This window comes from Ammospiza caudacuta, chromosome 10 (assembly GCF_027887145.1).
Source record: "Ammospiza caudacuta isolate bAmmCau1 chromosome 10, bAmmCau1.pri, whole genome shotgun sequence".
Taxonomy (NCBI): domain Eukaryota; kingdom Metazoa; phylum Chordata; class Aves; order Passeriformes; family Passerellidae; genus Ammospiza; species Ammospiza caudacuta.
The window spans coordinates 8,215,312-8,287,400 of NC_080602.1; the positions used below are offsets into that span (position 1 = coordinate 8,215,312).

The 72,089-nt window shown below is 39.2% G+C and overlaps 3 protein-coding genes across 7 annotated transcripts; 1 reads left to right on the forward strand and 2 right to left on the reverse strand.

Annotated features, from left to right (window-relative positions):
* The first annotated feature begins 1,065 nt into the window (after positions 1 to 1,065).
* Positions 1,066 to 2,343, forward strand: GCNT3 (glucosaminyl (N-acetyl) transferase 3, mucin type). Its single transcript, XM_058811587.1, has one exon. It carries the CDS (start codon positions 1,066 to 1,068, stop codon positions 2,341 to 2,343), a length of 1,278 nt encoding a protein of 425 aa, XP_058667570.1.
* Positions 2,344 to 8,142: 5,799 nt separating this feature from the next.
* Positions 8,143 to 12,545, reverse strand: GTF2A2 (general transcription factor IIA subunit 2). The gene is made up of 5 exons (XM_058811054.1): positions 12,517 to 12,545; positions 12,109 to 12,242; positions 11,527 to 11,631; positions 10,096 to 10,222; positions 8,143 to 8,449 (listed from the first exon to the last, which is right to left on the reverse strand). Exons 2-5 carry the CDS (start codon positions 12,178 to 12,180, stop codon positions 8,424 to 8,426), a joined length of 330 nt encoding a protein of 109 aa, XP_058667037.1. The 5' UTR covers positions 12,181 to 12,242; positions 12,517 to 12,545; the 3' UTR covers positions 8,143 to 8,423.
* A 1,979-nt stretch (positions 12,546 to 14,524) lies between these two features.
* BNIP2 (BCL2 interacting protein 2) lies at positions 14,525 to 31,371 on the reverse strand. 5 transcript variants are annotated; one of them, XM_058811051.1, is made up of 13 exons: positions 31,296 to 31,346; positions 29,644 to 29,775; positions 26,964 to 27,101; positions 26,338 to 26,468; positions 25,572 to 25,639; positions 24,586 to 24,759; positions 22,595 to 22,771; positions 21,855 to 21,957; positions 21,606 to 21,737; positions 20,891 to 20,977; positions 20,661 to 20,759; positions 19,246 to 19,281; positions 14,525 to 17,338 (listed from the first exon to the last, which is right to left on the reverse strand). In XM_058811051.1, the coding sequence occupies exons 4-13, from the start codon at positions 26,385 to 26,387 to the stop codon at positions 17,290 to 17,292; spliced, it is 975 nt and encodes a 324-aa protein (XP_058667034.1). In that variant the 5' UTR covers positions 26,388 to 26,468; positions 26,964 to 27,101; positions 29,644 to 29,775; positions 31,296 to 31,346; the 3' UTR covers positions 14,525 to 17,289. The 5 variants fall into 5 exon arrangements, with proteins under 5 accessions (XP_058667034.1, XP_058667032.1, XP_058667033.1 ...); XM_058811049.1 differs by lacking the exon at positions 31,296 to 31,346 and adding an exon at positions 28,129 to 28,350 and having other exon boundaries at positions 29,644 to 29,692; XM_058811050.1 differs by lacking the exon at positions 29,644 to 29,775 and having other exon boundaries at positions 31,296 to 31,371.
* Positions 31,372 to 72,089: the final 40,718 nt, after the last annotated feature.

Sequence of the window (72,089 nt, forward strand, 5' to 3'; positions counted from 1 at the left end):
CACAATCCCATGAGTTTTAGATAAGTATCACAATACCAGCAGAGACAGTTTAAAAAAAAATCTGAGCAGCCAAGAAGATGAAAATGTAATTTATTCTCCATTTCTGACATAGTTCAAAGGAAATACTGATTTTAAAAAGAACAGTTCTTTTGAAAAGAGCCATTACTACTAACACAAATAACATTCCTCATGTGAACACAAATTAAAAAAGTGGAATACAGTGTTTCACAAGAGGATACTATATCTTACTAAAAGATGTGTACTTGACAGAAAATTACATACAAAGTATATCTAGGAAAAATTTTGCTTAAATAGCAGCCAGTGACACTATCACTAATTTTGCTTAATAATACTTTATTACATAACCAAAAATTAAAGGAAGATCAGAGCCAGCCCCAAGTACTTTTAGGTGTGGACCTACAAACTAATTTTACAGGCCTCGTGCAGGGTTAGGTATTTCTCACATAACTAATCCAAATAATCCAAATAACTCTGGGGAGAGGCAGCAGGCTGATTCACCATGGGTTTAGGTTACCTATTACCTATAAACCTGGATATCTACATGTCTCTGACACCTCACTTATAGCACAGAAGTTCAGGTTGCGCAGACCCTTGTCTGTTTCAGGAGTCAAACTGTCTGGACTTGTAACAAACCTGCCGCTTGAAGTTAGTAGAGCCAATAACACCCACACCTTCTCCCACTGAAGTTTTCGTAAAGATATTAGCACACATCCTCCCTATCAATCAGAACACTGGAAAAGCAGGTTAGACACCAAGATACTCTAGTAAATCTTTTTTAAAAGTGCATTACAGAGGGTCGAATTCCAGAGGAATTTTCCTTGTGTTACTTGCTGGACAGGGGTAAGGTGAAATATCATCTTTTAAACAGACCCAGAAGATATAGAACCACCCCCAGTGCTGATAAAACCCAAGAGAGCCACGCCACGGGGAGGGAGGGGACTGTTGTTCACCTGCGGTCACACCGGGATCGCCCGGCACTGCTTCCCCACCTCCCGGAGGCAGCGGGTGCCCGGCTCCCTCAGGGCAGGGCAGCCCCGGAGCGGGATGCCGTGGTGGCAGCGGGCCCCGGCGGCGCGGCGGCGCTGGGCGCTGCTGCTCGGGCCGCTGGCGCTGCTCGCCGCCGTCCTGGCGCTGCGCGGCACCGCCCGCCCCGGCCCCGCCGAGCGCCCGCAGCTCTACCGGGCGCTGGAGCTCTCGCCCAGCCGCAGCATCAACTGCTCGGGGGTCGTACGCGGGGACCAGACGGCCATCCGGGAGGCGCAGCTCAGCAACCTGGAAGTGGCGAACAGAAGGGCTTCACCGACGCCCGGCGAGTACCTGAACATCACGAGGGACTGCAGAGCCTTCAAGGAGACCCGGCGCTACATCGAGTTCCCGCTCAGCCAGGAGGAGGAGGAGTTCCCCATCGCCTACTCCATGATCATCCACCATAAAATCGACATGTTTGAGCGGCTCCTGCGGTCCGTCTACGCGCCCCAGAACGTTTACTGCGTCCACGTAGACAGCAAATCCCCGGCCGCCTTCCAGGAGGCCGTGAGGGCCATTGCTGCCTGCTTCCCCAATGTCTTCGTGGCCAGCCGCCTGGAAAGCGTGGTCTATGCCTCCTGGTCCCGGGTACAGGCCGACCTCAACTGCATGCAGGACCTCCTGCAGAGCCCTGTGCCATGGCGCTACCTCATCAACACCTGCGGCACCGACTTCCCCATCAAGACCAACGCCGAGATAGTCCGGGCGCTGCAGCTGCTGCAGGGCCAGAACGCCATGGAGTCCGAGAGGCCCTCGGCCGCCAAGAAGCAGCGCTGGGAGTATCACCACGAGGTGAGGGAGACCATCTCTCGCACTTCCCAGAAGAAACTGCCCCCACCCCACAGCTACCCCATGTTCACGGGCAGCGCCTACACCGCCGTCACACGGGACTTCGTGCGGTACATCTTCGAAAACCCCACCGCACGAAAGTTCCTCGAGTGGTCCAAGGACAGCTACAGCCCTGACGAGCACGTGTGGGCCACCCTGAACCGCATGCCGGGCGTGCCGGGGAGTACGCCCCTCAGCGATAAGTTCCAGCTCTCGGACATGAACGCCCTTCCCCGCCTGGTCAAGTGGGAGTACCTGGAGGGCGACATGAGCAAGGGCGCGCCCTACCCGCCCTGCACCGGCCGCCACCAGCGCTCCATCTGCATCTACGGGGTGGGCGACGTGCCCTGGATGCTGCAGCAACACCACCTCCTGGCCAACAAGTTCGACCCCGAGGTGGACGATGCGGCCGTCCAGTGTCTCGAGGAGTACCTACGCCACAAGGCCCTGTACGGCCGGGGGCTCTGAGGGGGAGCCGCGGAGACTCTGGCCAGCGACTGCTGCCTTCCGTGGGCGACTCCAGCCGACGGCGCCTCGGGGACGGCGGGAGAGGATCCCCCGGGCCCTGAGGGGCCCACGCCTGGGCGCGGCCCCGAGGAGAAGCCCCGCCGCGGGTCGGACGAACGGACAGACGGACGGGGTGGCCCGGCGGAGGGAAGGGCCGGTGGAAGGGCCGGTGGAAGGGCGGGAGGGGAGGCTCAGCCCCGTCCCGCTCGGCTCCCGTCCCGCGGGGTCCCCGCTCTCGCCCGGAGCCGCCGGAGGAGGCGGGCGGGGCGTTGCGCAGCCCCTTCCCGAGCCCATCGGCAAAGGCAGCCCCGGGCTGCCGCCTGCACACGGGCAGCCCCAGCCACGGTGCCCCCAGGTCCGGCTAGGGGCAGAGCCGAAACAATGATTAATTTGCTTTTCCACAGAGCACCCGGCAGCCGCCGCCCGTTCAGCGCTGCTCAGCTGAACATCTGGCTGCTACTTTTGCCTCACTTCAAACTTTGACTCTATCAAAACTCGTTAATCGTTAAAAGCCAACCTTCAATAAAATCCAAGATAGTAAAATCCATAGCGCTTCGGTGTTCTACGTTCTCTGAGGAGAATGGTTTGTGCTCCTGGCAGAAAACCAGGCAGCATTAAACCAGTTAAACCCTTTGTGCATCCATTTCTCTGCCTGAAACACAGGCAGAGGGATGCACACAATGGTATGCAAACCTACATTTTCTAAAATCCACATCTCTCTTCCCAGTCCCCCCAACCCCCCCCCAAAAAGAGATATTTTGGTGATATTTCAATACGGTGATTACCACATCCAGTAATGGACAATGGACAAACCAATCACTTAATACATTGTTTTTTTAAGTTTCTAATAGCTGAAAGGAAGATTTGCAAACTTCTGTTTTTCTCACCTTCTCATATTAAAGCTTACCACTTTCCATGGATCCAACACCTTTTCACTACCTGTAATGCTAAGAGATTAATGCCCTTCTCTTTATTTTTTTAAAAAATCTATTCAAGTAACTTTCTTGTAAGTAAACGCTCACCTTTACAAATTTAAGGTCTACAGCGGAGAATTAGCATTACACAAAGAACACCTGAAGCAATCCCACAACACCAGGCTACATTTCGATGAAGTTATGACTGCAGTCACACAAATCTTTGAAACATTGATTTAAATAGGATGAGAAGATGAAGTAACTGACTGGAAAAGGTGTCATTGCAATTTTGTTAGACATTTTAAAGTGAACTTGGTTGTAAAATAGTGATTTTTTAAATGCCATGGTGATTTCACAGACAACAACAGCAGGTACGGGGAAGAAAAGGTCTCAAACATAAATACCCACTGTATCATTGGGCATTTGTTTAAGAAAAAAGAGCAAATGAATAGAATTATGGATCCAGGGGGCAGCTGTTTCTAACTTATGTAAGCAGGCATTTGCTAAAGAGATTAAAGCTTTATGCTAACCTGATGGTAACATACAAGTTTTTGAAATGGTTTCAGCAGCAAATTCAACATTAAACAGAAATTATCTCCATGTCTAGAACAGTCTTTTAGAACAAACAGAACTTCTCTGGTGACTTAGGGTAAGAACTCCAGTCTCCCACCATAGAAGACTGCATCAAACCACTGCTGCCTAACCTGATTTTGCTTCTTAGAACTCTTTTGCTTACTTTAAATGAATACATGTTAGTTCAAAATGGCAAACTAGTGCCAAGGGGTTCATTGGGGGGTTGCAATACATTCAGGTTTCTGGACTGAAGCAGGCAGAGAAGGGTCACCATGTTTCCAGCTATGGCAAAGTGTTGTCTTTTTCCCTTACAAAATGGAGGGAAAATGTGCATATTCCTGGAGATAAAAAAATCCCCATACCTATTAAGTTTTAAGAAATTGCATAAAACCCAAATCCAGCCATGAAATGGATGTTTGTAAAAACTAAATTATTTATTTTTTAAAGAACAAGGGTGTTTGGGGGGCTGGAAGGAATCCCAGCTTGAAATAGTGAAAGATTATTGAATGAGGGCATTCTCTAGTATTTTGCAAATATACCTGTAGAGAAAGAGACATACTTACAAGTTACTTACAGACCTGTCAACAGGAATTTTTATCCCCTTTACTTTGTAAATATGTTTAACTTCTTCAGCTGCTCCTTCTCTCAGAAACATGAAGTATTGCTGGCACACACTGCAATAACAGTGTTTCATTTGTTGCCAGACACAAAAATGTTACAAACGGAGAGACAGAGACAAGAATTTACACTGAGGGTGCAACGTGCCTCTTCAAATCTGTTCCATGGTAAGCCTTTTGTCAAAGTATTTTATCTTTTAATGCTACTCACTGCAGTCTTTGCCCTTCCTGGTTAGACGAGAATCTAAGCATTTATCCAGAGTTGAAAGAGTTTGCTCACAGAATGTGAAGACATCAAGAGAAGTCAGCATGCCATAAAGCCAGCTTGGTGACTCAGTAGGAGGGACAGCAGTTATCTAACACAGCCTAGGCAGCTCTCCTGCTCAGAGATCACTGCTTTGGATGAAAATGACTGTTTCAGCATTATTACCTGCAGAGGCAAACAACTTGTAAACCTCAACATCCAATTGGCTTGATCCAAAGGAAATTTCCTGTTTCTAATGGTGTTACTATCCAGAATTCCTCTCAGATGATTTGGTTGCATAAACAAAGGCTATCTTGTGCAAATATATTTTCAAATCACTTCTTTTAGTAGCGACCTAATTTCTTCTGAAAGAATGAGCCTACTCCCAAATGCTTAAGGTGAACTAAGACAAAAGGCATGTTCTCAGCATATCCCCTTTCAAAGACATTAGGAATGTCATATTTATGAGTGCAGTCATACATCAAAACACTGATATGTCTCTGCCATTAGAAATGGCAGGAAAAACCACCACTCAACTCTAATACAGAACTTTGCTTTCCAGAGATCTCAAAGGATGTTAGAAATCAGATAGCTGGCATCTTAGAAAGTTGGCAACAGAGCACAGAGAAATCCTGTAACTTGCCAGTTAGTTGTAAAACTGAAAAAAGAATGAATTTGGAATAGAGTAGGACCAGCCCAAAGTAATACAATCACAACAGATTATAGAACCACCTCCAAAAATAGGTTAAACCCCATATGAAATTAATCAGTAAAATCATGGGCTGTCCAATTGGAAGATGTATCAGAAATATTAGTTTTGTGTAGTCAAAAATCTACTTCTGACACTTCTGTCTACAATTGTTAACTAAAAACTTGAACTAGATAAACCACCAGTTGTTTAAGGAGGTAATATGCTGCAAATCTACCTTTCAAGAAGTGCACAGGAGGCTGATGAAACTATAGTTCTGGGATTTAATAACAGATTTCTTTTTCTGGTTTAAACCTGTCTTTATGTTTTATTTCCAATTGCTTTTTACTTTATTTTTACAAGAATAATGTGGCTTATTACATACCTACACAACAGGTCCATAACAGCTCTTTTTAGCTTTAGTTAGGAGGGTTTATTTCCTTCTTGCTTCACATTTGATAGTTTATATGATCACCTCTGAGATGCCCTATAACAAAGAGATGGGCCAATGAAAATGAATTTGGAGGAAAACAGGTAATAAATTCTAAAGAAACAAAAAGTAGACATGAACAATATGAACACAATAAAGGTATCTGCAGTCAAGAGTAAAAGTGATTCAGGGAGCAGGGTTAGGGTGTTCCTTTTCTTCTGACTGCAACAGCAGTGACCATTAAATGTTAACTAGCCTCTGTGAACAATATTCCACTTCCTTGAATGATGTAGGTTCTCTTAGCACAAAATGCAAACCAAAACGTTAATATATCTGTAAATTACTACCTCCTAGTCCACAATGGCTAATCCTAACAAAAACCACTCTAGGTTACAGCAAAGACAAAGTTCACGTCTCCCAGTACACGCTTACTAAAGTAGCCTTCTCCTACTTTCCTCCCCACCCCAAAATTTCTGAGTACAGAAAAGCAAACCCAGGTCAGTAGGACTTTGACTGAAATCCTACCCCCTAAGCTGCCAAGATCCTTAAACCCAAGTGTCTGTAACACTCTCCTCTAACTCACTGTGCCTAGTCATCGTGCAGACGTACATGATGATCCTGATTAAACTTGTCTTCTGGAAATTCATCATAAATTCTTCCTCCTCTGCACTTTAAATTTGTGCCTCTCTGATAACATTTAAAGTCAGGTATTGACAGCCTTGACTGAGCAAACAGCTTACATCAGATAACATCCTGGTTTGCACACCTATGGAATTGACAAAATCCTTTTTCTTGGAAACCATGTTTAAACAGGCAGTCATCCACAGCCAGTTCAGCACTGGTATTTACTCTTCCCTTCAATTTCTTTAAGTTAATCTACTTTCTAAATAGAAACATCTATTCCAGTTCAATGTCAAGGTGCAAAGATATATTTTACTTTCTCTCAGCTGCTGAGATGTGGAAGCAATTGTGATCTTTCTAAATAAAATCACCAAATAAATAAATAAACAGAACACTACAGGCAAAGAAGAACCAAATAGGCAGCAGAAAGTGTGCTGATGCTCTGGCAAGTGAAATTATGTGCCTTCCACTGGATATTACAAGTTTAGTACAACAGAAGGGCAGTTGATACTTTTAGTGTAAATTCAATCTTCCAAGACCACAAAGTACATTAATCACATGAACTTTGCAGGATTATCTGAAATTCAAACCCAAAAAAATAGCAAGTGGCAAGAAAGTTATGGAGAAAAGCAACAAAAAGCAGGAAGAACATTGGCACCAGACTACCTTAACTTCCCTTTGCTCCTTGCTCCTTCCATGAACTGAAACAACCTCCACAGAAGGAGTAGATCCAGCACCTGGACAAACAGCATCCCAGAAAAAATGGTTAAAGTCTGGAGCAATAGGACAAGGGGGAATGCCTTCAAACTGAGAGAAGGTAGGTTTAGATAATAGGAAGAAATTCTTCCTTGTGAGGGTGATGAGACAGAAGAGGTTGCCAAGAGAAGCTGTGGCTGTCCCATTGCTGGAATTGCTCAAGGCCAAAGTGGACAGGGCTTGGAGCAACCTGAGATAGCAGAAAGTGTCCCTGCCCATGGCAGGGGACTGGAATGAGATCATCCTTAAGGTCCCTTCCAACCCTGGCCATTCTATGATTCTAATGCACACTTAGATGGAACAAAATAAAAGATAAAATTATTTGCATTAGGAGAGTCAAAAGGCTACAGAGAACTTAAAATGGAGAAGTCTGTCTAGAGACAGGAAAAGATTACAAGCAGTTGGAGGTCAGAAGAACAAATTTTTATACTTGTATGGGTTGAAATTCAGTTACCACATGATTATTAGAGAACAAAAAAAGTTTAAACCTAGGAGATTGACTGTGATGTAGAACAAGAGAAGACAGATACACATTTGCATCCCTTAAGTTAAAAACAGATATTTATTGTGCAATTGAAATAAGAGCAAGTTGTCTGCTCTTTTATTTTCAAAAATGGTTACTTACCAGTCTGCAGTGTGCAGCCAAGGGCACGTAGCAGAACTACTTATAGACAGAAAACTGCAGTCACAAACACACAAACATGCTGCCCAGCAGGAGCTGCTAAGCTTTTGCTGATGTCCTCCTCCACCACTCTGTAACAGACATTTCTTGCAACACCTAGCAGTGCAACCAGTTACCCTGCAACTGAAAGACTTTTTAATTTGCAACATTTCTCTAAACACACTTAGAAAATGTTGGGGAATACGGTATGTTGATGCTAGTTTTAACCAAAGTTTTCCAATGATCACTCTTTCAAAAGTTTTTAAATAAAAGTTTATTACAGAAATTATTTTGAACAAAAAAAAAGACAACAGTATCTCTTGTAATTAAAAAAAGGTAACATTATATTCATGCCCTATAAGGTGAAATGAAGAAATGCTACAGGTATTTCTTCTGCTGTCATTCTGTGATGCTTTCTAGTATGGATTAACTCACATTTGCATCACAGGAATTGAGTATGATCAGTCTCTTTCCATGCTTCTCTCCAGAAAGTGCTGCATACTAACAGAAAATATTGCAGACAAACCACAGGTCTATTCATTCTGCAGTATTGGAACCAGTGTCTAGGAAAGAAAAGAAAAAGTGAGACAAATATGCACCCCCACTGAAAACAGAGAACCAACAACTTTCTCTGGTATCTTCCCCAAGTTCTAAAGCGTTCCCCAAGCATTTTAGAACATGTTCTGTACCTACCTATTGTCTCTACTGCTCTCAATGCCATGCATGAACTGCTTGTGCTGTTTCACCTCACTTAGCAACACTGAGAAGAGCCAGCACAAAACTCCAGAGATGTATTAATATTAAAAATACTAAAAGCTTTGCTCCAGCATGTAACAATACACAAACCCTTTACTGCAGTCACCCAAAAGCACATCTGGCTATCATCTACTAAGGAAAAATGTTTCTTCAAATCCAGCACCATAAGCTCTGGTGGAGTGTGGGGCGCAGCATATCATGTATTTTGAAAGAGGTACCAGAATGAGCATGATCTTCATAAAGCAACTCAGACCAATTCTCTGTTCTGACCTTTTGTCAGAATCACCAATTAATGCCAGTGCAGTTTTTGATACACTGCCATTACTACTTTCTTGTTTTTAGAGTTGTGGAAAAAATATGTAACTCAAATATGGAGAACAACAAGCCAGTGTTTAGCACTGTTCCTTCAGCAAGTCAGCTTCTCGTGGGAAAAAAAAAAAAAGCTTGTAATGTTAATAGCAACTTCAAGTCAGCCAGTTGTTTAAATCTTATCTGCACAATTTATCAGGAATGAAAATGATTAATACTTGGAATGTAAGGTTTCCTCCACTAGCTATAATAAGCACACAAAAACCAAGCAGTAAGATTATATGCTTGGCTAATACCAGAAGTTGAGAAAACAATAAATTCTGTCAAATCTTTAGAACTACAACTTGAAGGGACTATTGTAAGCATGCCAGGGTCAGGAAGCCATGAAGAACCTGTTTCAGAGGTCTATGGTGCATTTAAATAAAGGCTTTTTCATGCTCAGTTCCTGCTTTTAACATCACTCTCTGAGGATGAAACAACCAGCACCATTTCACACAGCTTTAGCAATACTTTGCCACATTGATGGTTTTAAAAGTTATAAAGCAGCTTGCCACAAAAGTTTTACTTTTTCCAGTAAAGAATCTCAAGGGACATGGACAAAAGTAATCCAGTCAAGCAGATATGGATTGCAAACTCCCACAAGCAGTGTACAAACAGAGGGTCTGCTAGGCAACAAATAAGTCTCATGACTTGCAAATGCACGCAAAAGCTTTCCATGGGTTAGCGTTGCCAGAGAATGACTGCTCAGACACTTTTCTCAGACAATTCCTTGCTCAGACAGTTGAAGCACTCTTCAGATTCAGTAAAACATGGTGCTATCCCAACAAATAGGTTAGTACTAGAAAACTCACCAGACAGAAAAAAAAGATTACTTCTGACTTTCTAATTGCTCTAGTATTATGTACTTCCCAGCCACAGGTGCACAGCAGTCCCTAACACGGCTCTGCCTCAGTGCCTATGAGTCAGGGAAGCATTTAGCTGGCCTTTGTTTCATGTCCCATTAGATGTTGTAACGGGAATACAGAGCCCTACTTCCGTCTAAGTCATGCAGTCGGCCTGGCTTTAGCAAGACACTCGGGTCAAAGCTCTCTAAAAGCAACCAAGACTCGTGTCTCAACCTATTTGTATCATATTTCATACTTACTTTTTCCATCACATGCTACAATTTTCACTTTGTCCACTTTCACAAGTTCGGTGACCTCCCTAAATTCCACGTCATTCAGTACAAACGTCCATACATTGTCACAGAACCTGTATGTGTTCAGAGACCCCTAGAAAAAGACAAGAGACATTTGCTATAGGACACATCTCAAAAGCAACAGAAAATATGATGAGTATCTACTGAACCGTGTCCCTTCTAGGACAGAGTGCTACAAAGCCAACAGTGGACCTGAATGCATACAAACTGGCAAGCAAGCAATCCTGAGGAAAACTGGAGTTTAAATGCCCTCCAGTGGCTGAAATTCTCAAGACCACAGAGTGACATTACAGGATATCCAAGGGGAGGGTCCTCAGGTAGGCAAAGAAGTTTTACAATATTTTCAACATATACAAAGGATCAGTAGCAGGAAACATTTCTTAAAACATTGGGCCGTTAGAAAAATCAGATACAGCAGTGATCATAACAATATATGAATTCTGCAACTGCTTAAACAAAGTGGTAGCTTAAATAAAAAATCACTACAAAACTGATATATGTGACATAAAGGGGTATCCCTCCTATTTGATGTATTACTGAGGATGTCAATATGGAAAACTTCTGACCTTCACTTTTACATATTTTAAATTGACATTCTTGAACTTAGAACTTCAGCTCCAGATAACATTTTTTAAATTTACCCACTAAACACATCCTAAACTGTTTTTTATACCATGCTACATATGCAAAGCAATTTAAGTGTGCTAGAGAAATTATGCATTTTTAACATCTCTATATTGTTTAAAATTCTAGTCTTTTAGGAACCCACATTGTGAATGTGTTCTACATAGATTGCAGAGTAGTATCACAACAAGTTAACACAAAGCTGGGTTTTGTGGTTTTTTTTTTTTCCTTAACATTACATTCAAGTTGATGTTTAAAAACTTGCTGGCTATCTAACATTAATTAGGGTGGCTGACTGGGAACACCCCCCAACTTATTTTTCTACGATACCTACAGAAAATAGCTACAAAATGATCCAGTGAAAGGGTGGATCTAAAACTCTCTAGTCTCTCTTCACATTATTCATGTGGCTGAAAATCTGGCCTCATCCCACTTTTGCTAGGGACAGCTGTGAGAAGCAGAAGTCTCCCTCCTCATCTGCAAGACACTGAGGATGGCAACGTTATCCACCAAAAAAGCAATTCCCTCTTCCCTGTTTTCATCATCTGATTTCTGCATTCATTCAAAAGATCCCTGGCAGAACAAGGTAACAAGCCTTACAGCTGCATACAGAATACACACGTAAACAGTCATTATTAGAGCCAAAATAAACCCTCTTAAGTTCTTGCTTAGAGCACATAGCTTTAAATGCCACTCTGCATCAACACTTAGCTGCTGTATCTCATGTAAAAATTTAAGATATCATTTCCTTACCCTGAAATTGACTCTGTTCCTGACTCGCTGTGCCAGTGCTGAATTTATAGCTTTATCAAACTGAAGTAGCACCTGAAGGGCCAACTGAGGTGTGATTTGCTGTGACTGAAGTAGTTGAAAAGAAAACAAAACAAGTTTTGAGTTGTTTCAAAGTAAGCTCAAACACACAGCAGAAGTTAAAAACATCAAAACAAAGTTCACTTCAATGACGCAGATCTCTAGAAGAACACTCTACAAAAATTATGTTCCTGTATTTATTTTTATATTTCAATCCTGTATTACACAAAGATCTCTTATAATAAATATTTAGTGGAAATAACTAGAGGAACAGCAAATTGACTCCAATGTTCCAGTTAATCTGGCTGTTAATTTACATAAGACTATGCCACTTACATAAAACACTTTCCTTTACCTAGAATACAAAGCAAAAAACATCACAAGTGAATGTAGCACCAAACCCTGATCTCAGTCAGGAAGTTTCCCAAACCTTGGCCCTAAGTACCCTGACACAGGAACAACAAAGCCGTTTGGATAAAAACTTCTGTCTTTATTAAGCTACTGGCCCAGACGCCAGGCCCCGACCTGTATGAGCTCATCCAGACTCTCCTGAAGGCTGTTGCCCAGCGTGGTGTTCCTATACAGCTGGTACGCCATGGTTCCCTGCGAGGGCTGCACACGTCCTGCTCATCCACGGCTGCGCGCCTAGGCTGTCCTCGCTCTCATCGAAAACAAACAAAGGTAACAATAAATCCCTGCCCGCCCCACGGCCCAGCCCGCCGGGCACGCACAGTACAGAGAGCGCCCCGCAGCACCGCCCGGCCCTCGGCTGCGCTCCGGGGCCGCACAACCGAGAGCCCGGCCCGGCTCCGGGAGCCAGCCCGGCCGGAGCCATTCCGGACGGGAGCCGAGCCCCGCCGAGCCCCACCCGGCCCCGGCCCCGCCGCCGCCCCCGGGAAGCGGCCCCGGCCCCGCGCCGCCATCGGCCCTCACCGCGCGCGGCCGGAAGCGCGGCCCCGCCCGGCGGCGCGGGCCGGAAGCGGAACGGGGCGGGGCCAGCGGCGCCCTCAGGGCTCCGGCCGAGGCCCGCAAGGGTTCGGCTGCGGCTCGGTAAGCACAGCCGGCGGTAATGACCCGCATCCACACACGGGCTCACCACGCCACCCCGACACGCCTCGGAACGCAGCAAACAAGCTCATTTAAAAAGAAAGGATGGTAATATTGTTAAGAGGTGGTAATATTGTTAAGAGGTAGGTGAAGTCTTCTACTTACATTTTTTCTATTAGAGGGACAAAGGAAAATAGTCACATCTGTGAAGAGTGCTACTAGCCCAATGAAGCCGGTTCTATTATCCGTGACTCAAAATCTGTGCTTTTGCATGATTACTACAGCTTCACTTTGTTAAACACTGCACGGTTCCCATTATCGCCCACAATAAAGTTTACAGACACTAATTGACAGTGTAATCATTCTGATGTACCGTTCAATCATTGGAGCACCTACAGCTCAGGTCTTTCTTGTGAATAAAAACTTTTGTTAATGAAAAGAAACATTGCAGAACTGCAGAACCAGTGGTAAACTAAGCATCTGTTGTCCATGAATGTTATTTTGTAATTATTAACCTGCAATTCCATCCTACCAGTATTAACTAGCAGTTGAGCAAGCTAGAGTAAGGAATATGGTAAGATAAGGACGTTTGGAAAACACTTTGAAAGCTTCTCTGCAGATCATTTTCAATACTAAAAAAATTCATGTAAATCAGCGTAATCTGGGCAGTTCAAATTGCAAAACTGAAAAAAAATCTAGTTTGAGCAAAGAATGGCTTTAATTTCACTGATTTCAGTCATGCTTGAAGGGAATGATGAAAAACTAACATGACTGCAGCCTCCTCACTAATGCTCTTTTTTCCTGTTAGTTTAATATGGGTAATGAGATGTGATAAAAGAAACTGGGTAGTTCAACATAGAATTTTGAAGCTAGGAAAGCTGCAAGATGTCTTTCAGAAGATTAATATTTAAATATTCCTTACATTTCAGAGTGTTACTCTGACTAAAAGAAGGTGTCCTTAAGAAGTATAATTAAAGCACTTGTTTCAAGTGTCTCTGACAAGCAGTGAGTGAAACAAATCCTCTTGAGAATGACCTGCATCCACAAGGACTGAGTGAGAATTTCGACTGCAAGATTTGTAAGGCTTCTGTGGTTACAATGAGCTTGCAAGCTGTTATCCCTCTCCTCTCCATTCCTCATAGGGGGTTTTGGAAGGAGACTGGAATGACTTGAGAATTCATTTCCAAAGACAACAGCTTTTGAGAAGACATGAATTTAAACCACCTTTCTAGATACTAAATACTGTCTAAATCTGTAGGATACACTGACAAAAATTTGACACTGAAATAAATACGCTTTTAACGAAGAAACTTTCTACCTTGTGACAGTTTTAGTTGATAAAGTGCCTATTCACAATGTACTTCAGTATTTTTCAGTCAATACAGACATTTCAGCAGACAGCATCAGTGAAGCTGACATGACCAGGCAACACCACCTTCTCCTGGCCCATGACACACCTGCAGCTCCTTCATAAAAGATTCCATTACTACCACATGTAATCTAACCTCGAAGTGTGACACAATTAACTGCTGGAAGTTTTAAACTCTCGTTAGAGCATTCAGGGTATGATGCAACAAAGCTGCTGAAACAGACACAGGCTCTAATATCCTAGTGGGCTGCAGTCTGGAGTGTAGCTGCTGTCTCTCTGTACAACGTTCCTCTCAGCAACTGGGGCTGTTCTTCATTTGTTTACTGAAGGTAAAGGAAAAAAATATACCAAATGTGTTGTTATGAACAAGGTTACATATTATTCTAGCTAGTTCTACCCTTTTTGGAATAAAAGTTCTTCAGTCTGCTTCAGCTCTGAATCCTTTCCCATTGCCCTCCAACAGAACGTGGCTCTGCCATATTACACAGATCAAGAACATTCAAGCAAATCCAGAGTCTACTCACACCAGTTTTTAATGACACTTTCTCCAGAATCTCTTTGCCACTTCTGAATTTACCCCGTTGCAGAAATCATCAGGAAATGTCACATCGAGGCCATATCTCTATTTCAGCTGTGCACAGCAATAATGAGATAGGTAATGACTTATTACTACATATATAAATATATATCAACTAATGAACTCCAAATCAGAGGTAAATCAGTGACTCGGGAAATTTTTTCTTGACAGGGGTCACCAAATTCTAGCAAAATTACTCTTACTTTTAGAAGGAAGTGCCATTGAAAGGTGAATTCCCTCCAAAACTGTATCTTATCACAAAGTGATTCAAGTTTTGAAATAATTTTTATTTAAGCATGACATTCCAACTTTTCAGATTTTTACATATTAAAATATATTACATTATATTATAAATTTCAAAAAAGTTAAGTTTGACAAAACATTATCCATAGCTTTGGGACCACTTTGCTTTTTGTAAACATCCACCTCACCACTAAATGATGAGCTGCAAGGAGGCAGAGGGGAATAATATTTTAATACACTTCTTTCTCAAGCTGCATATCTTTAGAGACAGAACAACTGCTGTGCTGTATACTCATTCACAACAACTTACACTAGAGAAATAAACCATTTATAAGCACATACACATTTCCAACAGAAACCATACTACTGCAGCATGAAACTGTAGAATCCTTGGCCACCAGGAAACACAATAACAATCCCATCATTTGGTAAATGTGGCATATACAGAGGAATGGCTAGTCTGTACTTCACTATACACACAGGAAGCCACAGGACACAGAGAACTACAATTCCTCCATTAAAAATATAATTTTACTGAGACTAATGCTTTTATCAATTAGGAAAAAATAGAAATGAGATAATCAGAATGCTTCCTGTTTAGCTCAGGACACGTGCAAACCCAGTAAAAATCAGATTTGCACGGTCATACAGATCCCACTGTGAAAGTATCCAAAATAAACAAGGCTGGCAGAGCTCCATGTACTGACTTGAACTTTACAATAATCTGTCAACATCAAAACTGAAGCAGGAGATAAGACAGCCACAAAGAAAGTGCATTTGTGTTCTGCTTTCAGAGCAAGATGCAAACCTGATGGCGTGGATGCAAGGTAACTTGGCATTGATTTTATCTCTGTTGTGTGAATACATCCTGCCTATCAACCTCCTTGAAACTCTGATACAGAAACTACTGCAACAAAAGGACTTTGATCTTGAGATGAAAGTATCTGAACTGCAGACTTGAGTAAACCTCCAGAGACATGAGCAGTTTTCCCTCACCTGACATCCATATGCTCTCAGGGTCTATGCAGGTATCACTGGAGACAGTGGATTGTTACTTGGTAAGTCTTGACCAGGGAATATCTCACAACTGCTATTTATCAGTGTCATGTAATAATCTGGTTGAACATAACTTCTTTTTTTATAAGATAACTGAGTAACATTAAATATAGTTTAAAAGTGATATTTTTTAGCATTAAGACAAAATTGTGAGCACAATAAACACCAAAAGCAAAGATTTAATATACTTGCTACAACATGAAATTGCTCAACTCCTGAATGAATTTATTTGCGTACACCTGCCCTTACATGGAAAATGCAATGTTTATCAAAGGATGTTACAAACTTTTACAATGTATCAACCAGTGCATTACTGTTGTCCCAGTAAACCTAGACACACTAGTTATGTGTCCAAGAAGACCTCTTGCAGACACAGATTTACCACCACTGCGGGGAGGGAAAACACCCCAACCTTTAAAACACTTCTTGAAAGATAAATTAGTGCTGGTGTCATGTGCCTAACAACTTTAGAAATGCATGTTTCATCTACAAGAATGACACAGGTAGCATAAAACTCCTCATATTTCTGCCCAAGAAATGGTATTGTGGCTAGAATACCTGTGTAGCTCCCAGGTTCTATTGAGCATGACCAGAGTTCCCATCAGTAACAATCAAGATTCACCCACAAAGAACTGCAATGAACTCATTTCGTACTGCTAGCTGAGACAGTCTTGACATACTGAAGCAGAATCAAAATTCACAACTTCAACTGAAAAAAGTCTGGTATCTTACCAGTCAGTTCAGCTTTTGTGGCTTAGGCTTAAACCTCCTGGCCAACTAAGTGCCACCCATAGAACTGCAGTTCTGCATCCTGAATGATGCACTGAAGGACACCAAAGCTGAAGCTCACTCTGGTGAGGTAAAGGAGTGAGCTTGTGTAAGGGAAATGAACAAAAATAAGGATCTCTGTATTTGTGAAAGCCAAGTTAATAATGATTGTTAATATCCAAACAAGTTTTCATGACAACAAAGAAATGCACTTGACCATTTACAGGAAAACAGATTTATACAATAAGAACAAGTAACTTATGGCCTTGTCTACCTGCAAATGAATTCCTTCAGCAGGTACACACAATATACTGTTCAGTCATAAAAATATATATATTATCTCTTTCCTTTAACATTTAGGTATATAAATATTTTACTGAAGAACATGCATCATTTAGATAAACAGCTGCAAGAACATCCTCTGAAAACATAGGGTTCTTTGCCATTTAGCAGTACAAAATGATTACATAAAACAGCAAGTAAAGTCAAGACAAACCAATACAGCAGTAAGCAGTTCATGGTGTGCTAATCCAAAGCACCTTTTGCAACAGATTATATAATACATACACACAGAGAATGCACTGTAATGGAGCACAAACAGCATCCTTCCATCTGGGCATTCTTCAGTCTTGTTTGGACTCCAAACTTACTGTTCACTTTTCTGCTCTTTTTTTCCATTCAGCTCTTGGTCAACTCTGCTCAGCAAAGAAAGCAATAAGATTAAACTATGTTAACATAGTTTGACAGCTCATATTATTAAGAAAAAAATATTAACCTTAACGGGAAAACACAAAGCTTTTATATGGGAAAAGTTTTAGTAAATAAATAATAAATTAAGGTTTTTATTTAATGTAGTCATGATGTTTGGGTTCTTTTCAATATCTATTTTCTTACCACCCCCTAAAAATTAATAAAAATTGTTAGCAAACCATTTAAGTAACTACAGCACTTGAGAGGAAGCATTTGAAAAGTGCAAGTCAAGTTTGACTACAGAAGAAAAAAGCATGGCCTGTGCTCATAATAACAAATGCAAACAGAAATACAGTACAGATAACATGACAATACTGGCAAGCACTACCACTCTGATGAATTCATAAGCACTGAATTAATTACCTTCTTGGCTTAATTACTCTAACATTAAAGGTAACAGCACTAGTTGAATTAACAAAAGTGAAGAGGCTCCTTAACTGCAATAATTTTTCTGTTACGTTCTAAGACTCTTGCAATTACCCTGGAAAAATTCACCATCATGCTGATAAAAGTGAGTTTGATTTTGTACCTTATTTTTTATTATCTGCCTTGGGACCAGCAAACAAAATGCTGCTTTGCAGAAGCCAGGGGATGATCGGATTGGAACCCTGCACAAATTGTACTTTTCCTCTTTACAGTAAGAACAAGCTACAGTCTTGATAACATCTTCTGGCAAATAAGTTGTGCATGGAGGTAAATTAATTTTAAAACCAACAGCAGTTCTAAAGTGAGAGATTACCTCTAACATACCTGTCCAGTCTCTCAAACTATAACCAGCCAGTTTTTCAAAATGATAGAAACAGTGAAAGCTCCTCTGGGCCACAAACCCATAAAAAGGAGCTGCCTTCTACCTGATTGAAGGTTCAGTATCCACTTCTGCCTGTGATCTCTATATCTAATTTTCACTGAAGAACATATTACTTTTTACAAAAGTGATGGTAGTATAGGTGAAGTTATCAACAGGGACACAAAAAAGTGCTTGTTCTACTGTAGATTTTTTACATTATCACTTCATTGGAGTAATTCCTGAACAATGTTCAACACATGACTAGATTTACATGTGAGCTTCCAGAAATAATTTAAATTCCTTTTACTTCAATCTCAGTGTTCCTCTACCCAGTTTAGACAATAAGCCTTCCTTAATAGTTAGGCACACAAAGGCAAAGTAATTAAAAAAAACTCCAAAGTTAGTAGCAAAATCTTTCAGTCAATTTGTTAGTGAGTGAAAAAATAACATATACATTCAAAAAATTCATCAGCTGTGGAATAGCTTGAATAGTTAGCAGGAGACTGGAAATTAACAAAGTATTTATTAGGAAGGAACACAGGCACTGCAAATACAAACAGCACTAAAATACTAATTTAGATTGCATCTATGCAAGTTAATAACTAAAAAGGTAGCAAATACCAAAAATACAAGATTCAGTATTAGAACTTCTTACAGAGTTACATCTCTGCTAATGCATAGCTACAGCTTAGCACTAAGTACTGCTCATCTCCAGAGATCAATTCCTGTTAGAAACAATGACATTTGCTTTAATGGGTTCCCACAGAAGCACTACTTTTGCCTCTTCAAGTTGAGAACCCATGTATCTCCTTAAAAGTGAGGATCTCACATAAAAGTGTAATAGAAACTATTTACAAATAGCTGTCTGAACACCCAGGCTGAGTTCTTGCAGATTCCATACTGCCTGCAAGTACAGTATAGTTGCTGTCATGCAGAAACACTTGGGCACTAGTGCATGTTTATATTTACAAATGCTTATTCCTTTATGCAAGCCAATCAACTGGGAGTTAGTTGCAGTGCAAATTGTCTTATATAGATGCAACCCTAATCAAAAGATGAATATACCTTTTCTGTTTCTTTCTAAACTTTTCTTCTTCATACCTTGGTGAGGAAAAGTTTTATTTCAGTAAATGTAACATATAAAAGCCAAAATCAACAGAAGCTGCAAACCAGTTTTAGTGTCAATGGTCTGCAGAAACTTAATTTTGAAACTGATATAATTAAGAAAAAAACAGCGTACCTCCAACATTTATTAGCATTAAACAAAACCCATTAAGCTTTACTTACTACAACATAAAAATGAATTCAATACAACCTCTTGTTAGCATTCATCAATAAAATTTAAAGCCATGACAGTTTGAAGCCAGATATAATCCTCCACAGAAATCTGAGAATTAACTCTTTAAGTTAACCATGTCTAGACTTTGCAGAACAGTTAAAGGTTCATCAATACAGAGAGAAATCTTTTAAAACTCAGAAAGACAGTCTGAATATTCATAAGACACCCATAAAACCCCAGACAAAAAATTCTAAAGACAGCACAAGGCTGCCTCAGCTTTGTCACATGTTTCACTCCCACCCCATGAAAACTGTTTTTCTGTCTTACAGAGAGTTAAATTGTGGAGCTGACAGCAGCTGGATGTCTACTGAAACAAGCAGCCATCTGCAGGGGGCACGACGCTTTGCCCAGCATGGCTGTGCCCTCAGTGCCACCTTCCCCCAGTTTGTGTCACCTATTACAATGCAGACAACACAGGGTTTGTGTGTCACACCCTCTGACAGGCTGTCATCAGGATTGTTAGTGTTTTCATCTGGTTTTCTAAAGACCCAAGTTTATGGTTTCTATTTTATTACTGCATTAACAAATGTTTTTGACAAAAGGGTCATCATCTTGTTTGACAGCAGAATTGTGCTGATGTTAAAATGGCTAATTTTTATCTGGATGGGAGGGAAAAAACTTGCACCGATGCTGTCTTCATTTCTTTACCAAAGTAGTTTAGAACTGTAGTGAGTAGGGATTCAGCATTTTCGCATCACTGCTTTTCTTTCAAATGAAAACCCAATCCAAGTGATATTTCAGCACTTAACTTGTTCCACATTTTAATTAAAACACTTTAGAAGACTTATAAATAACTTCAGCATCAACATGCCCACAATTTCTCACTCACAAGCCAGTTTAATATACCCACCAAGGTGCAGAACAACTGGAATGAGACCTTCTCTAGAAGGCTTAATTTACACACAACTCAGTAATTGCACAAAGCTCACTGTGAAAATGACTATACATGAACATTTTGGCTGTCCATGCTACTCCATTCCAAACTGCCTTTAGCAATGAGGTCTAGCATGGACACTCCTCCTAGACAGAGCAGTAATCTCAGTTAAGTCACTATGTGCCAAGTGTTACATTCAAACCAAACACTGATTACAACACCCTAAAGCATGATCAGTGTAGAAGATGTTGGAATAATGAAACGTACTGTTTTATGCACTCTGGGATGCCAACGTATTCCATGGGGATGAGTTCAGCTAGTTCTGCCAGGGTAAAGACATACCTAATTTTTTGGCTGAATTTTGAGCTGTGGAAGAACAAATGCAGGGCACAGTTACAACTCCACACATTTTTCATTAGGTCAATATTAAAACAGTCTTTTAAGTTCAAAGCAAACAGTTGTCAGAATTATTTATAGAAAAGCTCCCAGAGCATTACCTAATAAAAGGTTTTGTGATGGCCAGGAGAGTTCTGATGAACCAGGAAGGATGAACTATGATCAAGGATTTCAGGTTTTTCCTTAACCTGAAGGATTTAAACAAGGGATAATTACTGGAACAAAAAGGCAGCATGACCAGGGGTTTTGGAATATGTAAGAAGTATGTTTTTAGAAGCACAGTTGTCACATAAACACAGTATTCTGACATCCCATTATTAGAACTCAACCTCCATCAGAGGAAAAAATACTATACAACTGTAAAATAAAAACTAAAGATTCAGTATCAATTTGACAAGGAAGTAACATCCCAAGGAGAAGCTCCTCTGAATATCTTTGCAGACCTAATGATAAAGTAGTTCACAAAGGACTTCTCCTACAAATCATATGTAATACAGTAAGTTGTAAGGATATTCTACAGGATAACAATATTTAGTATTCTAAGAGTACTATTTTCACTGAAAAAAACACCCTGAGAACAACAGACACAAAAAGCATACACAAAACCCCCAAGCAACAAAAAAATCCACCACACAACACTACCAGGCATGTTTGTAGCATCATCCCACATTGCCTGGCTTAGGAAAAGGTTTTAGGAAAAGGTTTTCAATACACCAATTTCCTTCATCAAATCTTAAGCAGAAGAAGCAGTTTTTCCTAAATATGTTTATCTCTGAGCATGTGAATATTGTAAGAAAATATTGCAGAGTTTCTTACCTTCTATCAATTTGCTGGTAACATTTCCTAAGCCAGCCTAAACTTGGCATTTTTCTCCGTGTTGTTGCACCATTCAGGTAAACTATCATATAGTTCTCTGCTACTAACAGCTCTAAAGTGCCAATTACATACCTGGAGAGACAAGCAAAGAAAATTTCAATATCCACAATCTTCATCTGAAAGTAATTCCTAGTAGTGCTCAAATATATTAAAAATAATAAAAACACAGAAAGGCAGAGGATGACTTACTTAAATAGATTGTCCATTAGGTATCTGTAGTTAGGCTGGCTGCTCTCAGGCATGAAGCAAACAGCAAACACAACAATGGCATTTAACCCATCACCATAATAACCTAAAGAGAAATAAGCAGCAGTAGTGACAAAGGTGACAATACACTGACTACATTTACACAATCTTAAGCTTTTTCATTATTTACCTTGAAGAGATGTACACACATCCATATGGACACATTCATACAGTTAGAGAAAACATCAAGGTCTCTTTTTCAAGTTTGTCTACTTCTAAGGCAACAGCTGAAGCTGATTTTACTCAAACACTGTATCTATAACCAACATTTCAGTGTACAACCTCAGTAGATTTAATAGTATCTTATGTTCTTAAAGTTTAATCAACTTTTCTTCCAACCTAAACTTCACAGACTGTTGGGAAGAGCCATGAATTTATTTCTGCTTTACTAGATGGATAGTTAATGTTTTCAATAGTCTAGAAACCAAAAACATAGGTAGCAGTGACACTGTAGGATAGAGTAAATACATCTCATTACATAGGTGCATTTTAGTACACGTGACCATGAGTACATTTTGGAACTTTAATTTAATAGAGAAAAAAATATTTTATCAACCATGTCTTAACACTGCAACAAATTAATTACTACAAGTCTTCATGCCCAAAGCTCTTCCTGCGCCCCTCCAACTCAGATAAAGAAGTAGTTGCTCAGCAGTTCCCCAGAGCACACCACCAATCCTTACCACCATGACTGATAACTTTTTTGTACGGTTCAATTGCCTTCATGTCCACCCTGTGGTCCTGCTCTCCGATCCGAAACATTCGCCAGCGGCGACCGTCATCCTTCTCCTCTGCCACAGTGTACTCAGCCAGGGAGCCTTTCCTAATGACATCAGTAGTTTTTGGTTTTGGAAGATCATCTGCCAAAATGAGAACATGTTGAAGACCCATTATGAATACCATGCATAGTGACAATCAGCTACAACACAAGTTAACCACTTTGCTATCTAATCTATTTGGTATTCTTCAGCCAGTCAGACACACCCGCTGACATCATGGATATTTGAATTAACACACTCATGTTTGCAGTTATCTGTCGCTGCAATTTTCTCTATTACAACTATGTGAAAAATTTCCATTCATGGAGAAGCCTAATTAATTGTAGGCTTTCAGAACACAGACCCCAATGAATTTCACCAAAATAAACAAAGTGGTTAACTCCAATGAGAATTACAGAGGTTAATCACAGATTTACATGAAGCATGATTCAAAACATTGAGGTACCTTGCAAGCAGACATGCAGACAAATCTATTGGAAATTAAATCTAATTCACATGTGCAATCAAAATAGATGAAATTTTTGCTGACAGGAATCTGTACGACAATTTGCTCCAATGAAATTATGATTCTTGACTTTGTTGCATGGACCTTACCCAAAGCGAGAAAAACCTACTGCAAGTTAGTTGTCTGTTCCCGAAACAAAGCTGTTAATTGAAACTATCCTTCCAGGAAAATGAAGGCAGCAGCATTAAAGGAAGAAAAGACAGAAACCCTTTTCAGCCACTTTTAAAAACAAGACACAAACATCCGGAACATTTCCTTTGCATCACTGCAAAAGCAACCATAAACACCAATTCTTCTTTAAAACAGTGAAAATCCTTTTAGAAATTTAAACACAGAGTCTCTGTTAAGAAAACTTCCACTGCAATATGCCTTTAGCTATTTACAAACTAAAACCACCTCCTTATTTTAAAGAGTGTTTATTTCTCCACAGGTAGTGTTTCAAACATAACAGTGAACAGAGAACTTCAGGAATTTAAATTATTTTATTTTCAGGATGAGAAAATAATAATTGAGTTTACATGTTTACTTATTAGAGACATTCCTAAACCATGAAGTTTACAGATGTTAGAGACTCCAACAGTTTGCCCAACACAACTGCTCTTGGCTTCCATAAAGAGGGCCTTAAGACATCATTAAACTCAAAGTTTAAAATTTGTGCTTTAACTCCTACACAAAACACTTATCTGAAAAAAAAAACTGTTAGAATCTCCAGGTTTTGCCTAATATATATAACACCTATTAATGTCTTAAAACTGAGATCATTACCAGTGTGGCTATAGCTACTTTAAATTCCTATGAAGTAATTTCAGAATTTCCAGACATAAAATAGAGACTCTTTTACTGCCTCTAGTCAGTCTGGAAATATGCATATTCTAAGGCTACTGAGATTTTGTCATTGTCACCACAGGAAGACTTGAGTTCAGGTGTTACTTAGTATTTTTAAAAATACTATTCAGTCCTCCTTAAATTGAAATTCATCAATTTCTGAGTAGTTAATCTATATATCTTTGTTTGGCTCCTTACATTTAAAACTCATTTCTAACACATGTAAAATACCTTGGGTACTTTTTTCTGTTGGATGGTTCTTAAAAACTTACTGCAATAGAGGATTTTCCATAACTTCAGGTCTTACAGATGCATATGTAGACGATCTTCACCTAAGTTTACCTGCAGTTACAGCTAGTACCTGCTTCCCTGTTTATTGATCAGATGAGGTCTGATTTTGCTCTTTAAAAAGTCACTGCATCTATTTTTAATTCCTAATATAATCACTACCTTTGTATTTCTCCTCTTGTACTACTGAGTCATAGCTATTTCTTACTAGAGAAACAGTCAACCTGCACACAAGAAAATATTTTAGAGCATCAGACAAAAGAACCAAAATACTTACCTTCCCATTCAAATTCATTGCTATTTTCTGAAGGAGTATCTAAATCATCCAAATCAATCTCTCCACTTTCATCCAAGTCATCAGAAAAAACAGATTCCTCACTGGGATCCAAATTTAAGCTAATATCTGGAGCCATTAGTTTCTTCCTCAATTTGGTTCCATTACCCTCTGCATCTAAAGAAAGCAAATTAATTTTTTTTTTATTATTTTTATTGCTAAAGCAACTTTAAACAAGCATATTACCAAGACAGAAAAGCACAGTTCTTTCTCATAATGCATTATAAATTGATGCCCATAATTTAAACAAGCTATCTTTGGAGTAAGACTTTAATAGGGGATGGAAAGAACAGCAGGTAAAAGTTCTCAAATTACCCATTGCACACACACACAGTCTGAGCAAGGTGGCAGACACTACTCCCCCTGCCTGCTGCATCCAGGTGTCCCAGGAGCTGCTCCAGATATTACACAGAATCAATCTCACAAATAATACAACAGATTCATGTCCCTAGCACTTGGTTTTGTTAGGCTTCAGTGACATCATAACTATCTTTGATAAAATGGAAAATTATATACCAGCTGAAAAAAAAAAGACTGACAGACAACAGTGAGGACATAAAATTAAAGAATCTGTTCTGTGAATACACAGAATGCTTTGAGGTACAAGGCAAATATTGGCATGATTTAGATAGGAGTTGAAAGCAAGGAATAAAATCAGATTACCAATCCAGCACTGGAAATGCTGCAAGTAAAGCAGAGAGACAAAATCCAAACAAATTTTACATGCAAAAACCTCCAAAACTCCAATTAATGAAACAAAAACAAAAAAACCCCAAAACAAACAAACAAACAAAAACAAATAAACCCCCCCCCCCCAAAAAAAAAAAACACCAAACAAAAGAAGCAATAAAATCCCCCCACACCAAGGAGCTTTAAAGCAGCCTTTCAAGGAGGAAGCAGTCAGCTGGACTGGAGTGGAATGTTCTCACCAGCTTCATTTTCTGTTCCAGCTGCAGCCAATGCATCAGACTCAACAGGATCATCCTCTGGCAGGGGCCTGGGACACCAAGCAATTACTGTTACAAACCTGCTTTGACTTTTTTTTAATGCCATATATTAAGACTTACACATTACTACGAAGACCCACTGTAAAGTCAGTACTGAATTAACTTTACTTATAGCCTAAATGCAAGATTTCAGTTAACAAACACCAAGGCAGCAGAAAATTCCTTTACAGCATTCAAGTGACCATCCCATCCTGTGACAAATACCAAAACACTGACTATTACCAGTGTGTCATCCTTAAGAAAACTTGTCATATTCTTGCTTGACAAAATTTGATGTGAAATAAAGTACAGAAGTTTCTAGTTTAATCATAGAAAGCATCTAAAGCTAATTTTCTTGTAGGCCCAAGCATCAGTAGCAGCATTAACTTTTAAAGCCTTTCCTCAGTATTTTGCTTAATGAAATATTTGGGTCATGAGGCACTGGGAGTAATATGCAAACAATGTAGTTGCAAAATATTTTCACAGGAAATAAACAAAGCCAAGCTTACAAATCTTCATTTAAAAACACTGGAAATGTCAACTGTGGCAACCCTGAAGAAATATGCCACAAAACCTTTTCAAAACTGCTCTATTAATGGAAATCACTGCAAGATTATTACTGAATATTAGTTCACCAGGAAGACCAAGAGGTAGCTTATTGCTGATGTTATGTGTTTGATCCAAATTACTTTAAAAAAGAATTCAAAACCTTGGAAAATCTTCATCTTGCCACTCTTCCTTAAACTCAACCCCTTCCATTCTCCAGCTAACTTCAATTGCTAACAGAGACTCCTGATCAGGCAGAACCTCTGGTCTTCAGCACAACGGGCTAAAGAGGAGCTGCAGGAACATAACAGAAGGTGTTAGCTCAATACTGTGCTAATTCCCATACTTCCAACACATTCTTTAACTTATCATCAAGTTGAGGTATTATGCAGAATAAAAAATAAACACCACAGGGAAAAGTTTTTTATTTGTTTCCATTTTACCTTTTTCTTCCCCCCATACAAAACTGCTTGTGGGAATGGTTTATCATACAACAATTTAGGTTGGAAGGGATTTAATGCAGTCAAGGAGGATCAACCCCTCAGTTAAAATTAAGGCCTTGAGCAACCTGTTCTATCATTTATGATTACACCAGTTCACTCAGATTACACAAAATGGAAGAAACCAGATGTATCTCTAGATTCTATAGGAGATAAATAATAAGTGTATATTTTGAGAAAAAGTCCAGATGGTCAGATCTCAACTACAAGCCATTTAAAAAGAAAAAACCACAAACAACCCAAACACTTTAAAGATAACTATTTAAGACAGTGTTTTTGGAGAACTCACCCTATGACATGCAAGTATAGCTGTCGTTTTTCAGGCTCACCCATCACCAGCAACGAGGAATCCCCAATAATAGAACATGGCAGACCATTCTGCTGACATAGAAGTCCAAACCAGCTGAAGCTCTTGGCTGTGTTGGCGCTAAAGATTGGCAGAAACAGGTAAAATTATCAATTAAGGTATTAAGAAAACCAACATCCATCAAAATAAGAAACCATGGTATTTTGCAAAGAACCAATCAACACAGAACAGCAGTAAGTACAAAGTTTGAATGCAACCAATACTGCTTATTAACCCAGAGATTGTGGCAGTGTTCACAGAGGTCACAGGATGAGGGAAGAGACAGAGATCTGACTCCATGTTTCAGAAGCTGATTTATTATTTTATGATATATATTATATTAAAACTATACTAAAAGAATAGAAGAAAGGATTTCATCAGAAGGCTGGCTAAGAATAGACAAAGAAAGAATAACAAAGGTTTGTATCTGGGACAGAGTCTGAGCCAGCTGACTGTGACTGGCCATTAATTAAAAACAACCACTTGAGACCAATCACAGATGCAACTGTTGCATTCCACAGCAGCAAACCACTGTTTACATTTTGTTCCTGAGGCCTCTTGGCTTTTCAGGAGAAAAAGGCTTTTCAGGACTTTTCATAAAATGTGTCTGTGACAAGAGATATAATTTTTTTTTTACATGGGTGAAAACCAAATTACACTTACTGTTCTGTAGGAACAGCTTTCCTTTCATGACAAATCCAATTTTTCATCTCCTGACCTGATTTTAAAATGTTCTGCAATGCTTAAAGCTACGCTATGCAAGTTCATTAATAAAGAAAAATTAAGTAATCTTTTTGTAAAACTGCAGTGCTACAAATTAAACACTAATGATCTCAAGTTAAGCCTGTTTTACTGACATTTCCCTGCTCCCCTCACCCAGAAAATTTAAATAATATTTCTAGAAGGTAGGAACCTAGTTCCTCTTCAGGGCCAGACTCCCCCTGTCTGAGACATTCAGCACCTGCACCTCTCAGCTGTTTTCTTGAGCAGTGCCCTCCCAGCTCTCCCTGTTTGTCCTGACTAAAGCACTGCTTGGAAACAAGTCCTGCCTGTCACCAAGCTGATGATGTTCTCAGCATACAAGGTGTGGATACTCCTGGCCACAAACCTGCTGGCTGCAACAGTGGGTTTGAAATACTTGCTCAGAGGGAAGGCCGCATTTGGATCAGCAGTAACAGTGAACGTGTGCAGAGCTCTCTGTGCATTTGTTTCAGGACACTGGGATGAAGCCCAAGGAGTTTCCCCAGGGCCCTCAGCAGTCAGGAGAAGGCAGTGGTTACCAGCAGCATGGAATGAACCAGCTGGTGCAAATATACAGGTGACTATAAACCTGAAAGAAAACCTTAACTCATGACTTCAGTCTTAAAGGACAAAAAATTGGCAGTCAGAACACCCAAATATCACCCTCCCCAAGCCTGTCACTGTGCTGGTGGCTGTAAGATGCTCCCCTTGACCTGCACTGCGTTCCCTATCCAGTTCTCAGACACTTGAAAGCAGGGGTTTGCTCCAAGACTTGAACAGTCTTCTTCCCACACTTTTGAAGAATCCCCAACACCAAGTAACACCTGTTAATTCCAAATGGACAGCCTTTCAGTGCAGAAGCATTTCTACCTGCACTTCATCACCCTGGGATAAGCCTGTTGTACTAAGAGGAGTTTAAAAGCTACTGGTGCTGTTATCTAAACTTAAGGTGCTTTTATGGAACACTCCTGACACCACTTGCAGAATTCTCATCAGCAGCTTCCCATTGAGGTACACTACAAAGCAATCATTTGCTAAGTACCACACAGAACACCTGAAAGCAAATTACAAGGCAAGCTTGGAGTTCAACTTCAGATAAGACTGAATTTAGGTTTTCAGCATCCTACTTACACCCAGACTAAGTAGCTGGTTTGGATGTCTTGACTTTAAGTCTCACCAATAAAAGCACTATCACTTGTCAACTAGAAGAATAAGAACTTAGGAAGGAAGGGCAACCTTTTCAAGAAAGTTAGGCAAGTGATGACTTCAAAGTTATTTCACATCAACAAATCTAAATGCTTACTAGCAGGCAAAAAAAATCTACTTCTGCTTATGCGAACTAAAGCTGAGTTTAGAATACTCCTTCTACTCCTGCTGTGGCATTGCCAACATGTTTTTAAAATGCCAAAGCCTTTTTAACTCAGCTGTAAATCTAAAATCTAAAAATGTGACTTGAAAAAACGTAAATTTTAATAATGCAAGTATTTATCAGTCATGTAGAAAAAAAGCAAATAATTTCTACCTGACCCTAGCACACTTCATGGCCAGCTCAAAAACGTTTGGTTTCTAAGAACAGCAAGCCTGATCTTATCCTCCACTGCTCATTACTTTCTATTTTACATAAAGAAATGGAAGATGGAGAGTTATCTAAAGGTCAGAAACTTCAACACATCAAACAATATCTGAATGTAGGGTTGCCAGGAGGTTCTGCTCTCTTACTGGAGCCATTAGACTTTAGCACACTTCAATGCCTTTTATATTTGAAAGTATCTCAACAGGCAAGTTATGGTATTACAAAAAAGGAACACATCACTCAAACCCACTGCTCTTTCACTACAGCTAATGAACACATTTCCATTCCAGAACAGCAGGTCGAACCTACTTAAGTTTGCATCTGAAGAATGTCACTGCTTGCACCAGAGGTCAAACATCACTGTTTTCATCCTTTTTTCTTAGAAAATAGGTAGTTTTCAGAGTTCTCTCATTAATACCAAGCTGCCTTAGCTGGTTGGTTCTGGAATATCAAGTACAGCAATGTTAAGAAGCCTGTTAAAAATTGTCATTTATAAAAATTTACAGTAGAGCTAAACAGAGACTTGGGTCTCTCCCAAATACCCAAAAAACAGGGTGGCAGCAGAGGTGGGACAGAAGGACAACAGAAAGCATGAGATCATTTTATTAATGAAGTTAAAGGCTGCTTACAAAAATTGTTATTTAGGTTTTCACCTTTGAGTTCTCAAGCATATGCACAAATAACTACAAGCCAGACATTTCCAAGGTCACATCTGCCTATCCAATACTAATACCTATATTCAGTACTTGATCAGCAACCTCACATCTAAAATAGAATAAATACAAAGTTTAACTTTGCAGGACAATTTCAATGTCATGCATTTTTACTAAAAATTTACATTTTTACATTTTTTCAATGTACCTAATAGGCAAAGAACAGAAAACTGTTCCACCTCAAAATGTCAAAATCAACTTCAAATCAAGGTTAGCCTACATTCTACCCCCCACATTTCACCTTTATTTTGTCAACAGGAACATTAACTGAGTGTCAAGATAATTCCAGGTTTCACAGACTATTAATTCCAGGTTTAAGGCATTAAAGAGGTGTTTTTAAGAGTAATTTTCACATTTGATTTTAAAGCAAACCTCAAGCACAAACAGACACATCTTTGGTACACAAACCCAAAGGATGCAGCTCGCTGCAATTTCTAAATTTCAATGGTCTTTAGAACGTGGCCAGATTGGCCATAAATCCAAGACAAGTTTCCCAAACCTGAAGATGGCCCTCCAGACTTTACAACGTGAAAGTTTGCAAAACGGGACCAGGCAAGAACTATAGTTAATAACAGATCAATTGTCTCCTTTCCTCTCTCCCTCAGCATCAAAGCACAGAAAAGAGAAAACTTCTGAAAACTCTTGCTTTTCTCCTGAGGATACTACTTTTAACTCCACATGCAGAGCAACACAAGGGTCTGTATTTATGCACCACTCAAACTTATTTAAAGGTAAACACTAACTTCTAAGAACTTATACCCTGCCCAGATATTCCTTTGTTGGACTTAAACACGCATACAAGCCAACCAGAAATAATCAACCACTATTTAGCGTATTGCATTAGCAGCAGGAAATCAGGAGGAACCAAGACAAAAGCACTGGAAAGCAACGCTGACTTCCGTGGCAGGCTCCGTACTGCTACGCCTGCAGCGGAACAGCCGCGCTGTGCGGAATCCTGCGGGGCGGGGCAGGGCAAGGCATTTTCCCCTCGCAGATTTACGCGTTCACAGCCCTTCCCTGTGCAGGGGGAGCGGCGGGCGCGGCCGAGCGGGGCCGAGGAGCTGCCCGGCCGCGGGGTGTCCGCTCAGCGCCGCCGCCGCTGCCCCGGCCAGGCCACAGTGCTGAATCCGCCGCCCCCAGCGCACCTGCGGTCGGGCCGCGGCCCCACCTCGCCCCGCGCCCGCCCCGCGCGGCCCGGCCCCGGCCCGCGGCTCCCGGCCCGGCGCTCCCGCCCCTCCGCGGCCGTACCTGGCGGGAGCGGCGGCGGGGCCGGGCCGCGCTCGGGGCCGCGCTGCGCTGCGCGCCCGCGCTCACCCGGAACCGCATCCGCCGCCCGAGCCACGTGACAGCCCGGGCCGCGCGCTGCTCGGACACTCGTGCGCATGCGTGAGCAGCGAGGGCGGCGCTCGCGCCGCCGTGAGGGCTGGCGGGGGTGCGGCGGCACAGAGCGACCGCCGTGAGGGCGGGACCAGAGGGACGCTGAGAGAGGCTCCCGGCCGCCGTAACGCTTACCTGGCGTGCCCCACAGCGTTGTCCAAACGCTCCTGGAACTCTGTTAGCCTTGCTGCTGTGAGCACTGCCTTGGGGAGCCTGTTCAGTGCACTCTCCGAGTAAAAAGTTTTTTCCCGATACCCTGCCCTGCCCCAGGCGTTCCCTCAGGCCCTGTCCCCGGCCACAGGGCAGAGATCAGTGCGTGCCCTGCGCTGCCCTTCGGGAGCGAGCTGCAGCCCGCAGTGAGCTCGTCCGTCAGTCTCCTCCAGGCTGAGCTGGCCGAGTGCCCTTCGCCGCCCCTGCTGTGCCCGAGGGACGGCACCGGGCCAGGAGCGCTGGCACCGCCCGCAGCGCGGCGGGGACGGGCCGTGCACCGGGCAGCCCTCGGCTGGCCGTGATTAACGCTCAGTAGCTGCTGTCCCTGGGCTCGGTACCGCCCTCCCCCACCGCCCGTACCGCTTGTCGCCGGACTGACCCGAGAGCTCGAGTCCTGGGTCGCCCCCCGCGGGACACGGGATGGAAAAGGTCAAATCCACTCGCGGAGTTGTTTGTGCAGGGCTGGAGTGCCGTGCCCGATGCTTCAGGAGCCCAAGAAGGTGTGAGAGGAGTGTCAAAAGCACGAGCGGAACCTCCTGCATGAGGGAAAAGAGCCCAGGTAATATCAGCACTAACACAGCGGTAGCCGAAGTACCGAGGAAAACCTCGGAATGTTAGCCATTTGCAGCTAACAATTTCACCTGTATAAACACAACATCCCGAACACAGACCTTCATCACAGTAAAATCACGGAAAGGTAGATAAATCTTTTTTCTTTTATCCCTTTCACGTTCCAAATTGTAATAGCACTAAGTTTAGAAGTAGAATTAAAGCTCTGGCTAAGGTTTAGAACTTTCCACTAACAGTATATAGACAGCTACCGACTTGATCACAGCTAATCTATTGCCCAATAGACACAACAATAGCAGCAAAGTTTCTTTTATTGTAGGGTACTAAATGAACTTGGAATTAATGTGACTGATATGCAGAAGTGTGAAAGGAATCAAAAAGGGATATAAGGGTGCAAAAAATGCATGGAGGAAAACATGAGAAAGAAAAATACCACTAAAGAAAAAGCAAGCACCACCAACCAGCAAATAAAAAAAGTACAAATAACGGGAAAGAGCACAATTATGAAGGTATATTAATTAGAATATTGAAAACACAATCATAAAGAACTAGTATCATGCACAGCAGATGGCCTGAGGGCTGTATACATTATCATGTAAAAGTTACAAATGTAAAGGAAGAACTAGCGTAAGTATAAAGAAATCACGTTTTAAGGAAAATTAGTTTTCATATTAAACAATTTCAATACTTTTTAAAATTTGCTTCAGTTGCTGATAAACTGAAAAATGTCTTCAAAGTGCACAAAACTCATCTGCAGGACTCCAATGCCAAACTCGGGTCACAGTGGTCAGAAAGTTGTGTAATTTCCCATCTCTTACACGGGGTGGCACAAGATAGCTGGAAATCCATCAAGTGTTCAAACTGAACCGAGAAAACAAGCAAACAAAAGGTCAGAGCCAACTACTGGCGAATGTTGAATAATTATGTTTTTAAACATAAGATAATTGCAAATATAAGCAGTTTCTGACATGAAAGCGTTACCAAAGAGAACAGGCTTGAAGGAATAAGGCTCTGTTGTATGCATTTTGTCCTGTGCATAGGGAAAATCAACTGTTACACAATTTTGGGGTCTGACATAATTGACAATTAACCTTTAAATAGAAATTAGTCATCAAAAGTAGCAGAATACAAAAGATTCCCCTTTTTTATAGTCCTTTCACATTTTACATATTAGAAAAACATTTTCTAGTAATCTAAGAAAACCCCATCAACTGGGTGGAAATATCTCCCTTTAAAGTGGTTCAAGCAACAGCTCAGAAATGTTGGAACTTGAAAACATTAATTTGAAAGTCTGTCCCAGTGGGGGTGGATGTGGAGACTGCATTTGTGCAGAATTCCTCCTTGCCATTTTCCCTATACAGGAAATCCAGATACATTAGTGTGGGTTTTTTTGCAGCTATATTTTGCCCTTTTTGTAGTCCATAAAAATAATTTGGCTCCTGCCTTGGACAACAGTGATACGAAATGACAAGATCAACATGTTAGCAGCTTTCAGATACCTGGATAAGAGGTAGGTGCTGTATAATATTCTGCTTCGCTTCTGATATTTCTGTCATCTCCTCTTTAAAGCCATTGTGTTGCACTCAGTTGTCCCACTGCAATGACAGCTGAGTTTCACAGTCTTTGCATATCATGAGCTAAGTTATTGATCCAACAGTCTGTGTCCCTGTGTTCTCTCTTCCCAGGTTTTCTCAACTACTTCAGGTGCAGCTCACAATGCTGTAGTGGATTCGTTTTTAAGCACTTTCACTTCACATCCCCTAACACACCCCTCTGGTGTTTTGTATTTTCCATCTCTGGCCAAGTTCTAAGCCAGGTCTACATGAAGGACTTGTGTTTGGAATTCAGCTGCAGAAGTACAAAAATAGAATGTGCATCCTTTTAAGAGTCAAACAAAATCCCCCACATTTGCTATTTCAAGGCCATAGCTATTACCTCCACACAACCTACTGATCCTCTCTCTGTATGATTTTCAGAGGGTTTTATATCTTTTTCTCTATCAGAGAGCATCATAGTGTGTTGGCTACAATCAGCCATGCTGGTGTGAGAAGAAGAAAGAACCAGTTTGCTATGCATGAGAAACTTTCTGTCTGTGTTTGGAAGGAAGGGGATGTATAATGATTGTTTTGTTTACAGAATTTGTTTATGTCTTTAAATAAGATTTCTGTATTGCAGGTGAAAGGTACTAAATACACGACTATTCATACCATATTTGCTAACTTCTATCCCCTCAAGAAAAGTGAATATTAATCCTGAATTGCATTTTGGCTGAAAATTGGGGAACCTATTAATTGTGGGACTAAGGCATAAAAACAAAAGCAATAGATCTCTTGCATCTCCTTCCAGGTAGGTACCACTAGATAATTCCAGTACAGCAGTAGAATTGCAGAGCAATGTGTGATTGTATACCATTAATTCAACATTCCTAAATTTGTACTGAGAAGTGTGCCTGTCACAGAAAAGGGAAATAGTTAGATACAGATAACTTTTGTTTTCTGAGGTTATTTTCTGCATATTTATTTTTGACATGGTAAACATTCTTACCTTCCTGTGCCTTATAAAAATGTTTGATCTTTTCCATTTGCAGTATTCAAGTCTACAATAATGCTGTGTTAATAGAATTTTTATCATATTGTGGTCTAAATCCAGTATCAATTGTGAATGACTCACACCAGGAAAATGTTAAGCATAATCAAAAAAATCTGCAGCTTCCTTGATACGAAACAGTTGAGTTCTCAGTTTGTGTTTCTGTGTGCTGTGATGGTCAGGCTGTGATTCCTACCTGCATGCAGGATGGATTCAGTTCAGCTCACTTCAACAGCTCCTGCAAAAAACCACAAACACACGAAGCGCCCTGTTACACGGACAGAAGATATCTCTGCTGCTTGAGCTTGAGGGGAAAGCTGGGTACAATTATATATTCTTTTAATTATTCATGACTTGGGTTGAAGTGAATGTGTATACATTTTTCACTTATTCACTTTATAAAATTCAAAACTAAGCCCAGGAGCAGTTTTATTCTTGGCAGCATGACAAGTTTCCTTTCCTCAACGAACCAGTCAAAGGAATTGTTCCTCAGAGAGTTTGTCATTCTCACATATCCCAGAGAGGCAGGAGGGAAGCTGGCATTCATTACGCCCCTAGTCACACATGTGTGTGTGCTCTCTCTCCTCTCTGACTGTGACAACAAGCCCATCTCAGAGGACTGTGTTTATCTCTAGCATGTGGTTTCATTTGTGTAGCTGATTTGCAGTTCATTAATCTAGAAGGCATTGCTCAGCTCTGGGAAGGACGATGCATCCATCCAGATTCTGCTTACTCCCCCCTCTACCCCTGATGCAGCTCAGTTCAGAGAGAGGGAATTAGTGCTGTTTTGCAGAGCAACTACAGCTAAAGCAGCTCAGAAGCCAAAAACTGATGTAAACACACACCAGGAAATTGTTTTGATCTGGCCTATCAGGCTGCTGGCAATGCACCGTGCTTCCTTGGGAGACATGCAAATTTATGGGACACAACTTGACACGATTAAGGCAATGCATACAGAATAGGTAATTGCCCTTTGGCAACAGAATGATGTCAAGAGCCAATGATTCTTTACATTCTTGGCAGAGCAGGTAGGATCATGAAATTAGGGGCCTCTTGGAGATTCATTATAATTTAGGTGTTGCATTGGGTATTTTTTAAATGATGTTTTCCCAACTTCTACGTGGTCTTACTATTAATTGTTTGTCTTGCTGGGGAGCCTAAGAACAATAGTCAATTTGTAGCCTTCAAAATCTAAATCTGTATCTGCTGATATTATGACAGCTTATGATAGCTGTTGAGTTTGGAGACAATAACAACAACAGAAGAGTTAAAATAATGCCACAGGGAAACATCAACTTCTGCTGCTTACTTACAGCAGTGGGGTTCTTCACTTTGAAATTTAATTACCAGAGATACTGATGCTCCTTGTTGGCAGACATGTGCTCAGAACTCATCCACATGCCTGAATGGAGTCAGATGCAGCTTGTGTCAGGGTTAATGAGAAATTACTGATCACTACCTGGGAATTTGGGGGGAAGAATGGCTGAACTTAAGGTGAAAGACTCCATATCCTATTACTACTCCCCTGAGCCTGCCTAGCAAATAGCTAACTGTAATGTCTTAATTAACCATGTGCTAGAATCAACCTTATTCTCCTTTGCAAGCTGTACACATTGCTGATCACATTAAGTGGGCACACAGGAGCACAAGGCAAGCAGGCTGGGGCAGTTGTATTTCCCACTGCATTGTAGAGCGAGGCAAGTCTGGAGGCACTGGGAAGATGCTGGAATGGCACCCTCTCATTTAATGCAAACAGGAGGAAGGAAATCACACTCTCTGTGTGCTGGAGAACATTTCCCTTCTGACCCCTGGACAAGGCAGGCCTGTCTTGCTAATCATAACAGGGGAAAGCATTGCAGGGGAACAAACTTGTAGTAGGAGCACAAAGTATGGAGCTGTCACCTGTCACACATGTGCCACACAGAGGGCCTGTGACACACAGGTTCTGCTCTGAATGTTCCCCAGCCCCAGTGCCAGCACAGCAAGGCTGTGCCAGAAAAGAGCAAGTGTGCTTGGAGTGTGGTGTGTTCTGCCTGGGAACAGCTGGCACATGATTCTTCAGGGACTTGTGCCATCTGGTACAGACGAGAATTTATCGTGTTACATAGCGCCTTTATCAGAAATAGGAATTTGGAAGAACATCACAAAGCTGTGATTAGTTTGCTGGTTCAAATTTGACTCTTGAACTACAAAACTACTTCTAAAAAGTCACATTCTCAGATTTGTCCAATACACAGTTAATAAGTACTTGATTTACTAGGTTCTGCTGTTTGGATAACTAAAAGTGTGGAATTAAAAGGGTGTAATTTCTTGACATTTTTTAGGTCTAAAAAATATAGCACCAAAGTTCTTTTTAGAGTTAAAATGCTCCAAATTTGGTTTTTGCCATCCTTCTCCATTGATACACAACTTTGACTTTTCCTCTACTGATACCTGTCATGTTCTTCTTTAAATTAATTTTTAGCTCTCTGTTGCTTCATGTATTAAATGCAATTTTTGAGGTAATTTCTATCTAAGCTTTCTGCATCAGGCCCTTTGTGGCCAAGTTTTTATTCAGGTAGAATAGCTGGATTTTATCCTGGCCATTAATTTTAATTTTCCAACAGTATTTTTTGAAGATTAGCTAAATTAAATCATTTTTGCAATTAGTGTCAAATTAATCCATAATGGAAGGTAGATAACAGAAGAGATGAAGTCTCTTAGATTCTGACAGATACCCTCATTGGGTTTAATGTTTTGTATAATATCTTCTTAAGTGAGGAAAGAGCTTGCCTTGATGACTTCCCTCCTCATGCCCAGACTGCTGGCCACAGAGAATAACTCTTTTTCCATTTCTGCATTCTAAGAAGGAGTGTTGTTAGCCCTGATTATATTAAAAACCATTTTTGCCTTAATCAGGCCTTATCTCTGGCACTTGAGAGCTGATGGTTGCTGAAGATTGTAACATACAAAGTCTATCACAAAATATAACAAAAACAAAACACAAAACCAAACCCACTCAAAAATCCCCCTCTAGCTTGATTTCATAGGGATAGGTGAAAAGAAGTCATATGATTAATCTGACCAGTGGAAAGCAAGAAATAGTAATCTCCAGTAGGCAAACTAGTGGAGAAAAGGAGGCTGGAAATAGATTAACAAGATCAGTCATCTTAGGATCAATTCTGGATCAACAAGAGTTAGATCTAAAAGTACCTGAAAATCCTAGGAGTTTGTCACTTAGACTGACCAAAATGAAAGAAAGTAAATACACTTGTACTTACATTAGGGCCACTGGAGTGGGGTTATAGATACATCTGTGCCCAAAGTGCTGTAACTTGTGGTATCTGTTTCTGAGCAGCCCTACTGCTCTGTCCTGGGACTGAACTCAGCTTCAGTTTCTCCAATGATTAAATGCTTACTCCTGGCTGCTCAGGGTTCTCAGACACTTTTTTTGGATTTTTTAATAGGCAGGGACATTGATGTAATGGTTCATTTATCCTGGCTTCGCTTAAATGATTGGTTAAAGTCAAAACTTCTTTTTGTGCCTGGTCTGTCCTCTCTGAATTCAGTGGCTGTTTTGTTTCAATTAGTAGCATGTTTAAAATGACTAAAAATTGGGAAAAGATTAATAAGTTTTAGAAATTATCTGTTAAACTTGAGAAGACAAGTAAGCAGTTCTGCTGGGGTAAAATTAATTATCATTTTTACTGCTTTTGGATGAACATTCTTTGTGCACTCTGTAAACATACTTTGGGCTTAGTCATACCCTACTAGTCTAGCAGAATTGCCAGAGAACAGTAGTAGAGCTGGTGACCAAAAACCAAACAAACATAAAACCTCAAGAAAGCAGTCCATCTTCCCCAAAGCCCAAAAGTTACTTACTGACATCACAGGAAACACCCAAGCTTTGAGGTGCTAGGGCTAAACATACAAGATACATGTGGGTAAAATTAAAGAACTGAAGTATTTATGCTGAGGGTTGGAAGACCTTCAACAAACAAATAAGATTTTACCTTTCTGCAGTTGTGAAGGCCCCAGTTCATGCTGCACCTCAGCTGTTGCAGCACTGGCTGTCAAAATGCCCTGTTGGGGAGGATGGAACAGGAAAGCCTTATAAATATGATTGCCTGGCAAAAGATTTTGAGAATATAGAAACTATAAGTGAGATTGAAATGAAAGCAAGTTTTGAGATTGCTTAGTTACTGAACAACCGGAAAACAATGGTGTGGCCAGCCGAAGGTAATCCCCTCTTGATGAAACAATACCCTCTGCAAGCAGGCAGGTCCAAGAGTCAGAGCAGACCCTGCAGCTTGGCAGATGGGGCCCAAAGAGTAAGATTTAGGGTTTAAAATATAACACAGTATGGTAATGTAGTGATTCTTATAGGTTGTATGGAAATGTTATAGGATATGCATGCTGTGGTAGATTGGTTGATGAGAATCTGAATATTCAACACTGAAGATGATTTATTGTATTGTAATGGGAACTTCGCTCTCTTCCGTTTCTCTTCTCCTCTCTTTTCGAGCTCTCTTATCTCTCTTCTCCCTTATCTCTTTGCTCGCTCTAGCGCTCTTCTTCACGCCCTTTTCTTTCTTTGTCTCTTTGTCTTCCCTCTGCACTTCTTCACCCCCTCCTTTCTACATGCTCTCTGCTCTTAAACCTTTGCCATTGACTCTCTTACACTTTAAGCCTCTCTACTCTCGGGCCTGCTCCGAGCTGTGGCTGCAGCTCCCAGCAGGGCCCTGCACCCAGGCCCTTTGCAATAAACCGATAGTTGCACAACCTGGCTGCAGAGATCTCTCGTCTCCGTCCGTCCCGACCGTGCGTGGCCCCCGTCACTCCAACAGACTCTCCTACAGACTCCCCTACAGTGCCCCAGCCCCACTGCACCTTTCTGGCAGAGGCTGCCCTCCTGTGACACGGGGTGCAGAGCAGAAAGTTGGCTACTTCTCCTCTACCACGGTTTCCAGCCTGACTTACCAGAACCAGCTCACAGCTGTGGCAATTTCAATTAAATGACTACATTATTAGGTTAATGAGCAAAAGCTGTTTTTGCTGCTTCTAGTATGGAAGCACTAACAGAACAAGGGCTCCTCGTAACCACTCCTGAATTGGAGATAATGAATCAAAACCTTTTGGATGCCTTTGAAATTGAGACTGACATGCAGAAAATCTCAGTGTAGTTTTCAGTTCTGCTTCTTTCATGGCTTTGGTCCAAGAAGATCACAATCTACTCTGTGGTTCCTTATTACCTCAATTCACAAATAAACAGTGTAGGCTATAAATTCTTCTGTGTAGGATGATGTTAAGCTGTTAGTTTTGCACAGTGAAGCCTTGGCTTTCTCTGGAGCTATTTAATGTTACTGTAGCTTCAACTAACAATGCCAAACTATTGATTTAGGGATCATAGGGATCATTTAAATTCAGTGTTAATAATATTTGTTCAGCTTTACTCTGTGTATGAACCCCACAAATGAGGAATACTTCCAAGTCCTTGAAACCCCTTCTGTGAATATCCTCTGGAATATTTAAGCCTTTCAATTTACTTTGTGTAGTGCTGAATGTGTGAGCTCTGCAATTAATGAGATCTCTGAGAATGGGGATGTCTCCATCAAATACTGTTTCTTGTAAGGTTTGCACTTAAGTGCTTGCAGGGACCTGACTGTCACTTGTGGGTATCAGTCCTCTCACAGACAGAGAATGGATCTCAAATTCTATAGAAATGGGAGACAAGGAGTGCTGTTAAAAGTGCAGCATTTTGCAGCCCAGTTGGCTAGAATATTTGGAAGGAGATTTTTCCTGAAAATCTTTTGCCTCACTGCTATTCACTCTAGGGAAGCAAAAATCCATGCAGATTTGGCTAGACGTGAATTTTGTTAAATTCATGGTCAAATTAAATGTGAAAAGCACTGTCACACAGGACAATGTTGGGGCACCATAAGTGCCATTAGGAAATAAAGACAGTAAGAGATGCATCTGTTGGGTACCACAATCTTCAGTTTATCCCTCAGGAATGCAAAAAAGTTGAGCAAACCAGAAAGAACCTCAAGTAATGGAGCAATCTAGAATATTGGCCTCAATTTCCAGTGCATTTACAAACTGCTATTACTAACTATGACTCATCAAGATTAAAAAAGGAAAATAATTTAGTCAGGGCTGTTGTCAAGTCAGTATTTAATGTTACTTTTTGTATTTGCTGTGATAAGCAGTAAAATTTGCACACTCCTTGATAAATCATTGTTTAGCAATGTCTAGAGGGTCCAGTAAATGGTTTGAAATTGCCAAAATGTAATAAATGGTTATTTGATAATGAATGAAATTGTTTGAAAATACTGTTAAAGTGTCAAGTTTTAACATATAGAACATTAGTCAAAAGGAGTGCAAACATGGAAACCGTAGTGACACTATAAATATACTGCAACAAATGCATTTATTTGTACAGGGCAAATAGTAGGTGCTGTATACAAACCAGTATAAATTGATATATGAAGTTAATTTCAATCTGTAAAAGTAATTGCATTGGTTTAACTTATTTAACTCTCCTTACAATAATATTTATAGCAGAGCAAGAAAGTAAAGAAATAAATTATGATAAATAGATAAAATACATAGGAAATGGGAATTGTTTTCCAGTTTAATTATGCTGTCACATAAAATTATCACAGAAATACACTATGCCAACCAGAAGAATACATTAAAATCCCATTATGCTGTGCAGAATTGGCTGGTTTGTGTTGCTGTTTATTCCAGAAACAGCTTTTCGTCTTTTCAACTACCATGAAATTTACACTTTGTAAAAAAAATAAAGTGGTGCAAAAAGGACAATAAAGGCTGTGCCAGCTGATGATTGACCTTTAGAACAGAGGTGGGAAGCAAGAATGTGACATCTTTCTCTTCAAGAAAAAATGTGACCACCAGTAAAATCTGAAGAAAAAAATACCCACTCAAAACAAATAATTTTCATTCTTTTTTTCCTCAGACACAATTCCATCTGGAGAGTTTTCCATGGCTATGGCCTCCATACAACATGCTCACATACAGTGGTGATGGGGCATTGTTATCTGTAGTAAGAGCAGGACCAACAAGCAGTCAAAACATTATAGCAAAAAACCATTTGTATTCTTCATCTACACCAGATATTTGTGGTTTCAAACTGAAGTTTATACTATCATTTCTTTTCATGATGCATTATTATGTGTAGTATTTTTATCTTTTTGCTTTCAAGCAACAAAATCACAGCCACATCACAGCCAGAAAAATACATGGATTTCTTTGAAGGGAACTTGGTTTTTCCACTCTGTTTTTTTTTCCAGAACATTTGAAGCTTAGTTCAATTGAAAAAGCTATCTGCTATTTTGTACATAAAAAATACTATAATGCTGTAGTTAATGCTAATAATATGCTGCATTATTTTGACCTCTGAATGATATAATAAATCTTGCTGTTTTTTTTTTAATTTGCAACTTCCAAATCTGAGTGACTAATTTGGAATTGGTGCTTTACTTAATTTAAAAAAAGAAAAAAAGGTGTTACTCTTTAGGATTGCAGTTAATATCTGGAAAATATATTATTCAGAGATTGCAAATTCAGAGGAAAGTTTTTAATAGATACTTCCTTAATTTTTTTAATCTTATTTTTTTAAACATAAATCTTTAGCCTCTGACTGACGAGTTTGATCAATGAGGATAGGCAATACCCTAAGTAGAAAGGAAATCTCTAGAATATGAAATACCTGGGAAGAAAGTACTGTGTGCAAAACCCAGAATTTAAGGCAGCTTTCTGTGTAAGATGAGATTTGGGTCATCAAAGATACTGCTAATATTTGCCATACCTCTGTAAATTAAATTATTGGACTAACTCCGAAACTTTATGCCAGCTCCTTAAAATTATGTGTATGTGGCAAGAATGATTTTTTAAAGCTGTCTATTGCTATAAAAGAATGGCTATAACTAAAGTAAGCTATCATTAGGCTTTGGAAAGGAGCATTTATTATACTTCAAAATGGCCTGTTATTTACAGTTCTTATTATTAAAAAAAATTGAATGTGGAATGCATTCAAATTTCCACAAAGTTGTAATACTGTTAACTTGCCTTCTGACAGCAGCAAATTATATTTTGGCTCACAGGAATGATTTATATCCTTTACACTATCACATAAGCATTTCAAAAGGACAACATCAGTGCACTTTTACACACCTTTTTGGGATGAAGTGCAGTTCAAGCTAATAATTATTAGTAATTAACATTAGAAGTATCACAGTAATGAAAAATTACTGTTAGAAAGGCACAAACACAGAGTAAAAAGAACTAATTATGTCCATCAGATTGAATTATCAACTATTTTGCTTTATGCAGGAAAATATTTATCATCAAAACCATGCAGAAATACTCAACAATAATGTCCTAAATTCAGTGTTTCTCTTGGGTCCTTTGCACTTCCTCCTTAATTATGGCCTCTTGGATTCCAGTGTGTCCTCAGTGGGCTCAGGAGAAACACAACACAAGCAGAATTCAGGACCTTGGGCTGCACATGAAACTGAAAATCAGTAACTTCCAGGAGTAAATGGAAGTATGGAGGTTTCACTTGAAATTCCAGTAGTGGCAGTTCTGTTCCTCTTCAATGGCATAACAGAAGTAATGATTGACTTTAAAAGCATTTTCTGAGGTCTGGTATTTGTCACCTTCCTATGGCAGGCTGTTAATGCTACTTTCCATCCTGTGTTATATACTCATACCTTCAGCAAGAGCACCAAGGTCCTCTTGTCTCTGAACATACTCCTCAAAAGACAAAGAGTTAAACAGAGGTAAAAAAACTATTTCCCTTGCTAGTTTTTTTCATTTTCTAGAAAATTAAACTACCTGTGTAGAGAATCAAGAATTCTATAAAAGAAATTCACTGTGGTGGTTGTGGTATTTTAGTTTTGAAAAATCAGGACATTTTAAAGTGGCAGGTGTTGTTGTAACAGAACAAACAACCCAAAATAAAACTATCTTCAGAAGTCAGGTACAGAACTGAATCTCCCAGACTGAGGAACTATTTATATTATTGAGCAGATGACCACTCAGGGCTTAATAGGAACTAGCAATTAGTGTATGTAAATCAGCTAAGACAGCAGCATCTCAATGGCTGTTCTGCACAGAGGAATAGTTAATTTGGAGGCATACATGTTTCCAGTGCAGATTTTAAAAAGTCACGTTTTCTACTGCTGAAAACCTTAATACCTATAACATTTGTTGTGCATTTTATGATTATTCTTAATGCCCTTGCAAACATATGTAATAAAATGCTAACAAACCATCATCTTCTACTTAATTATGTTTATCTAGATAGATAAAGTTGAGGTTGGGGAAGCCTGTAGTAAAAATATTGTTTCCCACTTGGCATACAGAGACAACATTTACAGCTTAATTATTCCTTGTAATGCTGTAAGAGAAATCTTCCTGTTAATCATACTCAGGAGCAGAGTTGATTAAAAACAGTTGTGGGTGGAGTTTTTCTGTTTGGTTTTTTTGGTGTTCTTTTTTTTGTAGTGAGGTTTAAAAAGTATGTTGACTCACAGTTAAATCCACCTCCCCTCCAGTAGGGGATTTAAATGTGAAGCTTCATTGGCAACTACACAGGGAGCTTCTCTGAGAATGATGAAACACCTTCTATAAGACAAGACAAATATCTCAAAAAATTAATGCTATATTGCCTTCAGAAATTGTGCCTATGGAAAATATCAGAATAATTTGTCTTAATTAAGAGAAATACTTCTATATTTCGGCAACCAAGTACAAGAAAAATAGAGGTCAGTTCTAGAAAACCACTAAATTCCTACAGATTATTTGTGTGCGCAGTGATGGCCACGTGATTAAAGACTGCAGTTTACATTTACTTGTACTTTTCAGTTCTCCATTTGGAATGTTTTAGTAGTGTTTTTTCAAAGCCAAATCTATGGCAATGTCCATGGACCACTAGAAATTAAAAGCAAAAATCAGAAATTGTGTCTTGTGATACAGTTGACTCTCATTGCAAAGATAGCCTAGGAAGTGATTGCTGAGAATCATCAACCTTCATTATAAAGCCTTCATTATTTATTCTTCAGCAGTGACAGCATTCAGTGCAGTGAATGTATTAAAACCAATCACACTTAATTTGTGGAGTAACTCATGGAAATGCCTCCTTTTAATGCTGCAGCTGATGATCTCCATAGGCATAAGATATATCATCCACTGCATTTGCAATGGACAGCTTGGCAAAAGAGCATTGGCATATCTGTCTTGCCTCTAGCCAGCTGTGATTTGATTAATTTCTGTGTTAACTAGCTAACAAATTCCTGTCTGCTGTGTGTTTGGAAGTAGAAACTATGAAAAGTTATTCCCAGAGTACTTTGGGGGAATCTTGGCATAAAGTCTGCCTTAGTTGCCTGAACACAAAAAAAACATCACATCATTTTGAAGGGGTCTGAATGCTGGATATGCAGTGCAGGAATAAAATACTTTTTCTTTCCCCCCCACCTCCCATATGGGAGTAAGCTGTAGTTTGTTAAGCCTTGGTAAGAAAAATAAGAAAAATATACTTTATGTACAAGTGTTGAAAATCTGTTCAGTGAAGATATAAGTAGAAAAAGCCTAATTCAGAATCCCATACACAATATTGCTGAAATATCATTTATCAGCCTAACTAAAATGCTGCAATAATAATTTTTGCATAGATTTGAACTTTTACTTCCACATCATTTATGTAAACTTAGTAATTTACTACGTGACCATTTGCTTTCAATTTTCTGGGCATCGGTGTAGTTCTTGGGTAGCCATTACTATTATGAAATGTTAAATATCAGCTATTATGAAATGTTAAACAATTACATTAGGAGGTTTAACAATTAGATTAGTAGTTACAGAATTATGTTAGCAGTTCTTGAGGATATATTTGGGTTGGAAAAGACTATACTTTGAGAAAACAGCTGGAAAAGTTTTTGGTTTTTTCTTGAAAAAGAAGTTGTGAGAAACAAGTCAAATACTTATTTCCATGGCTCTCTACAGATCACTAGGCTGCAATGCAGAATCTTAACAGAAAAGAAGTAATAATTGATACTGACCAGTCACACCAAGGTATTACACAAAAGGCTGTGGCTTGTTTTCTGATATAATGGCAGAAAAAAAATTGGCATACATGAAAGTACAGTGATTTTTAAAGTGCTTTTAAAAACTGTTTCCTTCATGAGAATTTGTTTTATAAGTGTAAAACAATTGGTACTGATCCCTATACACATCAAGGAAACTTTTTACTTCTCATTAAATCATTATAAAGATGCAGAAGCTTTTAATTTTTTTTTCAGCTAGAGACATTCTAAATAAGACCTGCTTTGAATATCTGAATTATTTTAATGTGCTTTTAAAGAAATGACAGAAAAACAAGGAAAAAAATGACATTTGAATAATGAGCTTTTAGGAGAACTGGTTATGATACTGGGTGATAGCATATATGTTAAAAAGGTAAATAAAAATAAATAATATAACACTGACGTTAACCTTGCCACATAAGGACTTAAAGCTTTTGTAACTCAATATAAGGTACCAGAGAGCCAACTCTCAGCAAGAGAGGAGGCAGCAAACTCATTACTGATCATATGTTCCCTTCAGATCAGTGCCTTTCCACACACTGATCAATTTTTAAGCAGAAGAACAGTCAGAACTGGCCAGTAAAATCTATAACAGAATATTCAGAGGCCTGGAACTTAATGTTTTTTAAACTTGACTCAGACAGGAAGAAGAATTCAAAAATAGTTTAAAATTATTTTATTTCTCTGAAGGAACTTAATATGTTAAATGAGGAAAATACAAAACTCTAATATGTTAATTTGAAAAGCTGAGCCTATATTCCCCAAATGAAGTCGGTCTGCAGACATAGCCCACCTTATTTAAGACACAAGAATGATAATTAGAGTCACTCTCGAGGAAAGCTCTTAATCACAGCTTGCAGTAGCTGATAGCTTGAAATACCTGCCTGACCACTTCCCTGCAAGGGCCTTCCCTGAACTGAAGGTTAACATGTGATGATCACATGGAAAGTCTCTGAATAATTTCATGCCTAGTTATAGTTCAGACAACATGAACTCTCATTTCCTACTCAGTTTTCACATGTAAAGGATTTCATTGAACTATGGGATTCTGGTAATAGTGGGAATTTTTCACTTGATGACATTTGTATCAAGAAGCTTATGAAGCATCATTCAGTGATGTCTGCAGTACCTGTTCAAAAAGACCTGTGCAAGCCCAGAATATTAGAGCATCCTCTTTAAAAGAAATTCAGATATTAGGAAACAAATTTTAAAATTTGTGAATATAGACTAGTTAATACCATCTAAGAGGAGAAAAGAGCTTTTTAATATTTTGGAGTCTCATAAAAAGTCTCCTGGCAGATTTAAAAGGTAAAATCTGGTATGTTTATACTGACATTATAATAATTTTCTCTCAGGACCTGGATCAGCATTTAGCAAATATAAACAACTACAGTATGAATATTACAGTTTCTGAGTTTAACTTACTCATTGACTGCAACAGCTTCAAAAAAACCTCACACATTCAGCACTACACAATGTTAACCTTTGTTGGTGAAACATCACCAACAAAGGTTAACATTGAAAGCCTGATATACATATACAATCAACATATCAACAGCATCTGCCTTCAGTTATAGACATTGCCTGTTGTTTTTCCACTTTTATCTTTACCCAGACCAATTTTCCATTAACTTAATTAATTGTGTTTAAATTTGACAATTTAAACACAAAATAAAACTTTAGGATTAAGCCATTGCTCTGATAAATCCTACTAAATTAAACTAAAACAGTTTTCTTATTCTAGATCTGGATTAAAGGCTCTGACACCAAAGGACAGCTTGATGCTTCAGTTTAACCTTAGGCCTATAGCCATAATTTTGTTGAATTTAAAAATGGACACTGCATTATACTCTAAAACCCAAAGCACATTTTACTTAGGGTGTAAGTACTACACATGGCTTTATCAAATTCTGGGCTAATTGCACTGCTGTTATTGAAATGCAGCTAGGCTGTGTTTTTACATTTTCTTACCCTGTGTAGTAGTAATGCTGAATAATACTAAGAGAGCAGAAGCTGGTATAATGGGAACCTTCTCCTTTTTATAACATGAATAAAACGTTATAAAACATTTATTAAAAATGCTATGGGGAGTCTTGGCAAATTTAATGTCTAATGTCAAGCTACAGGAATGAAAGGTATCATCCAATATTTGCAAATTATATGAAGTCCTTAACAGTAAGCTTAAGTGAAAACTTAAATATCATTATCAGAAAGACTATGGTAAAAATTTTTTGTCTAAGTCTATAGTAAAATTTTAGTTCACAGAGCTGTAAGTCTAGAATGTCTCTCTTGGCAAGGTCTTGTCTCAGTCCTTTGCTCTTGAGACAAAAGTTCCTGTTATCACCCAAACATGACTGATATTTCAGACTGATATGTGGGTGATATTGGCAGAACGTAGAATGCTGAGATTTCCTCACCTTTGAAAGTGATTTATATGTGAGCAGGGTGAACAGAATATAGTGAACAGGGTGAACATGGTGTTGTTTATAAACTGAAATTTTTGATCTTTACACAGCTTTACACTAAAGACCAAATAGAAATGGGCACTTCAGGTAGCAGCAAATTTAGAATCAAGGCGGGGGGGAAAAATATGCATTTGAGTAATTTGCACAAAACCTAACGGAGAAAAAATGCCCCATCACTGTTGAATGAATATTCTATCAAGAGTGCTGCCACATTCTGTTCTACTGAGATTAACTTTACCTGCTGAATGCTGTGAAATTTATTTCAGTGGCCTATGACCACCATATATCAGCATCCGACCCCTATCTATATAAAACAATAAGCATGATCTTAAGGCTGTCTTAAAGGCTGTCTGAGAGATGTATATTTACTGACATATAACCTGACTAAAGCCAAACATCATTACCCCTGTGACTGATTGGAGGGCAGTCATAACTTAACAGTTTTATTTCCCTTCTACAGCTGAGCTCCTTGACCACGCTGGCTGAGCTGACATGGAATTTCAAGTCTTGTTACCAGCTCAATGGTTCTCTTATTTAGAAAAAAAAAAAGAAAGCAGGGGGAGGGGAATGCAGGGAAGACTGGAAAAGAAAAGGCACCTCTTCATTTAGGTTCTCCATCTTGATCATTGCTGATGGGCTATCAATAATTTCAACTTGGTTAAGCAGCTGGCTGAAGGTTAAATAAATTCTGCCTGTTGTTTGCATGAATCATACCTGAACTGAAAAATTTTAATTTGAAGCAATTTTTTTTTGGTTGCTCCTTAGGAAGTTCTTATAGAGTCCAAAATAGGTTCAAAAAGTTACTGTTGTGAAGAGGCACAAGAACAATATTAAAGTCAATGGGGCAAAGAAACGGCACTTTGAAATCTCTAAAAGGAAATGTAAAGGTATGATAAAGGCCTCATATATGTATATACACATTCCCCAGTTCAGATAAGAACAACAAGACCAGAGGTCAGCAGCAATCTTCCAGTGAAAAGGAATTTGCCCAATGGCTTTAACAGATTGTTAAAATCTAAGAGCTGTCTGCTGATTCATGAATGAGCCATGATTTTAAGAGAAAATGAAGTGGCTCATGCCATTTTGCCTGCACTAGGCTCAATTGTCTTGTGCACTACTATTTTGACAACCAGAGAGTTATTTACAGCATGCACAGCTATCTACACATCTCAGTACTAATACTCTGTTCGTAATGCATTCTGTAGACTCAGCATTCCTCTTATTTGCATCAGCATTATTGTTTATTTAAGTATTTACTTCTTGGGAGTATTCCTGTTCTGTTTCAGTAACAAAGCTCAAAGCCCAATATGAATCAAATACACATGCTCTCACATTTAGCTGTAGTTTGGTGATTTTAGAGCAAACACACTCCTTGTTACTGAGACACAAGAAAATGCACGCTGAAATTTGTCTAAAATAATCAGAATAGTTAGTGACTTAAATAGCAGGTGGTGTCCTGTTAAAGGAGGAGGAGAATTATGTTTATAGCTGCTTTGCCTCATACAAGTTTATGTGTATAGTCTACTTTTCCACAAAAGTTGATTTTTTCCTAATCAAATTACCTGCATTTTCTGTAGTTTGCTACTGAAAGGCAGAGAAGCGATTCAGAGAGAGGAGTCAGATTTGGGTCACAAAAGGGCTGCCAGAGAAGGACTTTAGACAAAGACACAGAGAGAGAGGAAAAGGGAAATGGGTTCAAACTGAAAGTGGGCAGGGTTAGAGTAGATATTAGGAAGAAATTCTCCCTGTGAGGATGGTGAGGCCCTGGCACAGGTTGCCCAGAGATGCTCCATCCCTGGAAGTGTTCAAGGCCTAGTTGGATGGGACCCTGAGCAGCCTGGTCTGCTTTCCCTCCTTCAAACTGTACAAATGGCATCATGCATGAAACTATATTTTTTCCAGCCTGCATGTGCTTATTCACTGAAGTCTAAAATGGCATAATTTCTGCCATTTGATTTGTCTTACAGTGAGAGAACAGAGATGGGATCCAGCCTTCTCTGTAAGCTTTCCATGGGGCTTCTCAAACCACCATCTGGATTGTTAACCTCCTGTTTCTTCTCTGGAGGGCAGCATCCCCATGTCACACCAGAGGAGCTTGGAGTCACCACTCCTCCTTTTGACCTTCAAGTGAAGGACTTGCAGACATAATAGTCACCCTAACTCAGATGCAGATTGCTCCAAAACAACATTTTATAGCACAGCTTGCCCTCTAGCTTAACATTTTGTAGCTCCTGCTTCCCAGTCCTACATAATGAAACATTTCAGGGATTACTGACTACATAGCTGGTGTGCTTCATTGGTTTTGAGACAAGAACACTTCTTTGGCTGTGCTTTGTCCTCACACTTCTGGGAACTTTAAGAAACAGAAGGAAAAGGACGTCCCTGCTCAAAGAGTTGTGCAAGTTAAACAAACATAAACCCCAAAGTATTTATCTTACCTCTCCCTCTTTAACAAAAAGCTTGATATGGATATCTTCCTTCAAATTACTTACGGTGAGTTAGAGTCATTGAAGAGTTTGGGTTGGAGAGGACATTCATAGATGTAGCCCAATACCCCTCCAAGTGAACTGGGTTATCTTCTACCAGATCAGCTTGCTCAGAGCCCCATCCAACTTGACCTTGAATGTTTCCAGCAATGGGGCATCTACTGCCTCTCTGGAAAATGTGCTGTGGTTCTTCACTACCCTCATCATAAATAATTTCTTCCATATATCAGGCCTGAATCAACCCTCTTTTAATTTAAAACCATTATGCTTACTAAACTTTAAATTGGGAAAAAATAATTTCCACTATAAAAATAGTTCCTAAGTTCAATCTAAAACTGCTAGTTGTTCATCACTGTCATTTATGTGTCTGTCAATAGCTAAGAAAATACTGTCCTAATAAAACAGTAGGCTGCAATCAGCTATTAATATAATTCAGTGACTTGGCAAAAGCCAAGTGAAAGTTGTTCATTAACTCAAATATTTTTACAAGTTACAGACCCATGGCAGCAATCTCACAACAAGGATATTAACTGGAATAAAGTTATAAAACATTTTATGGAAGCAAAAATACACACAATCATGTTTTATTAACAAATTCTTAACCTTAGAAATTTCAGTGCTCATATTCAAATCCCCCTGTTCAGCTTACCCCAGAGAGAAGGTACTCTTAGAGAGAACCTCTTACTTAGAGAAGGCCTTGTTCCTTCTCTAAGTCCAGTGGACTTTTGCCAGGTATGATTTAAGTAGAAGGATAGTCAAAACAATTGAAAATTTGGAATGTGAAAAAGGTCTGTTACCAATTGCCTCTGTTGGTTGCCATGAAGGGAGCGGGAAAAAAAGAAAAATGTTGTCACAGTCTTCAAAGTTTCATAAAGACACATATCTGAGTTTGCAGTTCTTAGCAAAGCTTCTGCAAAAGCATCAGGTTTTGGTTTTTTAAAAACCCTTTAAGGAATTAAAAGCCAAGTATTGGTATCAGTTCCATACTGACTAAACATAAATTCATTGTATATGTTACAGAGATGCTGGAATTACTGTCAGCTTTTAGGACATTGTATGTGCATGTAAATATATGCACACTATATATATATATATGCTATATATAGATAGACAAATACACACACACACACACACACAAATACACCAAGTGATTTGCAGTATCAGTATTGTCCCACATAAGCAACTGACCATAGTGCCTGATTGGAAAAACTGTCACTTCCAAAAGCAACCAGTACTGAGCAATGGAACACAGAGGGATCACCTCACTACAACTGCACAGCTTATCTGTTTTTTGGGGTTTTCTCCTTTTGGGAAGGCTAATGTGGGGCATTCATGGATTTGTGACACATCAGCTTCTATCCTGAACTTTCTTATACTTCTGTTACATCCTGAGTGATTTTCTTTCAAACAATCTTGTTGATCATAGAATCTCAGAATGTTTTTTAAACATAACGTTTTAAAACTATCTAGCAATACAATTTATTGATATATCTGTAGACAATGTCTCTTTTCTGACTGAATGCTATTTCTTTGGGCGTTCACACCATGTAAAAACTTGTAAAGTGTATTAGCAGAAAAAAAATATACATTAAATACTTTTTTTATTTCCCCTGCCCAGAGGTTCTTTGGCAGGGAAGATGCTCTAATTCTCACCTACCTCAAAATTAGCAATGCATTCTACATGTAAAGAAAACTGTTAACCCAGGAGTCATAAATCAGATTTATTGCAAGAAAGAAGAAACCCTTTTTCTCCATCAGATTCCATTTTTCTCTAACAGTCTCTCAACTGTTACTTTGATAATGTCTGCTTGATTCGGGATCTTCCAAGCCACATTATGTTCATCTGATGGTAGAATTTATCTTCTCAGGCAACAAATTTGGAGACCAGAATTTATCCACCAAGAGATTTAATTCCACTGAAGGGTAAATTAAGGTGGATTTGTAATGTCTTTGTTTAGCCTAAAAAATTAAATATATTGAAAAAGTTGAAAGCAGATTTAATTTAAAAGAAAAGGAAGGCCATTATATAAACAGCAGCAGATCTCATCCAGAATATGTCACATAAATATCATACTATCAAACAAGAAATGTAAATTATCATACATACTCTATAATTGAAAAGTGTATTATACATTAGTGAAGTCACCCATTTATCTAATCATAATCAGTTCCAATAAAATCTCATTTAGGAAAGTTGAATGTAGTTCAGGGTGGATGGTTATGAGGATATCACTCATGTGAGTATGCACCGAAACAGTTTTGAAAGATAGTTTGTATACATAGAAATCCAATTATTGCCTACCTCATCTGAAAGGAACTTTCTCTGATAAGGGCTAAAACTGTGGCATTCAGAACTACCATAAAAGTAAAGCAAGTATACTGAGCAATGGCTTTAAATGTTTTTTAAAAAAATGTGTACTCCAACAAGACATTTGCAAAAGTCAGTACATTAAAAATCCATGTTATTCTTGTAAGAGAGGCTTTAAAAGCAGAGAAAAAACCTGACATGTCATTTGAAAGTTCTGGTGATTTACAACAGACTGGATCCAAACCTCTCATGATTGGTTATAAATCCAACCTTTCAGCAGTAGAAGTTCTAATTTACCAAACATTTGCAAGTCTGTTGCAAAAGTTGCTGAAGTGCAACAATTTTCTATCTCTGCTACTCTTCTGCTGTAGCGTTTTAGGTAAAAAAGTCTGCAGACAGGAGAAATAAGTGATTTTATTGAGCTTGTTGACATAAACCCCAACAAAACCGGCTAATTTTCCTATTCATAAATTGCAAATGAATTATGGAAACATTTGCTATCTGGATTTCAATAACAATGCTGGTGACTTAATCCAGCAATAAATTAATCTGAATAGAATGTATGTCATGACTGCAGCAGAAGAAGCAGTTCATGGTGAATATGTGATTTGGTATCATGAGTGCTTCTGAAGTTAGCATGACTGTTTCTTTAATTTTGTTTCTCTATTTGTTGTTCAAAGCTGCTCATCTAATTACTTGCAAAAATTTCTCTTAAACTGTGGATTATTTATTATACACCTATCACTCTTCCAACATTGCTGCCTCAGCTAGACTGATCTTGTCTCTTCTACATGCTACAAAATTCAAACTTTCTAAAGAGCTGGTCTGCACTGCATTGTGAATACTCACATGTGTACATATGGATGACAATATTTACATGCAGATACATTCAAACCATTTGTGAATTCAAACTATTATGGCCAATAGCATAGAGTTACAACCCAAATATCTACATGTCTTTGCTAAATGGGCTACAAGAAGATAGAAAACAAACTTGAAAAAAAGAATAGCCATATATCCTCTGGAATTTTTTTGGTACTTACTATGCTCCAGGTATCAGTACCCACCAATAGCCATCAAATACTGTGATTCCACCATATTTCTTATGTTGTGTTTTGTTTGTTTCTTCACAAAATCCAGTGGATTCTGAACAAGGGGCTTCTTCAGAAACCCATGGGGGAAGAAAAAGCTATTTTAACTACCCTGGTTTTGCAGCTGTAGCTAGCCCTGATTTGCTCAGCTAGATGTGCAACCATACATAGATGCAATTTATCCAATTTTAATAATTTAGAACAGACTAGGGCACTTAGAACCAAACCATGATGATCCACGGGAGTGATCAGGATACCTTATTCCCATTTCTATGTTCTGCTGCAATATTTAAAAGTAGGAGAGCGCTAATTTACAAGTTTACAGTCTGTTTTTATAAGGGAATTACCAAGGAGTTTTCAACCACACGTTGATGGAAACCAGACTGAACACTATACTTGCAAACATTTCCTGTTTAAATTGACTCTTGACTAGATATTGGCCATCTCCCACCTCTCTGCACCTCTTCAATTCCATGAAATGTGGACACCTCCAAAGTTCCATATGCAGCTCTGTAAGAACTCACTGTGGTATCAGTAAGAACTCACTGTGGTATCACTCATTTCCATTTCTAAGTAGGTTTGATTGTGACTTGATTGACCTGATCCAAATTATCTGCTGTGCTCACTCTCCAGCCTTGAGACCATCTATGTTGTTGTGACACTGCTGGGAGATGTCCTCTGCAGTCACTCTGTGATCAAACCCAAGTGAAGCTGAGAAATGCTGTGTGCCTTTATATATCTCACTTCAGAGATCCATCATCCACTTCTCTCCCCGTAATCCTGCTGTTCTTCCTGCTATTTTCTTCTCAAACTGTAGGAACACAGAGCACAGGTGGAGGAATGACATGCCCAGCATTTACAAATACTGCCTACAAACCCTCTGAATTAACAAGAGCCTGGGGCTGAGCATGTGGAACTGCCCAGGGAAGTAAGGTGCACTCAGATTACACCTGGGAGGATAATTCTTTCTCAGCTCCACTGCGTTTAAACTCACCCACCATCACATAATTCTAATGACAAAACACAGCACAAAAAGGAGATTTAGCTCATCTCTCCAGAAGATTACTGTTCTAGAAGGGGCAAATAGCACAAAGAACTAGATGGGTTCCCAACACAAATTTAAAGAGAAGGTCAAATACTGCAAGCTCAAAGGCTTTTACAGCTGAAGAACTATGTCTAGTGAGATTCAGGAGGTGACAAGGTGCAGGAGGAATGCTACACCCAATATTCTCTACCTAGAATTTCATTCCATTCTCTGACTGTCCCAACTGCTTTAAGAGATCATCTTCACCTCAGCCTGTAAAAAATAGTGTTATTAATGTACTGGTATGAGGACCAACTCTTGTAACAATATTTTAAAAATCCACTGCTTAATATTTTGGTATCAATCCTATAAGATTCAGCTTGACAAATGCTATGAAAGGCCTCACTTGAAAATCTCGTTCACTTTGAGAACTCTAACACCCATTCCCTGGAGAACTTGTTTTTTTTGCAGTCCCAACAGAATATGTGAACTTTAAATTATTTCATTTAACAAAAATAAATCTACAGTAGAAGAAAAAATCTGTAAAGTTATGCAGAAAGCTAAAACCTGCTTACTCTTCTCCTTCCCAGTTCATATCATCTAGCTTAAACCAGCAGTGAATTATTTTGAAATATGTTGGGCTTTAGCCAGCAGTTTAAATGAATATATGTGATTTAGTTCATATTTTCAGGCCTCTTTATTAAATACCTCCCAGTTCCATCTTGCCTAATATTTGATCCAGCAAGTTTAATGACCATTCCTTCATTAAACATTACAAGCTTTTTAAGACCTTGACAGTGCTGCATTTCATCCTATAACCTAGTGCTGCTACAAAGTCAACATTGTGTGCCAAGTTAATCCCTCGTGTCCACTAATTATGTCCAGTGCTGCAGCTTCTTGGGTGAGCCTGAATCAGTGGGGAAGTGCAGGATTTCCAGGCCAATGGATTCGGCACTCCAGCTATATCTCATGTCTTGACACTAGATGTCAGCGAAGGGTAATTGTTGTCTCAATTTAGAGGCCAGCCTAGGTAGCTGCTAGCAACCTCTGTTAATGTTTTATAGCAAAGGTGAAGTATAGCTTAATACAAGCACTGACATATATTACAATAAAAAAGGATATAGTTGTCTAGTGTTTTTAAAGTCAGTCATAAAAGATGAATAATGATGCAGTTTAAAGCTAAAAGACAGCTGCCAAGCTGAATGGCTATGATGGATGTCTAAACACCCAGTGTAGAGAAAACCTGTTCCCTAGAGACCACCATCCAAAAAATTAATTACTACGATTCAGCATCTTTAAATGTGCCACTTAATATACTGCCACCATAATTAAATTTCCAGCCCTGTGACCTTGAGACCATTTCCTGAGATAATAAATGAGATCAAGGTTTAATCAATGCAGATGCAAGTAGAAACTGTCCAAGGAAGCACAAAACCATCACAATGTAGTCAAGGTCAGGAAAGAAAAACCAAGTGAAGCTGCGAGTCAACACTAATTGCTTTCTTATGATAAAAGATGTTTATTTTAATTTGCTTTATTTGCAAACAGTTCCATTGTGTACTCTCTGACAGCAGCTTTTAAACTCTAGCCACAGACGAAGTCAGTAGAGGGCATATTTGTCTCCTTGTGTAGATAAGCACTTTCTGTAGCAAGCCATATTTGGTTGCACACTGAGATCTGATAGCTCATCACACATCAAACAATACAGAGACAAACAACTGACTGCCTCAGGTACACTCCTTTCTCTCTGGCACAAGAAACCAAACAAAAAAGAAGAGACTTTGGGTAGTGATATGGAGATGTGAGGGCTATTTTATGTCCTTTTGAAGTTGGAGTGACACAAGGGGTATGGCCTGACTTCTACTCTGGGACTGTATTAAAATGCAAAATCAGATGCTGTATATACATGTACAAGGTGTCTGGTAAATACAGAAGTAGCTGTGTTTATATATAAAACCACCAGAAACATGCAACACCACCTAGTAGAGGACCTATTATTTTGACAGAGGTAAATATTATTGGGGCATTCAAGTTAATGAGTTGAAGTGAAAATCTCTGGAACTGAACCAAATCTCCTTAATTGTATGCTCTTAGAGAAACTAGAAGCAGCTGATTATGGGAAGGGTCACACATTAAACAAAAATAATGTAACTTTTTGAGACAGCCTTGTTTAGAGGTAGCCTTCCTCTAATTCCAACAAGTTTAGGATGGAAAAAAGTTTGTGTTCTGATATCTGAACCCTCAGAACCTGAAAAAGCATAGAAGTCATCAGTAACAGACAAGAGACTATGAAACAATGCAGACAGTACATCTTTAAATAATAGTACTTAGACATACTGTTTTGTAAAATAGGTATTAAACAATATCAATCCTGTCAACATTAAATAGATTCAATTATGACCACTGTAAATTCCAAGGTGAAACTGTATCTGATATAATAGAAATCGCTTCTATAAATACCTCAAGCAGATCAGGGGGCCTGGTGTGATATACAGAACCCCAGTAGCGACAGGGAGCTCTGAATTTGCTCCATAGTGAGGCCAATTTTTGGTACAAAAATTTGTGTCAAAACCTAAAAAGGACAAAACAAGACAGTCCAATAACCAAGAGCGATTAGAGAGTTCCAGTCCCAGAGGAGCTCCACAGCCATGGGGACAGGGGAAATAAGAGCCTGCTGCACTGCAGCTTTGGCTTCCCAGAAGGGTTCCAGGGATAACTCCTCAGGCCCTGTTCCCTGAGCACAGAGTCACAGCACGGTGCTGTCCTGGGACTCCTGCTCAAGGGCGCATCCTGAAGGTGCACTGAGGGTGATTAAGACAGTTATCTTCTGGTCAAAGCTGACCAACTACCCTGCAGAAAGGGAAAGTATTGGTAAAACTGTCAGGTCTACAAAGTGATGCAACTAAATCACCTTTAGGACTCAATCCAGCCATAAGCCTAAAAGATTAGTAGTAGCCTAGAAAAACAAACAAACAAATCAACTAAACCTCCAAGGTATTACTGTCTCGGAACAAGGTCTTCTGGGGGATGGAGATAGATAGTAGAATTTTACTTGACTGAGGCTGAGACAATACTATACTGAAAAATCCAACATGTGTTGAAACTTGCACTTGTTTCATCTTCATTTGAATGCCTTTAATTTGGATTCAAAATATCTGCTGAAGTTAACACTGTCAAAATTTCCACGGGCTTTTGTCTACATTCCTGTGTTGGTAGGGAAATGCCCTCTCCCCGACTTGCAACTTCCTCCTGTCACTCTGTAAGTACCAGTGAGACCTCTAGAGAATGAAAGTAAGGGGAAACAAAGCCTTAACTCTTAAGTGACAGGCTGTAAATAATGCACTGTTCTAACACATTCCCAGGAAGTCTCATTGCATGACAGTCAGTCTGCCAACACTGGCAGTTCCCATCTTTTCTTATTGAAAGATCTATTTAGATGCATCAAGACAACCTGAAGGCTACTTCTGATAACAACAATGGGCAGTTTTAAAGGAGAACAGGCAACATTTCAATTACAAATTTCTATTTTATTTTTAGCCTAATTTGGGCTCTTTGTGATAAACAAGATGTTTTACATATGCCTAGTAGTAATAATTGATAGTTCATGCTTCTGTGTGTTATACTTGTTAAAATATTTGCATTTAAAAGCAAAGTTGGACTTCTAGCTCTAGGCTATGTATGTGTCTTTCCTAAGGAGTCTCAACTAGAAGAAACATTTTGAATTATAATTGTCTTCCAAATCTCAAATTAAGAGAGACAGAACACTGTTAACCCTTCACTTAGATCACTTAACTATGTGAAAACAAAATGTGATTTAGGAAAGTTTAGTAGAGACCTAGTAGATATTCTGGAATCACTTGACTCTCCCTGTATCCAATCACAAAGATTAGACACATGAGTACAGATTACTTAGGCTGTCAAGGGTTGGAAGATCAGGCCTCAGGTAATTACAGCATCAGAACATTTGTACCTTATGAGGAGATCAGTTTTACACTTAAAAGCTTTATAGCCTGGTTCAGAGAAGCAATTTTACTTGAAACTTTATAGAAAGTAGTAACAGATTATTAAAGAAAGATCCAATGTTCAAAACAGCTGTTGAACTGCTCACGCAAGCTTTCCTCACCTCCAAAAAGCTGTGTTGTATAGAACGCTTCCTATGTTGGACGTAGGGTGCTTTCCATTGTATGCATGACAGAAATATGAAATACAACGTTTTTCACTGAGGCATCTATAAGAAAGGATATAACATTTGAACAAGATTTTCAAAAGTGACTTATTACTTTGGGATGTGCATAGGGAAACATTAAGAGTACTCTTCAAGAGGCTGAGGAGATAGAGACATCTGTCTCTGCTGCTCCTTCTCCTCAGGGGGACCACTCCTCACACTCTTCTCCCTTGCTTCAGCACAGGGTCTCTCCACTAGAACACAGTCTTGCACAAAATTCTCTAACATGAGTCCAACCCCAAGGCTGCAGTTCTTCACATCCTGCTCAGAGTCCCCAGAGAGTCCCAAGTTCTGCCACCAAACCTACTCCAGCATGGGCTGTTCTCCATAGGTCCTGACAGGTTTGGTCCCGATTTCCCACAGAGTCATGGCCTCCTTCAGGCACCCTGCTCTGATGTGGTCTCCCTCCAGGGGCTGCAGGTGGATTTCTGCTCCACCATGGACTTCCATGGGCTGCAGGAAAATCTGCTCTAGTGGCTTGAGCACCTCCACACTCCCCGTTTCCACTGAGCTTGGTGTCAGCAGAATTTCTCTCCTGTATTCTCACTCATCTCCCCAACTGCAATGGCTGTTGTGCAAGTTTTCCCTGCTTCTGGAATAAATTGTATCCCATCCCCTGTTGCTGATGGGCTCAGCCTTGGCCAGCAGTGGGTCTGTCCTGGAGCTGGCTGGCATTGGCTCTGTCAGACACGGGCCAAGCTTCTGGCACCTTCTGGCACCTCCTCTCAGACACCATCCTGGAGCCTCCCACCACCAAAGCCTTGCCCACAAACCAAATCTGTTGCTCAACCTGACAGAACTCTGCGGCTGCTCTAGAGCTGGCCCTCCCTCTTCCCTCCCACACCTATGCATTCTTTCAACAGATTTTGTGCCAAATCACACCTATTTTAATCTTTCCTGTTTATTTACTCTTGGCCAGTAAAAATCATCTAGAAAAAAATTTAAAATGCGTCTAGAAAAAGAAATGAGAATGATTTAACAACTTGACAGTGGCAAGTTGTGAACTACTTTCTTCTGTAGATACAGAAAATCATATTTTTTGTAAGACCATTTTGAGGTAAAAAATAGTGTAGATTAAATAGTTTGCAATGTTATTCTTTGGTCAAGCAAAAGGACATCAGTGTATATACATCAGGCACTATATCCAGCTGAGGGCCTTGCCCACAGTGTCCCAATAAAAAAAATGAAGTTTTAATTGGCTTTGAAATACTTAACTGTCCTTGCCAAATATGGGCACCAACATGTTTTGCTGGAATAAGAGACTTTTTATTAATAGATTCCTTTTTCTCATCCTCCACTGAAGATGAGAGAACTAAGTGCTTACAGTGAAACAGTAGGGAGGCTTATTAAATCAATACACATCTGTTAGATAATGGGCTCTAAGTCAAGAATGTTATTCTGAAAACCTCTCAGCAAAATGCTGCTTGTTTGGCACTGTTTTCTTACAGCTATTCCCTTGTTGAAGAATCCCCTCCAGAGCTGACCATCTATTTTGTAATGTTCAGTTCCTAACAAGCGTGTCCACACATCTCTGCCAAATGGAAAGGATTCTCCAAAAATCTGAGGCAATATTCTCAATTATGCCAGCAACTGACAGCAAGAGGCTGTGAAGTTTAAATCTCTTCATCCCTCAACAGAAGGTTAAGGCCTTAAGAACACTATGTTAGCTAATGGGAACCAAAAAATCCCCTATACCAGTTGTAATATACTGTGAACAATTTGTAATGACATCTTGAAATATGACAAAATTAGACATAGATATATATCAACACACAAATATAAAATATATTAATGTATTAAATATATATTATATGATACATGCTCCTCAATTAAAAATACTTCACTTGCATATCTGTTGGGACATGTGGGCCGTTTGTGTGTGTGATCAGCATCTCTCAGCTCAGTCAGCAGACACTGTTCCTAAGCATTCCACCTCTCTCTTATAAAGCCTCTCTAAAAGAGTCACTTCCCAGGCTGTGAGTGCATACTCATCTTTTTTCTGTCTTGCTTATTTTTGGTGCAAAATGTGTGAGGCAAAGATTGCCCCTTGTAGTACCTATGAACTGCTCAGCAATTTCATTCAGAGTCCCTGGACATTATTGTAATAAATCTGAGTAAAATAATATTTACCTGGTTAGAGATGGGTAAACATTTTACCTTTACCATCCTAAAATAAGCACACCTCAATTCCTAGCTGGTGTGTCTGTATTACTTAAGAATGGAACAATAAAGAAACTTTAAAATTAACATATATTTACTATTAATGATGCAATTGTAATGAAGAGAAGCCTGTGCAAATTGTAAAGCAAGATGCTCTGAAAAAAATGGCAGGGAATGCTGATATCAGCTTATGCTTGTGACACTTCACTCACCCATGGTGTTTTATTTCCATGATAAGCACATATATTTCTGTAATACTTGGATTTGTGTTTTGCAGTGTGCAAATGTTTTTCCTGTAGCAGGAAAACATAAATGAAAAATGTACATGTAAGGCTGTCACCTACAGACTCACCATGGTAATTCCTCATACAGTGGCTTCAGTGATAGCACTGAGCATGGGCAGAAAAACATAAGGAATGGCTGATGTTTGCACACTAAACAGTGTGAATCATAACGTGATATCAATATTAATCTATCCCTTATAAAATGTTAAGGCCTTTTCATTTAATGAATAAGATGCTGCACAACAATAATCTGTACTTTTCCAAATTAGCCACAAACCATCTGGTTTCTCTCCAATTACTTCATTTTTTTTTCTATATCTCTAAATGTTACTGACCTAAAAAAGATTTCATCAAAGGCGGTAGGAATCCTAACCCCTCTAGCAACTATTAAATTGGTCCACTCTGTGTCCTGTGCTGACAAATCATTATACTCCAGAGCCTTACAATCCATGGTAGTATCTCAATTAGGGATAAAGACGAAGCAACAGCGCTGCAAATTCATCCATCCATCTAAATTTATTATTAAATAAAACAAAACAAAAAAATCAATATACAGGGATCCCTAGTCGGTCATTGCTAAGTTCACCCATAACAAAACACTGTTTCTGCAGTAAACAAACCAAGTGGTTTCAAAACAACAGTTTAAAGTTATGTACAGTATCCTGCCTAAGTTTAATGACATTGGAAACAGCACAGTCTTCCTCTTTATTTTGTTTTCTTCCATTTTGCATTGTACAAAAGTGTAGCTTTAAATTTAATTTCAGTTTGATTTTTAACTTAATTTTTATTTTAATTTAGAGTTTACCTTGGCAAGTACTATGCTTAATGAGTGAGGTCAGAGGTAATACATTCTGAAATTCAGAGTACCCAGAAAACAATAGTGAATTACTGAAAAAAACATCTGCTAAATTATTCTATTGATTTCTTTATTTTTGTTAACTGACCAACCTAGTATAGAGAGAAGAGTCCAGCTTAGCCCTTCCATTTCCAATAATAAAACTATTCCCAAATGTGTCATAAGGCCCACAGAATTTATTACCTTTGGCACTAAAACAGTGATATCATGTGCCAACTGTTCAAGAGATTTCAGGTAAACTTGGAAGTGAAATGAGATTTTTTTTTTGTCTTTTAGTAGGCAAATATACATGTGGCTGAGCCATGTTTTCTAATGCTGAACAAGAATGACCAAACAATAGTAACTATTCTGCTTTTGGTGGCTCTTTTAAAGCCTAAATTTCACTATGCTGGAAGTAGGCTCTTGAGGCAGCAGAAGCTGTTGTGGAGAAATGGAGCATTATTTGTGCCATTTCTGTAATTCCAGTTTCCTGATTTTAGAAATCCAGTCTGTCAGAGGCAGCAGCCACTAAATGGCTGCAATTACAGAATCCTCAGTTAAGAAAAATAAGCAAGCCCATTTCTTCTCATAACAGTATTTGAGTTGACTCTAACTAAAAGAAGAAGAAAGAAATGCAAAATAAAAAAAAAAAGGCACAAATGCAGTGGGACCTGTGCCATCTGAGCAGGGAGTCTCTCTGGAGGTATAATGAGCACTTCCAACCTACTGCAGGTTTTCTGGTGTGTGGTGTCACTAGTACAATAGCACTTTTTTACTAGTGGAATGATTTAAAGGATGTTAAATACAGCTATGTCTCACTACTAAATCATTTGGCATCTGCTGGAACAGTCAGGAAAATATCTGGCAGTCTTTTTGCACTCCCTTTTATTACAGCATGTGAACTCAGACTACAAGAAATTCTCCTTTAGGCAACAACATTCTCATTTGTCTCTGTATTTGGGATACTGGGAGCCAACCAGTAGAAGCTACTTGCAGTGACAGCTTTTCCACATTGCTTTGGCATCATAATCCCCCACTTGTCTAGGCTAAAACAATCAAGATTTTAAACACAAAGTCACTCCCTGGATGGGCTCCATAGGCAGCTAGATCCCATAATTCCCTGGGTACTTTGAACTTGTTGAGATGCTCAATATATTTACTGGACTTAGATTCTGTTTTAATGAATCTTGAGACAATGCTGAAGATACCTTAATGATTTTATAGCTTCCTGAACTCAGATGCTTATAATAAAGTCTGTAATTTACCTATTTCTCCTTATCTTACAGGTGCCTCAATGAACACAACTATTGCAAATTAAATTTGAAACAGTCAGTCTGTCATTCAACAGTGGGAATTTTCTGCTTATGTTTTACCAGTATTTTCAATTTAGCCATGAATTTTTTGTTTCAAAGAACTTAGCAGATCCCACACACACACTAACTTCAGTAGGAGACCAAGTGCTGATCTAATTACTAACTAATCTAATCTAATTACTGACAAGCTGTCAGTCTAGGAAGGTTAGGTGACTGCAGGTATAGTTATTTCCAGTAGCTCTATCCTTTTGAAATAAAACAGAAGTTGAGAGAAAACATTATCTTTAGATAATTCCAATATCAGGGTGCAGCTAGCTGCCCACCCCACCCAGTGGCATTTCATGAATTTCAAGCCATGACTTACTTTAATGCACCACACACCATTCTGTTAGCTTGGCCCTCCTAAAAGGGGAGCACTAAAATTACATGTCATGGTGGGCACAAAAGGAAAACATTCAGCTTCAGAAAAGGAGTACTCTAGTTGCTAGACAAAAATAAATTAATTCATTTTGCCTTTTCAAAGTAAAGTACAAGCCAGATACACACATTAGTGCTGACTGTTCATCCAGGTGGGGAGCATGCAGCTTTAATGGTTTGCCTGCAGTTTTACAGTTACCTTACGATGTGGTTGCTGTCATGCTATGGTTGCTGTGGTTGCTATGTTGTTACTTGTTCACTTAAAAGAAAAACAATAGTTCTAATACTAGAATTTTTATTCTGAATAACCTTTTTTCAGTCATTGCAGTGTCATATGTATTGGTGGGTCAAAATTTATAGCAAATTTTAAGTTCTCTTCCTAATAGATATGTACAATGAAATGCTACGCTGCATTCCAGTGCTGTGGAACAGAAAGTCTTATGGCAGTTCTTTGGCTAAGTGGTTTTTTGATTCTAAGATCATTAAGCTGTTTTTTCCCCTCTGCAGTTCAGAACTAATTCTTCTAATAGTAACCCCACATTTTGCTATTAATATGGGAGCAGTGAATATTTACACTGTGGGTGTTATGTACTGTAAACAGATCTCTGGCATAACTCTCACCAGCTTCAAAGCCCTTTGAAGCAGCCTTGATTCTGACTACCCCAATTCCATCTGAATTACATCACTGTCTGTAAGGGAACAGCCTGGTACCTACTGTGAAATGAATACTCCTGCTATATCAATCTTTCTTAAATTTAGTATTTTATTGTGACCCATGACTTAATTCACCTTTTGTACTGCTCTGTTTGGTTATAATTTTATCTATTAATCATGTTCATCCAATAGATTGTGACTTAATCAAATGCAAGTCAATTACTTTGTCAATTATATTTTTAATGAAAGACATTTTTTAAGGTTGAATACCAATTAGGGATGTGTTTAGAGAAGTGTGTAGAGCTTTAGAGCATGGGAATATTTGACTCTGCCCTCAGAAGGTAGTTTTCATATCCACTTCCAGGTCAAGTAGTTTGAAGAACACTTCTGAACAGACACTGAACAGCAGGCAGTTGTGCCTGTGCACCCACCTGAAAAATACCTGCATGGCTGCATGCTGTCAGATCCCAGGAAGGGATTAGGCTGGGTAGACTTTGAAGAAGAGCCCATGACTTACCACATTAGAATTAAAATTAAGAGGAAGGTTGCACTGTACAGCTCTAACTTGGAGAGGTTTGCTTGCTTGCATCTGATACATTAAGTTGCTTGACAGGTGTGTGCAGTGTCACCAGTCCAACACCAAGATACCAAACGGCACCTTCAAGTTCCACAATGTACTCACCTTGGAAAGGAAAGGTTGTCCTTAATATCTGGAGACTGCCTCAGGTACCTGTGCTTGTGTCTCTTTGGAAGGACAGGAATGTGAATGTGCAGAGAACTGAGCAACTTAGGGATAAAATACTCTGACTTCACTGAGGGTAAAGTACTCAGCTCCTAGCCTTGTTTTTGTTTGATGATCCATTACACATTGTCTTCTAAATCTGACCAGTTTTCAGGTTCTCCCCCCCCCTCCCTTTTTTTAAATTTCATTTTCCAGGTGAGGCACTTGATAAACTTCACTAGAGCTTGAATTAGACCATGGCCAGTATCAAAGGCTCTGAAACAGTAACATGAGTGATTGCATGAGGTGGGCAGGAAGGAAGGCCCAGCTTCACACTTGTTCCTCTCTACTGTACACCTCATTTTTCTTTCTTACTGAGATGTGTCAAGCTGATCCTTGGTCCCATCTTAAAATATTCTGGTTTTCAATGCAAACTTCTGATACATGATGCAATTATTCTGTTGTTAAAATGGAGGATGTCACTTAATTACTAAGGTCATTCCACACAGTGAGCTTTTAAAATGGTATTTTGTAGGTTCTAAGAAGTTTTCTTTCTAGCGTGAAATTTAAATCTTTTGACTTCAATTTATGCTATGTGGCTGACCAGAAGGGACTCTTGTTGGAAAGTGGAACTCCTTATATCCTTCTTATATATATGCTTATGTATATAATTACATAGGGAAGGCTTGGAAGGCAACAGCTTTCCAGACTTTGAATTTGCATAGTAAAACAAACATTAAGAATGCAGAAGACTTGGTCTAATACTGAGTGACATAAAACACAAAATACTTTTAGTCTGCAGATACACTGTATACAAAAGAGGAATATTTCAAGGAAACTAACCTTTATCACTTAAATTTGGTCTTTTTCATTATTTTAGTGACAAATACCTTACTAAAGAAGTAATCTCTAATTATATTACCAATATAATTGAAGTCTCCCCAAATGTCCAGTTTGAAGTAAATTAGCAATCTATACACATTGATTGGTATGACTTTCCTGCAGCAACTATGCTGGTTTTTTTAAACAACATGTCAATTTTATTACTGTGATTAGAATTAAAATAATTTGATTTACAAAACTGTTTTAATATTCTAAACTCTTTTCCATAAAAAATTCAATAGTTTTAATTTGCTGTTAATTGAATCTCAATAAATATTAAGCAACAGAGACACTTGGGGCTTTTAAAAGAAGTTATGCCAGTCAGCCAGAGCTCAAGTTTTCTCACAAAACTGATTGATGGCATGGAGCATAGTAAACAATCTATTTTCTAGCTCCTAACAGCTACATGATGTCCTTGTTTCTTATAATAACAGGATTGCCAATCCAATATTGACAAAGCATCACCAGGCTGGAGCCAAGCTGAGCTCACATGTCCATTTTTCTTTCTGGGCACACAGACCTTGTGCTGCAGCTCAGGAACAGCCAGCCCAGAGCAACTGTGTCAGAAAGACAGAGCTCTTGAGGCACCTCAGAACACCAGACTTGCACTGACTGGATAAAAAAGCCACTTAAAAAAAAAACCGGTTTGGGTCATAGTCTGGGTCATTGTCAGGAGGACTGTGAAAGCCGGGTGTTTTCCCTACATGTGTACACACTCTTCTGGATTTGGACTGAAGTGCACAAGTGTTGGTTATGCACAAGATACTGGTTACCCAAGCACTCCCAGGAACTGTTTGTCATCTGCTGGATGTTGTGCGTGGAACACTAAAATCTAGCAAGGTTTGCAAAATTTCCTTTCTTTAAGTTCCAAACAATCAAAAAATCCTTATGTTAACCTTAATCCTAAGGTTAACACAAAACAGGACAAAATAAAACTATCCAAAACATCTGCCATGAACTTCAGGATTCTATAAAATCTAAATGTCCTGAAATGTCTTTTGTGGAGGTTACACAAACTCATCATCTGCAAATACACATATGAAAGAAATTAAGTAAAAAAATGCTGTATATACAGTAAATCACTGAATCACTATGTTTTGGAGAAGGGTGTTCTGCACAGCAAAGCTTCATGGAGCTTCCCTTCAAAGAAAACTAATCTGTAAATAATCTTTGGCTCAGTATCACAGCAATTTTTGTTTATTTTGTAACTGTACAGCACATGACAGTGGTTCAGTCCTTTGCCAGAACTACTGTCTGTTGAACCAGAATTAGATGCTTTATGAAGCAGTAACCACTGATTTAACTGCAGATTGCCATGCACTTATATTTTTACATCATAAATTATATGGAATAGATTTATATAGAAAATAAAGACTATTACTGTCTGTACTAAAAACAAAATATTCTCAAGGCTTAACTGTCCAACACAACAACCAAACAATAAATTTATGTTTTACTTAGCCATGTAAGTGCTGTTAAAACTGGGGACAAATTTCTGTTGGGTTGTCACATACCAAATCCACACCAAATTCCAATTTTCTTAATAATTTTTAATTCTGACAAACATTCTACTCTGCTCCCACCTCCCAAGATCTTAATGATCCTATTCTTCCTGGAAGCCTTTTTGTCACTTACAGTGACTGAAGAGTGTTGGTCTCTGTCTGGGACAGTGCAGTTTTAGCAGGTGTGGGATAAAGTAACTTTGATACTCAGTGCTGCAAAACTCACAGCCATACTTCTTCATCCTCCTGTTCACCAATTATGCTGAATTTTTCACAGTTCTAAATTTGTTCTAGTTAATACAGCTCTAGGATTTTCTCCCATCTTTTCCCCTTACAACATCCTTTAATTTTAGGAATGTGCAGCCAGTTAATACTTCAGGTGATTGGTATACATGAAAAATGAAAAGTCTGCTTCAATATTGCCCATTAGTACTGCAGTACTTGAAGTCTCCCCAAATGATCCCTACTCTCATTTACATGACCTAGATAATTTTCCCATCAACACTTTCCAACAGAAAGAAATCTCTAAACTTGAATGAAGCATCTCAGGCTGATTGCTGGGCTTGCATTAATATCCCAAAGTGGTTTCCCTTCACAAGTAACAGCCACGCAGCAAAACCTCTCCTGTGCTGGCTCCCTGGAGCTGGTCCTTTCTGCCCTTGCAAATGACATCTGGGTGGTTTTCTCTGGCACAAAAGGATACTTCCAGCCCTCTTTAACCCTGGCTGGAGATAATTAAACTGCACCATTCTCTTGAGCCCAAGTGATTTAGCACAAGAGTTTTGCATTTCCATCCGGACCTACTGGAGGAGCCAAGTGCCTGACTAATTTTGTGCATGTCACTACACGAGTGTCTGAGCAGTTCCATTTACAACAGTCACACTACTTACATGCTTAGGATTAATTAGACATTTAAGACAGATTTGCCAGTGATTACCATTAATTGCAACTGCAGTGACTTAGGTCCTTCCATGAGAGTTAGCATAACTGCAAACGTCTCCTTCTTTAAAAAAGTTTTTGAAATATTACCAACTCCAAACATACTGAAAAATGACAAGTTAAAAGAGTATTTTTTTTATCTTCTATATTAAATGAAATCTAGGACTGTTCACAATATGACATTTTCCTTAATTTCTGCAAAGGGCCATCTTTATTCAGCAAATGCGTTTGGAGGAGGCTCAATGAGGCAGAGGCACAAGGAAGAAAATGCCAGGTTAATAATGATAAAAAGAGATTTAGACTTTTAGGAGTCAAGTCAATTTTCATCCTGATTGATCATAATCAAATACAATAATTGCCTGTTAAAATACCAGTCCAAGAGGACTCAGTGCTGTAAGGCAGCATCAGACAAGCTCAGCTTCAGCCAGCATCGGTTAACAGGACTACTTGCACAAACTAAGGCTTTGTATGAAATGGTTCTAAACCATGGGCAAACAGGTATGGAAACAGTTACAGAGAGCAAGCCTGGGTATTAGGGCCTGGCACTCCTGGCAGTCCCATCATTGAGGGCCTGTGCACTCTAGGAGAGGAAAAATACTGATGTGTCCTTTTAGGAAACCATTAGAACAAGCTGTTAGGGTTTCTTCACTCTTCTTTTGAGCCTGATTTTCTGTCACAGAACATCCACCCTGAATGTTACAAAACCTTACTGGCTGTACATTGATTGCTATTCAGGCAGTTTTTATACTGGGATCCAAAAATTATCAAATAGGTAGCTCAAGGAAGGAAGGAGAATATTGAACCTGCTTCTGTGAGATTCTTTCCTTCTTTTTTTATTTTTAAATTTTTTTTGCTGCTAACCTGCTATACTAAAGCGATGTAAAAGGTTTTGAGTTAGTAATCGCTCATCAGGAAGAAGAAAACCTTCTCCAGTGCCTTATTCAAACTTAGGAGGGTTTTTTAAAACAGCAATGAAAATTATCAGTTCAGCACATATGATAGCAAAGTAGTGAAGATATCTGTTTACATTATGATGTATATACATCTACACTGTAAATACTGTCATAACTTGTCTATGTTTGTTAGTGATTTTCTAAAACTTGGATAATCTACAGAACCTCATCTTCAGAACCACATTTTCTAAATAAAATTCCAATCAATATTTTTATTTGCCTAATTTGTATTCAACTATCAGCTAGAACACTATTCAAAAATGTTCTATTTTTAAGTTTTGACAATGAGAACGCCTCTTTCTAATGAATAAATGAAAAATTAAAAATAATTACATATATTAATTTATAGCTATTTATCCATAATTAAATCTATATCTAAGTGTCTCTATGTATAGCTAAGAGACACAAGGAAATGAGAAATGTATAGTTTATCTATACACATAATAAAGGCAAAATAAATACAGGCTAGTCATTTTATATTATCCTTTTGATCTTAGGCTACCAGTGGAAGACATAATCTTTTATTTATATTATGTGAGGTAAAATTTTGAAACAGGATTTTCTGTGTCTATCTTCCTGCTCACTTCATAATTAAGCCTGTAGGGCTGCATGGTTTAGTTTTTAATGCTGTACTTGTCAATTTCTATTATCACTAATTTAAAGTTCACAGCTCCATATATCATAAAAATATGAGGGCTCAACAATTTATATATATTAAAAAAACCCCAACCAACAACGACACAACGTTTTACATTGAGGGGGTGTCTAAGTTTTCCTGTGTGTTCTCTTGATGATTTAATTTGAAACAGTGCTGATTTATAGAGAGCACAAAGCTCTAATGATATGCACTTGCCTCCACACCTCCATATCTCTCCCAATATATGTATTTTATATATATTTTATATATATATGTATATGATTGAGAAAAGAATATTGCCTTCATTAGTATGTTAGCCTTTTAAATTTAACTCCAAACTTGCTAACAGTCAGTTCTACCACAATCAACTATGACATTCACTATGAAGAAAAAGCATCTCCTATTTTACACAAAACATTACAAGGTCATATCTGTGCCTTTCATCTCTTCCCACCTTCACCAGACTGAACAATGGGCAGCAACAATCCTGTGATATCCACAACTAATTTATCCAACAAGAAGACAGGTAGCACTCTGAACAGCACTGCTGCCTGAATAGGTGCAGTAAATAAGCAGCTTAATGGTAGCCTTTCAGGCAGGAGGGCAACATATCACAGCATGGCATTTTTATAATCTTCTTGGCATGCCTACAGCCAGAGCACCGAGCTGAGCGTATGTTCCCTCTTCTGTCAGGCTGAGGATGCATGGAATCGTTAGATTGTGACACATTGTGCCTTTAAGCAAGTTTAACTGTTTTATATCCCCTCTGATCTACAGCTTTGTACATCTGTTAAGTTGTCTCTTAAACTTCAGTCAGCACATCTGTGGATCTGATATTTCTGAAGCTCGTTGCATGGCTTAGGTTTTGCTCAGTGTTTCTTTGTATCTGTCCCAGTGTTTATTTGCGAGGAATAGCCTTTGTATTAGTGCACAAGCTGAGCTAGAGCAAAAGCCCACAGTTAAATCTATATGGGACATCTTGGTCTGGCAAAAAATGGATGGGACACTAGGAACTTATTCCAATAACTTGAATTGGTGAAGTAAGTTCTCTTTTCCTTATTTCCTCTGTCTTATCAGGGGAAATGTCTTCTCCCTGCTCAAAATTCATTTTGCTGTAGAGGCATGAAGGAGGCAGTTCTTGGACTTCTCCCACAGAGAATACTGATTCCCCAAGGACTACTGATGAAACGGTGCTGATTGTGGATGGATGCATTAATTTGCAGGTACACTGACTACCCCCTTAACCTCTGAATTATGTTGGCAGGGTTTCAGCTGCTGTTACCTGCTGACCAGCCTTAGCATTCTGGCAGGAAGCG

What these genes read in the sequence shown, in the direction of transcription:
- GTF2A2 (XM_058811054.1), bottom strand. Translation starts at nt 12,180, where the DNA reads ATGGCGTACCAGCTGTATAGGAACACCACGCTGGGCAACAGCCTTCAG. An exon ending in GGAACAGAGTCAATTTCAGG is followed by an intron (nt 10,223 to 11,526) that starts GTAAGGAAATGA and finishes GTCTTTTTCTAG; the next exon opens with GGGTCTCTGAACACATACAG. An exon ending in TGTAGCATGTGATGGAAAAA is followed by an intron (nt 8,450 to 10,095) that starts GTAAGTATGAAA and finishes TTTCTTTCCTAG; the next exon opens with ACACTGGTTCCAATACTGCA.
- BNIP2 (XM_058811050.1), bottom strand. Translation starts at nt 26,387, where the DNA reads ATGGAAGGGGTTGAGTTTAAGGAAGAGTGGCAAGATGAAGATTTTCCA. An exon ending in TACCAGCAAATTGATAGAAG is followed by an intron (nt 20,978 to 21,605) that starts GTAAGAAACTCT and finishes TAAATCCTTCAG; the next exon opens with GTTAAGGAAAAACCTGAAAT. An exon ending in TTTAGAAAGAAACAGAAAAG is followed by an intron (nt 17,339 to 19,245) that starts GTATATTCATCT and finishes TTTGCTGAGCAG; the next exon opens with AGTTGACCAAGAGCTGAATG.
- GCNT3 (XM_058811587.1), top strand. Translation starts at nt 1,066, where the DNA reads ATGCCGTGGTGGCAGCGGGCCCCGGCGGCGCGGCGGCGCTGGGCGCTG.